The sequence below is a fragment of the Pseudophryne corroboree genome, chromosome 1 (genome assembly GCF_028390025.1).
Source record: "Pseudophryne corroboree isolate aPseCor3 chromosome 1, aPseCor3.hap2, whole genome shotgun sequence".
Lineage (NCBI taxonomy): Eukaryota > Metazoa > Chordata > Amphibia > Anura > Myobatrachidae > Pseudophryne > Pseudophryne corroboree.
In genome coordinates this window covers 446,578,015-446,638,962 of record NC_086444.1, presented here as the reverse complement: position 1 = coordinate 446,638,962, position 60,948 = coordinate 446,578,015, and the positions used below count along the sequence as shown (strand labels likewise).

Sequence of the window (60,948 nt, the reverse complement as noted above, 5' to 3'; positions counted from 1 at the left end):
TTGTTTGTTCTTGTTGGGGCTAATGTAATTTTTTTTTCTGTGAGGGCCAATATGTTTTATTTTTTTGTGCAATATTTTTAATCTACGCATGTGTCTGAGTTGCACAGCGCATGCATCATGATGGTGTTTGTACAGAGCTGCAGTACTGATTCAGATGCACACATGAAGAAGTGTAGTAGAAATGTGTTGGGCACTCCTGTGTGTTTACAGGTAGTGCTATTCAGATGCAGATGTAGCATAGAAGGGTGTGTTTTTATAATTACTGGGCATGTTGCTGAAAGTGGTTTCATACAGAGATGCTGAATTGCTCACATTAGAGGCAGTAGTCAGGCAGATGATCTGCATAGGACTGGTGCAAGTTTCAATGGTGTGACCGATGATGGCATCTAAAGATGCACAAAGCATGACTGCAGCATCTGCAGACACTGACAGTGGGCATCTCAGTCGTTTGAATGCACAGCACCAGGGAAGGGGTTTGTAGCATAACATTACAGACACAGCTGTAGCAAAAGATGTAACGAAGACTGTGACTGCATCCAACTCAGAATCAGGCCACATGAGGAGGAATCCTATCCCCCCTAGACAGACCCAGCCCATCAACAGACCCTGCCCCCATTAGGGCTGCATCTAGAAATTCCCCAGGCTGGTTTTCAATCATAATCCACCCCTGCTTATGGGTGTTTTATGGGGTATGGGTTGTTGGGTAGACACAACTTAGTCATTAGGTCGACCACTGAAGGTCGACTTGGGCATTAGGTTGACATGTACTAGGTTGACAGGTGAAAAGGTCGACATGAGTTTTGGACTTTTTTGGGTTGACCTAAGTTGTGTCAACCTAACGACCATATCCCGTTTTATGGCAGTGTCAGGTGCATGTTGCTGAAGTGATTGCATACAAAGGTGCTCATTCAGCATGGATCGCATGTATAAAGCTGCTCGCAGGCAGCTTTGCAAAAGTGATCCATACTAATAATACAAATGCAGTAGGAGGTGTTAAACACCTCCTTGCTACATTTGCAATCCAAGTGCTGCAACCGCATTGTAGCATGGGATCAACATCGTGACCGACGGTTGCGATGTTCCTCGCAGACTGCCAGCTGAGATTGCCTCTGAGACGCAGACCTTGGCATCGCCACTCCCAGAAAACTGCTATATTTCAGTTGTAGCGCACTATTATGCAGCATCTACCCGTTATAACCATTTATTCAATGTTGCTGGAGATGGACTTCATTGTTTTGGTCCACCATAAATTTGGCTTGTCTGTGGTTGTGGGGGTGGAGACATTTATCAAAAAATATTTGGGGTTTGTTCCTCGAAAACATCCGTTTTTGGGAAAAGGCACACATATTTAGTATCACCTAACTGGATGTAGGAGGGACCGCAGCAGATATCTCCTATACCTGCTGCGATCCCTCCATTCCTGTCAGCAGCCACATCTCCATAGGTTTCTATGTGGCATGCAATACTGCCAGATTTATCAATGGAGATTGGCCCCCAAAGTTACCACCATCTGTTTATGTTTCTACCCACTTCAATCTCTCTCCTGTCTATTCATCTATCCCTATAATTAGCTATCAGTCTCATACAGAGGCTGGCTGGGCAGGGGGGCAGGGTGCCATCTGCCTCCTGGGCCAGTGCAATTTAAGTGTTCCAGGGCCGCCTGGCTGTGGAGACAGACAGAGGACGCTCCTGCAGCTGGGCCACTTGCTTGAGTCTGCCCTCCAGCCTGAAAGTTGCCTGCCAGCCCCTGGTCTCGTATCTATCAGGGCTGCAACATTAGGTGCTCGGGGGCACTTCCACGGGCGCTGTTTTTTTTTGGGAGGGTGTATGGACGTGGTGTGCCGCTCTGAAAAGAGACACAAAGCGGGAAGCCCATGATAGTGTGGTGGAGGTAGGCTTCAGAGGGTAGGCCAGGGCCAGAATAAGGGGGGCACCAGGGATGAATACCCCTGGGCCTCCCTCTCTCAGGGGCCCCCCAGCTGAAGCTCCTCCAATCCATCTTTAGCTGATGTCTGGTCTGGTGATTGTAACTGGGCTCTGTGCCTGCACCCTTGGACTAACCAGCAGAGCACAGGCACAGAGGGATCACCCGGCACAATAAAGTTCTTTTTTTCCCTATCTGCACTCAGTGGTGCTGTGTGGGGGGTACTCTTTACCCGGGCCTGTTGAGGGTGTCTGGCTTCCCCACTACAGAGAGCAGCACTTTGGGCAAGGAGAGAGAGGAGACGCTGCTGTGTGCTGGGCTGGAGAGAGAGGTAGCTGCAGAAGCCTTCAGTCCTCACTCTCACTGCATGATAGGGGGGGGGGCGGGGGGGCGGAGCAATCGCTCCCATCCACTCCACTCCTACCTCTTCTCTCCCCTCCGCCACCACCTACCAGATCTGACACTGGTGCCCTACCTGTGCAGCGCATGCATCCACTTTGCGCCCACACATAAGGTATTTTAATATTTTTGCCAAATTACTGTTGCCCCAGGTGACAAACTCTTAGTTTTGGCCTTGATATCGATTATCTTACTTATTTGTGCAACCCAACTAGGCAACATGTGCAATGCAGTTCTAATTAGGACTTTGCGATCAAGCAAAGTCCTAATTAGAACTGCATTGCAATATATGGCTTATGTGACATTATTAATATGAACTATCCACACTGCTCAAACAGTGCTTTAGCCATACATCCCCGTGGTCTTAGATTACCAGCATAAACTATGAAGGCATTGTGTTTGCGCTGAGATGCCAAAATAACTAGGGAGTGAAGAGAACCAAAGAGAAAATAATCACTGTTGCTTAGGGTTGCCTGCTACCCCCTACAGCAATACAGTTGGAGCGGAAATACTTTTAAAATTATGCTTTTCATTTAAACTAAATAGTTTTACTCAGTACATATTGTATTTTATTAAAGCAGTTTCTGCAAGATTAATAATATGATTTAGATTGTAAATATTTTTAGATCCTAACATAGCTGCACTAAAAGCTGATAAGGTTAGTAGTACAAAAGGCAGTTACATGTATTCCGCTAATAACTGTAGAAGCAAATTCATATATATTTTAGCATATGTTAATGTATGAAAACTTTTGCACATACCAATATACAATACATGATACAGTATATATTTGTGAAATTCCTAATGGTTTTGTTTCTGCTTTGGATTTTTGTTAGCTGTGAATTTTGTGAATTTTGAATTTTGTAAATGTATAATTGCTACCTGTTTGACATTCTTCTCTATTTTACTGAACTTTTGCTGGAAACCAACTTAAAGTATCTAGATGTGGTTATTCCCCCTCCTTATCTTTCTAACCTTAACATTTAGAACTATCAGTAAAGATATATCCCTTCTCTTTATAAAAATTAATTCTCATTTTTATGTCTTACTTATCAGTTTTTTTCTCATTGCCTTATCTTTCTGGATTTACATAGATGCCCATGACAGTCTTTCTCTTGTGCTTCTGTCTCGTTCTCACTCGGTGTCTCTCTCACTCTACCCCCCTCTTTCTGTATATACACAGTGTCTGTGTGTCACTGCGTGTGTTTAATCCCATCTCTCTTTAAAGGATTGTTTTGTGTAATCCCTTTAACACTTCATTCTGCTAATTATCCGGAGAACGAGGTGCAGGATAGGGAGGAGGGAGGACAGGCACCATTACATCATGGCGAGGGGGGGTAGTCGATGTGACCCCAGCATAACCGCACTAACACAACAATAGATGCAAGGCCTGTCACTAATAAATTGTGACAAGGGGATTAGGGATGGATTCACACTGTGACAAACTGACAACTACACACACACACACACACACACACACACACACACACACACACACACACACACACACACACACACACAGTCACTGACCCACACCTATAACATACTGTGATAGTCACCTGTAATGCACAACATGCCAACAGGTAGAACACAACAATTATAAAAGCTGTCTCCTTTTTCCTTTTCTTCTTTTGCTTAAAAAAAATAAAAAATAAAAATAATAATCCACACACATACATATAAAATAGGAGCCTGATAAAAACTAGGTCATCATGTTTGCATGTATTAACAACATGTTATCTATCTATCTATCTATCTATCTATCTATCTATCTATCTATCTATCTATCTATCTTTCGTTATTCATTTAATAGTTGATGACAATTTGGCACAACACCTGCTATACAAAGTAGCGATTCCACACAATTTCAGAGCAACTAATGTCATGAAGCTGCTGCTCATTTAAGAAGTGGGCAGAAGTAAGGGGCTTGCAGGAAACTTGCCTACTCTTCTCGGAGACCAGGAGAGTCACCTGATATTCATGAGTCTCCCAGACATTCTGGGAGAGTAGGTAAGTATGATTTATTTATTTATTTATTTTGTCTATGTAGCTACATGTTCGTTATGCATCTATTTTTATGTATGTCAATCAATCAATCAATCAATCAGTCTACTGTATATCTACTGTATAAATGTTTTGTATCTATCTACCTGTAAAACACACACACACACACACACACACACACACACACACACACACACACACTATATATATGCCTCCACACACACACACACTATATATATGCCTCATTATCTGTCTATGGACAAAAGTATTTGGCCACACCCATTAATTATTGAATTCAGGTGTTTCAATCAGGTGTATGAATTAAAGCACCTAGCCATGCAGTCTCCATTTGCAAACATTTGTGACACAAAATGAGTCATTCTGAAGAGCTTGGTGACTTCAAGCGTAGTACTGTGATATGATGCCACCTTTTCAATATGACGATTCGTGAAATTTCATCCTTGCTGGATATTCCACGGTCAACTGTGATATTATTAGAAAGTGGAAGCATTTAGGAACAACAGCAACTTAGCCATGAAGTGGAAGACCATGTAAAATCACAGAGCGGGGTCAACGACTGCTAAGGCACATGGTGCTTAAAAACCGCCAACGCTCTGCTGATTCTATAGCTAAAGAGTTTCGAACTTCCACTGGCATTAATGTAAGCACTAAAACTGCTGCGGGAGCTTAATGGAATAGGATTCCATGACCAAGCAGGAGCATGCAAGCCTCACCTCACCAAGTCCAATGCCAAACGTTGGATGGAGTGATGTAAAGCACACCGACACTGGACTGTGGAGCAATGGAAATGTGTTCTGTGGAGTGACAAATCATGCTTCTCTGTTTGGCAGTCAGATGGGTGAGTCTGGGTTTGGCGGATGCCGGGAGAACGTTACTTGTCTGACTGCATTATGCCAACTGTGAAGTTTGGTGGAGGAGGGATAATGAAATGCGGTTGTTTTTCAGGGTTTGGGCTAGAGCCCTTAACTCCAGTGAAGGGCAATCCTAATGCTTCATCATACCAAGCCATTTTGGACAATGCTATGCTTCCAACTTTGTGGCAACAGTTTGGAGAAGGCCCTTTTCTATTCTAACATGTCTGTGCCCCAGTGCACAAAGCAAGGACTATAAAGACATGGTTTGATGAGTATCGTGTGGAAGACCTTGACTGGCCTGCACAGAGACCTGACCTCAACCCCATCGAGCACCTTTGGGATGAACTGGAACGGAGATTGAGAGCCAGGCCTACTCGTCCAACATCAGTGCCTGACCTCATAAACCCTCTACAGAATGAATGGGCACAAAGTCTCACAGAAACACTCCAAAATCTTGTGGAAAGCCTTCCTAGAAGAGTGAAAGCTGTTATAACTGCAAAAGGGGGACCAACGCTATGTGCTAATGTATATGTATTTGAATACAATGCCATTACAGTCCCTGTTGGTGTAATGGTCAGGCGTCCAAATACTTTTGTCCATATAGTGTTTCTATCTATCTCTATTGGTTAGTCTCATATCTATCTATGATCTCTTAATCTATCTCTAGTTAGCTATCAACCTCATAGCTATCTATCTATCTATCTATCTATCTATCTATCTATCTATCTATCTATCTGTCTGTCTGTCTGTCTGTCTGTCTGTCTGTCTGTCTGTCTGTCTATCTATCTATCTATCTATCTATCTATCTATCTATCTATCTATCTACAGTGCATCCTGAAAGTATTAACAGTGCTTCACTTTTTCCACATTTTGTTATGTTACAGCCTTATTCCAAAATGGAATAAATTCATATTTTTCCCCTCAAAATTCTACGCACAATACCCCATAATGACAACGTGAAATACATTTTTTGTGTGATTTTTGCAAATTTATTAAAAATAAAAAAATAAAAAAATCACATGTACATAAGTATTCACAGCCTTTGCCATAAAGGTCAAAATTAAGCTCAGGTGCATCCTGTTTCCACTGATTATCATTGAGATGTTCCTACAGCTTAATTGGAGTCCACCTATGGTAAATTCATTTGATTGGTCAGGATTTGGAAAGGTACACACCTGTCTATATAAGGTCCCACACTTGACAGTGCATGTCTGAACACAAACCAAGCATGAAGTCAAAGGAATTGTCTGTAGTCCTCCAAGACAGAATTGTCACGAGGCACAAATCTTGGGAAGGGTACAGAAAAATATCTGCTGCTTTGAAGGTCCCAATGAGCACAGTAGCCTCCATCATCCGTAAATGGAAGAAGTTCGGAACCACCAGGACTCTTCCTGGAGCTGGCCGGCTGTCTAAACTGAGCGATCGGGGGGAGAAGGGCCCTAGTCAGGGAGGTGACCAAGAACCCAATGGTCACTCTGTCAGAGCTACAGCATTTAATATGTGGAGAGAGGAGAACCTTCCAGAAGGACAGTCATCTCTGCAGCAATCCACCAATCAGGCCTGTATGGTTGAGTGGCCAGACGGAAGCCACTCCTTAGTAAAAAGCACATGGCAGCCCACCTGGAGTTTTTCAAAATGCAGCTGAAGGACTCTCAGACCATGAGAAACAAAATTCTCTGGTCTGATGAGACAAAGATTGAACTCTTTGGCGTGAATGCCAGGCATCATGTTTGGAGGAAATCAGGCACCACTCATCACCAGGCCAATACCATCCCTATAGTGAAGCATGGTGGTGGCAGCATCATGCTGTGGGGATGTTTTTCAGTGGCAGGAACTGGGAGACTAGTTATGATAGAGGGAAAGATGAATGCAGCAATGCAAAGTGACATCCTGGATGAAAACCTGTTCCAGAGTGCTTTTGACCTCAGACTGGGGCGACTGTTCAACTTTCAACAGGACAACCACACTAATCACACAGCCAAGATATCAAAGGAGTGGCTTCAGGACAACTTTGTGAATGTCCTTGAGTGGCCCAGCCAGAGCCCAGACTTGAATCCTATTGAACATCTCTGGAGAGATCTGAAAATGGCTGTGCACCGATGCTTCCCATCCAACCTGAGAGGTGCTGCAAAGAAGAACAGGCGTAACTGCCCAAAGATAGGTGTGCCAAGCTTGTGGCATCATATTCAAAAAGATTGAGGCTGTAATTGCTGCTAAAGGTGCATCAACAAAGCATTGAGCAAAGGCTGTGAATACTTATGTACATGTGATTTCTTAGTTTTTAATTTTAATGAAGTTGCAAAAAATCTCAAAAAATTTTTTTTCACGTCATTATAGGATATTCTGTGTAGAATTTTGAGGGAAAAAAATGAATTTGTTCCATCTTGGAATAAGGCTGTAACATAACAAAATCTGGAAAAAGTGAAGCACAGTGAATACTTTCTGGATGCACTGTAAGTAGTTCTTATCTATCTTTTAATTGTATATACACAGATGGGTCCTCTCTCAGTTTTGTCACGGTGCATTTGCATGAGTGCACGCATTGTGGCAGCAACCATTTGCATCCGCTCGCGAATAGTCGCAGATGCATTTCTAATGGAAGCTGGTGCACATGCATGTGCCTGCACATAGCTGTGGGCACACTGGCCACAGCAATCGACTTGTGATTGCGAATAATCGTGGATTGGATGACTATGGACACATCTGAATATACTGTATGTATATATATATATATATATATATATATAGTTAACTATCTCCTGTATATATAATTGTCTATCTACAGTATCTCATCTACAGTACATATATTTTTTAGCCATGCGTTTATCTACTGTCAGCCTGTCTAATTAGCTGTTTTATATCTATTATCTATTATATCTATTACCTGCCCATATAGTTCAAGATTATCTGCCCAACCTTCAAACTAGTTGGCTGGTTGGAACAAAAATCTGGTAATGTATGAGAACAAATAACAATCATCCAAAATGTAACCCCCCCCCCCCCCCAAAAAAAAAAAACTGCCATTCAGATTGGTTAAATCTGTTTGATTTAACCAATTTGTCTGAACTTTTTCGCCATCCTCTTGTTCATCCCTCACTGCCGGAGCTGCCCCTGTCAGCCAGGGATCTCTAGCAGTGGCGGCAGGAGATGAGGATTGGTGGTGCTGCGGCTGGAGAATAAGCAGCTGTGACAGCGCACGGTAGACACAGGCTGGCAGTATCGTGAACAATGGCAGCGTTGGCGGTGTGGGAGAAGGATGTTCATCTGCGACAGCAGGCCGAGTAAGCCTGAGCTTACTCAGACTACCTATCTCAGGGCGTCTTGCAAGGCCAAGGAAACTGTGTGGGCGGCACAGTCATTGGCCCTGCCACTCCCGTAAAATGGGGGTGACGCCCCCATTTTCACCAACGTCAGCCGCCCGACCCCCGTCCATAACCCCAAATACCTGTGCATGTCAATCAGGCAGCCCAAATGCTTGTGCCTGTCAATCAGGTCCCCCAAATGTCTCTGCCTGTCAAACTGAATGCGCAGTTTCCCGATTATCGGGAAACTGCGCTTTGGATTGCTTATGCGATCCAACATCAATTAGCCCCTATATCTGCACTTCAATATGCCAGCCTAATTGTAATAACCTGACTATTTATAGTATATGACCCCATCAACAAGTCAGCAACCTACCTACTCTTTTCACACCTTACCCCACTCCCTACCTATTGCCTCCTGCAGCTCTTACCTGCATCATACATACTGCCTCCTTGCATACTGCTACTAGGGATTGCGCATTACTCTCTTGATAGTCACTGTGCAACTGATCTATTACAGTAGAGTTATTCCTACTACTACTACTACCACCAGAGCCTATGATCACAACCTGATAAGAACATGCCTTACCACACCTTGCCATAAGGTAATTCTTATTACTTCCAAATTTGTCACTATGGTATTACAACCAGCACCTATATGCACATAAGTTCTCTTTCTCAGTTCCTATGAACAGATCTAGAACCCCTACTTCTCCAAAAGACAGCAATCACAGAAATAGTGGCATGTCATTTTATCAAGGCTACATTGTACAGTGTAGAGCAGTGGTTCCCAAACTGTGTACCTAGGCACGCGGTGGTGCCACGAGGCTCTTGCAAGGGTGCCTCCGGTTGGTGTTCCCGTACCAAATCAAATTATTTATGGTCAACGCAACAGGTAAAACCAGTGCTAGTGGCTGCCAATCATAAAACATATATACAAACAGAACTGTACATCACCACATAACTGAACCTATTGATGACAGGGAGGCACAATTTACTTGATTTCCTCTTTTTTTCTAAATTAATCAACTAAAAACTTTTATCCTAGGTGTGCCATGAAAAATGCTGATACTCTATGGCGCCATGATTCAAGAAAATTTGGGAGCCACTGGTGTACAGTGTACTAACCCATGGGATTTAAAACTTACGGCCTAATTCAGAACTAATCGCAAAAGCAAAATCTTTCTCTAATGGGCAAAACCATGTGCACTGCAGGTGGGTCAGATATAACATGTGCAGAGAGATTTATACCGCTTTTACACTAAAGAAAGCGGGTCGCAGCTGGGAACCCTGACACAGGAGCTACCCGGCTGCGACCCGCGTCAGCCCCCTTTTACACCGGACTCACCAGTCCGGCATATTGCCGGGTTGGTGACGATATGCCGGGCTGGTGACGTTGCTGGTGACGCGACGGGGGCGGCGCTTGGAGATCACCTGCTATCCAAGCGTTGCCCGCACATAGAGTGTAAACGGGAAGCCAGGTCGCGCGATCCGGCTCCTGTTTACACTGAACAGTTTGCCGGTTTGAACACGTTGCCGAGTTGGAATACCAGGTCATTCGACCCGGACTATTCCAACTCGACCCTTTTACACCAGCCAGCAACACAGGTTATGCCGTTCATGTGCAATAACCCGTGTTACTTACTAGCTGGCGGTGTAAAAGGGGTATTAGATTTGGGAGGGTTATATTGTTTCTGTGCATGGTAAATGCGGCCTGCTTTATTTTTACACTGCAATTAAGATTTCAGTTTGAAGTGAACACACCCCACCCAAATCTAAATTTCTGCTGCGGGGTACATTGGGCTCCACAAGGATTAACATTGGGGTGTAGAGTAGGATCTCGATCCGAGGCACCATCAGGCTCAAATCTTTGACTGTTCCCAAGATGCACAACGCCGCCTCCTCTATAACCCCGCCTCCATGCACAGGAGCTCAGTTTGTAAGTTGGTGCCATGCAGTAAGCAGGCATTCAACAGGGGGGCTGCTCATGCAGCCTATATAATAGCTTTATTTCAAAAGAAAGAAGAAATTTGAAGACTTCAAGGGCTGCAGCTGTCATGAATGTCAAATAGACATCCTCTGCTGCAGCTCCATCACTCCCCCAGCGGCGCTGTATACTCTCGCGCCCTGGTTGCCGGGTAACTACAGCGCATGCTCCGCTGTTTCCGTCCTCGTTAGTCACATTCATCCGCCGCCGCCCTCCAGGATCGCGTGGCCACAGGTACATGGGGAGGTAAGGGGTCTCTTTGGCCTGCTCTTATCGCGATCCGGCGCGGCCGTGGGAGGCGGTCCGCGCGCTGGCGTGGACACTGTAAAGGGCAGCCGCTCCACTAGTCACCGGGATGCAGGGCACAGGTAGGGTTTTTTCTCCTATAAAAGCCAGTTTTTAATATCCAGCCTGCAATGCCCGGTGAGGAAGCCAGCAGGGGGATAAGGCCTAACCTGTAGCCCCTCCCCCAGCCCCAGGGCACCATTTGGGTAAATGTTCCCGGCCTGGAGCTACATATTTCTCACTCACTCCCTGTCAGACGCCATCACACAGAGCTGGGCTGTTCCTGGGACTGCTGGGGCAAATCCTCCTCTGTAAAGCCGCCTGATCGCCAGCATTTTACAGGGCACTTAAGTATTCTACCTGTCAAGGGACAGTGTTAGTTAAGAAATAGTTCATACATTCAGGGTTGTGTGGTACAAACACCCTGTGATATACATCCAGTATCTACTGTGTTTTGTTATATCTACTGTGTACATATATAACTATACTGAGTATTACTTTGGTCTTGTATCATTTCTGCATGGTACGCTTGTGACTATATATGTGTGTGTGCATGTAGCTGCTACGTGGCTGCCATCTCGGGTATTTCACTCAGCTTACTACTCCTCTATTCTGTGACCTGAGGGGGCTAATTGCATCAGGTTTACTATCTAACATAGGTATTTCACAACATATACTTGCTGTGTATTTTTCTTTGTGATTCATAGTCACCATATATCTCTCGGATTCCCGGTTTGTGCTGACACAGTCACACTGCACTGGGAGTTCTTGCTAAGGTATATAGCTGCTAACATTGTACTGGGTTGCCTGATATTGAGCTTATCATTATGTCAGCTACACAAGGCACCGGAACTGGGGCTTCTCCTACATTGAGTGGTGGTGATGCTGCAGTCACTTTTGAGGATAACATGGCAGCAGAGAGTTCAGGTTCAGGGGGTTCCTTACCTCCCAGTGGGTCTGTAGCACCAGGGACAACTAATGACCCACCTTGGGCTACCTTCTCCACATTGTTGAATACGCTGGTAATTAAACTTACGCCCCCTGTGGGACCTTCTATGCCACTACAGCAGTTTATGGTCCCTGCAGTCAATCCGCCGTGGGCGGATCAAATCTCTACACAGTTACAGCACTTGAACCGATCGCTGACTAAAAATAAGTCTCACTCTCGCCCACCAAAGACTACGTCGTCTTCTAAACGGGCCGCTACAGCCTCACAATCCACCGCTGTCCCGGACACATCCTCTGAGGAGGATGGTGCATATACTGACCCCACAGACACTGACTCTGATGCTTCTGATGGGGAAGGAAGTCACTGGTGGATGTCCCTGATTTGATTGAGGCTATCAGGCTCATTCTTCAGGTCTCTGATGAACCTGAGTCTGCGGCTGTCTCTAAAAATCCGGACAGATTTAAACGAAAGAAGGTGGTTAAACAAGTTTTACCTCATTCTCAACACCTGGCTGACATACATCAGGAATCCTGGGAAAATCCAGGTACAAAATTCACACCGCATAAGAGATTGTTGGCTCGCTATCCTCTCTCTGCAGAGCTATGTAAAAACTGGGAAACTCTTCCACCTGTAGATTCTCATGTGGCTCACATGGTAGTTTCCTCAGCATTGCCAGTAACTACCGTCACTTCTTTGAAGGAACCGACAGATAGACGTGTGGAGGGTTGTCTGAAAGCGATTTACACCCTAACGGGGGCTGTGCATAGGCCAACCATTGCAGCAACTTGGGCTGCTGAAGGTGTTGAAGCATGGGCTCAGGAGCTGGAGGCGGAGCTGCCTTCAGACACTTCTGATCATGCTAGACAATGTCTCTCTTATTTTGCCACGGCTTCTCAGTACCTTAAGGAGGCGGCTTCCGATGCCAGGGTGCTGACGGCCAAGTCTGCCACTACGTCCATCTTGGCTCGCCGTATACTGTGGTTGAGATCCTGGTCGGTGGATATGGATTCTAAGAAAACCCTGGAGGTGCTTGCCTTTAAGGGAGAGATATTTTTTGGTGAAGACCTGAATAAGATTGTTGCTGATCTGGCTACTGATAAAATAGCTTGCCTACCTAGTACGGCTCCTTCCGCACAGAAGGCTAAAAGTACTTTCCCTCGGCCCTTTCATCCTCCAGGTAAAGTGAAAGGTCAGGCGTACCCAAAGCAGACTCGTGCTTCCAAACCTGCCAAGCCCAGACTGAAGCGGGCCTAGGCTGCTTCCAAAACAGACAAGCCTGCTGCATGACGGGGCGGGCCTCCCTCTGGGAGATCCCAGGGTGGGGGGCCAACTTCTAGATTTTGCCCAGGTATGGTTGAAGACCACTTCAGATACCTGGGTAAGGGAAGTCATCACTCGAGGTTACGCCGTACCATTCAAGAACCAACCCCCCTCATCGATTTTGCCTGACAGATGTCCCTTTGGACCTGATGAAGGCAGACACTTTTCATTCGGGGTACAATCCCTCCTGACCACAGTAGTGGTGGTACGGGTGCCTCTGGCTCAGCAAGGCAAAGGGTTCTATTCGCCGCTGTTTCTAGTCCCGAAACTGAACGGGTCCTCGCGGCCCATCCTCAATCTAAAGTCCTTGAACAAGCATGTGAGGGTCTCCATGTTTCGTATGGAAACTCTACGCTCTGTTGTTCTGGCCTTGGAGCCTGGGGACTATATGGTCTCCCTGGACATACAGGATGCCTACCTGCATATTCCTATTGCAGTGTCTCACCAGCAGTACCTGAGGTTTGCGGTGGGCAACCTTCATTACCAATTTCGGGCGTTACCCTCTGGTTTGACAACGGCTCCCCGAGTTTTCACCAAAGTTATGGCGGTCATGACGGCTACACTCCGCCGTCAAGGGGTCAGGATCCTACCATACCTAGACGATTTGTTGATCCTGGCAAATTCCCCAGAGATTCTCCTGTGTCATCAAGATTTGACTGTCCGGGTCATGACAGCCCACAGGTGGCTTGTCAACTGGAAGAAATCATCCCTGGTTCCTGCTCGGAGCTTGGTACACCTGGAAGCATTACTGGACACTCACAACCAGCGGTTGTTCTTGTCTCAGGAGAAGGTCCTGAAGCTTCCGGACAGGATTCGATGCTTCCTATCTCGTCCGCAAGTGTCGATTAATTCGGCGATGCAAGTGCTAGGTCTCGTGGTGTCTGCTTTCGACATGGTGGAGTATGCTCAATTCCATTCTTGCCCATTGCAGAAGTTAATTCTGGCCAAGTGGGACGGCCTGCCTCACCGGATCAGATCTCACATGATCTCCTTATCGCCGGAGGTCCACCTGTCGCTGAGCTGGTGGCTTCAGGACCAGCGATTGAGCAAGGGCCGTCCCTTCTGGATATCCAACTGGGTCCTGCTGACGACGGATGCCAGTCTGAGAGGTTGGGGCACGGTGTTGGAATAACAGTCCCTTCAGGGTCGGTGGACCAAGGAGGAGTCTCTACTCCCGATAAATATTCTGTAACTGCGGGCAGTGTTCAATGCGTTGACAATGGCCCAGCATTTGATACAGAACAGACCTGTTCAAGTACAATTGGACAACGCCACCACGGTAGCGTACATCAATCATCAAGGCGGCAATCGAAGCCGCATGGCAATGAGGGAAATATCAAGGATTCTTCAATGGGCAGAACGCCATCTGCCGGCAATTTCCACGGTGTTCATTCCGGGCGTCCTAAACTGGGAAGTGGACTTTCTCAGTCATCAGGACGTACACGCCAGAGAATGGAGCCTCCATCCAGAGGTGTTTCAACTTCTCGTGGACACGTGGGGCCTTCCAGATGTGGATCTGATGGCGTCTCAACACAATCACAAGGTTCCGGTCTTCGGAGCAAGGACAAGGGATCCTCAAGCAGTGTTCAAGGACGCTCTGGCAATTCCATGGAACTTTCGGCTGCCGTACGTGTTCCCCCCGGTGTCACTCCTGCCCAGAGTAATAAGGAAGTTCAAGCAAGAAGGAGGAATCCTTCTTCTAATTGCTCCAGCGTGGCCCAGACGGCACTGGTTCTCCGATCTACAGTGCCTCTCGCTAGATCGTCCCCTTCTACTTCCACAATGACCAGACCTCCTCGTTCAGGGTCCTTGTGTTTACCAGGATGATGATTGCACATGCTTATGTACAGGCTGGCCTTCCAGCTCCTGCTACCATTAAAGCCCATACAACTCGGTCTGTCGGACCTTCTTGGGCGGCCCGCTGTGGTGCGACAGTTGGAACAGTTGTGCAAGGCGGCTACGTGGTCCTCAGTGAACACGTTCATTAGGTTCTATGCCTTCGATACTTCCGCCTCCCAGGATGCTTCCTTTGGACGCCGAGTTCTTGTGCCCGCTACAGTGTGTCCCCTCCCATAAGGAACTGCTTTAGGACATCCCCGATGTTTATCCTTGTGGAGCCCAGCGTACCCCGCAGCAGAAAACGTGATTTATTGTAAGAGCTTACCGTTGTTAAATCTCTTTCTGTGAGGTACACTGGGCTCCACAAGGCGCCCACCCTGACGCACTTAGCTTCTTTGCATTGGTATAGCATTAGCCGCTGACACCCTCCCCTGTGGTGTGTGTGTGGTCTATGTGGCTACTCATGTTTATCGTCTCTGGTACCTGCTACTGCATTGGGCTGGTTAACGAAACTGAGCTCTTGTGCACGGAGGCGGCGCTGTGCATCTTGGGAACAGTCAAAGCTTTGAGCCTGTTGGTGCCTCGGATCAAGATCCTACTCTACACCCCGATGTGTACCGCGCAGAAAGAGATTTAGCAACGGTAAGTTCTTACCATAAATCTCGTTTTCTCTGCACCTGCTACATCTGCCTCACCTGCAGTGCAACAGAGTTTTGCCCATTAGTGTGTTTTTGGTTTGCTAACAAATAGGGGGCGTGGCCATGTGGACAGGGGGCGTGGCCCCGTGGAAGTGCTGCGATTGCAGGTCACACCCCTGTATTCGTGGCTGTGGTGGCATGCCAAGTGCTTTGTGAGCTGCTGCATGACCCTTGTCCCTCTCCCCCAGTGAACAGATGCTGTGTGCATATGCACAGCATCTATTCACCGCTGCGCTGCTTTGCAGAGCAGCGAGTGAGAGAGGGCCTCCCAACTGCCCCCCCCCCCCCACCACCACCACCACCACCACCATCACGGGACACTGCAACTCGCAGGTAGGACATCAGGACAGTCCCATAAAAAACAGGACAGTCCTGCCAAAATTGGGACAGTTGGGAGGAATGTATATTGTGAACTTGGGGTTGGGGTGGAGGAGGGGGGGGGCCCATTGCATATTTTTGCACCTGGGCCCACCACTCATATGTTCCGCCACCTGCTGCAAGTGGCTCCCCGCTACGTCAAGGTGGCTTCCTGGCAACACCCCGCTGCTCTCCGGCAGCAGCACATCTCCTGGACTCTGCTCCAAATTCCCCTGCCTTCCAGCACCTCCTCCCTTCAACAACTGTGTTCCACCTTCTTCATCCCAACAACCTTTGCTTTTCCCAGCTGCCCTGTCCAATGTGCTCTTTCTTCCCTGAGACCATGTGACCGGACCATGAGCTACACTTAACTCCCCCTGTGCCAGCACTTTCTCCTGCTGCTGCAGAGCTGCAAGTAAGACTTACTTAAAGGGGTACACACCATTATTCTGGGGTGCCACAAATATGCTATGTTTGGTGATCAAACCTATTGCTTCAAGTGTTGTTAAGTAGCTGGTGTACTTCAAACAACTAGAAACATTGTGTAACATCAGAAATTATTGTTTTTGAGCCAATTTTTAGAACTAAACAATGTTTTTGACCAATGTTAGAAACATCAGAATTACCAATGTTTTCTTTCAATGTCCCATCCCTATATGCAGGTGTCAAATCTTTTAATCATTTTGGCTCTGTACCCAACACAACCACATATACTGATAGGGATGCCGACAGCTCCAGTGGGCCCCTGGTACTGGGAGGGGGTGTTGACAGCTTGGGAAGGTGTAGTCAGGCCCCCTCTTTAACCACTTGAGCAAGTGCTTTATCTGACCTGGTCGCATAGGATGCGTCCAGTCAGATAAACAGCATGGGAAGAAAAACTTCCCACTGCTGCAGCTCTCAGAGGGTCTGGAAGGTCCCTCTGCCTTCCCACACCCTCCCCCAGTGTTTGCTGCATTGCTGATCACTGCTGATTGGTCAGCATGGCAGGACCCCCACCCAGTGGCTGCAGACAATAGCAGCCGCTGGGGAAGTGTCGGTTAGCCCCCCCAAGCCCCCCCTTCCTCCGCAATGTTTCCATTGGTCACTCTAGAAAGGAGGCGTCTAAGAGGAGACATTAATAATATCTTCATATATGTAAAGGTACAATACAAGGAGTAATCAGGGGATTTGTTCATTTAAAAAAACTCTGCTTAGGACACGTGGGCACTCGCTAAGGCTAGAGGAGAGAAAATTCCATACACAACGTAGGAAAGGGTTCTTCACAGTTAGGGCAATAAAGATTTGGAACTCCCTGCCAGAGAAGATGGTAATGGTGGACTTGGTAAATACATTAAAAAAACGGATTGTATAAATTTCTAACTAAAAAAGATATCCAAGGTTATAGCATTAAAAAAATAAAATTAAAAAAATTGACTTTGATAAACTGGGAGGTACATGAATTATAGTTGTTAATCCTAAAAATGTTACTTCAGCAGGGACATGAAGAATGAGCTCAGTTTAATACAGACTACAGAACCTTATGGGCATTTTGCCTCTTTTCAACCTCATTAACTATGTTACTATGTTACAATGTTTCGATGGTGACAGCCGATGTTCCAATGTGTGACAAAACTATATTTTTTACAAATAAAAAATATATACCGTATATACTCGAGTATAAGCCGACTTTTTCAGCACTTTTTTTTGTGCTGAAAAAGCCACCTCGGCTTATACTCGAGTCAGTGCAGGCAGAGGCAGAGCAGTGTGAAGGAGGGACATGGAGCGCACAGCGCGCGGCGCTCCTGTGTCCCTCCTGCATCTCCGGCGGCAGCAGCGGCGGTTCTATTACAGGAAATACCCGTTCGTGACCTCTGATCACGAACCGGCACTTCCTATAATAGACCCGCCGCGGCCGCCGAAGATGCAGGAGGGACACAGGAGAGCCGCGCACGCTGTGTGCTTCGTGTCCCTCCAGAAGACAGCGCGGGATCGACTGAGGGGTAAGTAACAGCACTGTGGGGCATACCTGGCACTTGGGGAGGGAACGTATCTGGCAGCACTGTGGGGGCATATCTGGCAGCACTGTGGGGGCATATCTGGCAGCACTGTGGGGGCATAACTGGCAGCACTGTGGGGGCATAACTGGCAGCACTGTGGGGGCATATCTGGCAGCACTGTGGGGGCATATCTGGCAGCACTGTGGGGGCATATCTGGCAGCACTGTGGGGGCATATCTGGCAGCACTGTGGGGGCATATCTGGCAGCACTGTGGGGGCATATCTGGCAGCACTGTGGGGGCATATCTGGCAGCACTGTGGGGGCATAACTGGCAGCACTGTGGGGGCATATCTGGCAGCACTGTGGGGGCATATCTGGCAGCACTGTGGGGGCATATCTGGCAGCACTGTGGGGGCATATCTGGCAGCACTGTGGGGGCATAACTGGCAGCACTGTGGGGGCATATCTGGCAGCACTGTGGGGGCATATCTGGCAGCACTGTGGGGGCATATCTGGCAGCACTGTGGGGGCATATCTGGCAGCACTGTGGGGGCATAACTGGCAGCACTGTGGGGGCATATCTGGCAGCACTGTGGGGGCATATCTGGCAGCACTGTGGGGGCATATCTGGCACTATGAGGGCATATCTGGCACTGAGGGCTGTGTACGGCTAGAGCTGCATTTCCCACCCTAGGCTTATACTCGAGTCAATAAGTTTTCCCAGGTTTTTGTGGTAGAATTAGGTGCCTCGGCTTATATTCGGGTCGACTTATACTCGAGTATATACGGTATATTTTTTTAAATAAAATCATTTTGGATAAGTTTAAATACATGTTCTTCACCTAATTCACTCCTAAAAAAATTAAATTTCTGAATGTTTTTTGGTGAAACAAATCTTCAGCTAACTGGCTGGTACTTTATCACTCTTCACTTTATCACTTTTGGGGAGATGTACTAAGGTGTACATCTCCCCCAAAGTGTCTGTCAAGCTGACATCTGACAAGCTCAAACCATCAGAAAAAAACGAGCAACAAATCAGCTCCTGTCATTTTTCAAACACAGCCTGTAACATGGCAGTTAGGATCTGATTGGCTGGTACTTTATCTCTCTGCACTTTATCACTCTCCAAGTCTTAGTACATCTGCCCCATAGAATGTATTTCCACACAAAATCAGTGTTTCCTCACCTGTGGAGTATATGTTTTCCAGTTTCTCACCTGTGAAGGAACGGGGGAAATGTCAGGCAGCCAGCCGCAGTAGCACATACACTGCCAGACGCAGCCGACCAATTATCGGTTGGTAAACAATTTCATTATAACCGACAGACCAATAATTAGTGGTCATTCACGGCATTGCTCTGTACAGTTATCTGGGTAATCCACCAGGTAATTATATAGTGTACGTCCAGCATATTTATCTATCTAGCTGTCTCATATCTATCTATCTATCTATCTATCTATCTATCTATCTATCTATCTATCTATCTGTCTGTCTGTCTGTCTGTCTGTCTGTCTGTCTGTCTGTCTGTCTGTCTGTCTGTCTATCTTTCTATACTATCAATGTTCTATCTATTTATCCGTCTCGTTACTGGGCAGAACTCACATTTTGAATAGGAAATGACAATGCTAGATTTCCCACTTGCCTCTTGCCCCGTGCTGTCTACCCCTCCACCGTTCTGTAACTACCTTATTAGAGAGATTGAGTCCTGGCTCTGACAGATCCAACACTCTGTGAATAATTTTCCAGCACCCCCTCCCTCTCCAGTGCCCTCTGCCCTCTCCCTCCCCATCTATCCCTCTGCAGCCGCTATTGGAGAGCCCATAATGAGATAAGTGTGAGCTCACAGGCCCGCTATTTAACCCCTGCACCTAGGGCACAAGCAGCACACAGAGGCAGTTGGGAAGCACAAGGGCAGGGAGATTGACACAGGGGCAGAGCAGGCTTTGCCCAGGACTTGCATGGGGATCTGTGAGAAGGGTGAGGACAGGAGGAGCTGACCACAGTGTTACACTCAGAGTAAGTTAGACTCCTGTCTGTCTTCTACACTGTGTATACTCTGGACTTTGTCACTTTCTGTGCTTCACCTACTGTCACCCTTTTGTGTGGCACAGGTGCGGTGTGCCTAACTACCCTCATCTTTGCCACACAGTGCCTACTGTCAGATATTACTTTACACACTTAAAGGTTGTATTAATGCTTGCTTTAAAGGTACTCACTGATAGCAGTGGAGTATTCCGAAATATGCTATGTAACAGACAGCAATCTAAAACTTTACATTTCTGAATATATCATTTTTCACAAATTGCAATAATAAAGCCCAACCATAAACTCTCCCTTCTCCGCTATTCTACCTTATCCATCAGGGTTTTTAATAATCCTGATATATAAATACGGATTACAGGCAACATAAGAAAATCAGAATTATTTTGCTCTATTACTGTAGTATTTTGCCTGTGAAACACTGCGATCCTATCTATGCTATTCCTTTATTTTCATCCCTTCATTTCTGTCTGGTGGAGAATGATAAACTCATTGCTATAAATAGACAAAAAAGAAATAGGCATTTGAATCAATACATGTAAATGTAGTCCCAATGCACAGTTTAACCTGAATATTATCTACGTGCATTATCATAAAGGTTCTAAGTTGGAAATGTTAATGTGTCATATGATATAACATATGTTTAAATTAAATGTACTTTATAGATTTAGTACATGTGAGCAATAACGTAAGATATTGCATGGAGCATGTACAGATCTAGCAATGGTGATAAACTAGAGTAAAGCAAACTGCAGGGAACATAATGAAGGTAACTACAGAGGCAGAGCTGCTTTTAGTGTTTGTCCATTTCTAGTTAGGACCATGTTTTCCGTCTGGAATTTGAGTGTAGTAAAGTTCTGTGGGGGGCTTAAGCTTTGGGTACCCCCACCAACTATCTGAACTCAACTTTTCTCAATTTGGGTGTCATCACAGGCTCATACAGAAGGACTGCTTCACAATTTTCAATACATAGCATAGTTACCAAGTATCTCTATTTTTCAATATTTTTCAATACTAACCAAAGGCTCATAAAATGTCAATAATTTTTTATATAATATAGCACTTTTGTGATCTATTTCTGGTCTTTGTAAGTAAAACAGATGAGCAAATTAAATATGAAAATGACAATATATAACCATGTTTAGTGAACATGGCGCAATAAGGGTTTTGTATACTTATACAAGCTTAGTCTGCATCCTGCGTGGTGTGCTAAGATTCACCTGTGCAAAAGGCAAAGTGTCCCTGGAACTTGTATGAAAACATGAGTACTGATCTGCGGCCAGCTCTGTGAGACAGGAGTACATCTGCCCCAACGTTCTCTGTGACTTTACAGCGATATACTGTCTCCTACAGAGATTGGGGTGTGACATTTTATTTTCTCCTTTATGCTTTCATTTCATGAGAATGATTCTAGAACTAAGGCCAATATGAAAAGTGTTTATTCAGAATTAGAATAACTATAGATAAAAATGTCATAACATGTAATGGAAAGTTTTGCTTGGTAGGAATGTTTTTATACAATTCCATTAAAATTTGTAGTCTGCAAAATTGAGCAGAGCACCAGCGTGGACTTTCGCCTCTGAGGCTCTTCTCCACCCTGCCCCCTCCTCTCTGTCACAAATTCTCTTCCATCAAACTATTTAAACACTTGGGCTGAGGTGTGCAGCCTTCCCATACATACAGACAAGTTCATTTTTGGTTAATTGCCAGTCTCTTCCTGTCAACTATATGCATTCTTACAGTTGACATATGAGCTTTCCTATCTTTTCCTATGTACCTTTGGCCATTTCACTCTTTTTTTTTATTTTTTATAGTCAGATAGATAAATGGGTTTTGTTTTTTTTATCCCCTTATTAACCTACCTCCCCTCTATGCGAAGTGGGCTGTCCTATATCCTTTGGTACAATATTCGATAAGTATGGGAACTGTCAGACAGTATCATTCAACTCTGAACACTAAATCCAGGATAAGACAGAGCTCAGAGACGGAATTAACTGCACGTTATGGGACAAGTGAGGACTTCAGATATCTATCCTGTGTGATCAGTGGATAACCTCCTGGACCCTGGGGAGAATGCTGGCACTGTAAACAGATGTTTCTATAATGGTATTGTTCCTAAAATACCTAGATCTAAAACCTATAACATACAATGACAACTATTTTGCTATGTTGGGGTACAGTGTGCACTTTGGTGCCCTACATTTAATTGTGTAACAGTATAATTCAGACGCTGCTCAATATAGAGCTCGGTATCCGGTCTTTAGGTCGACACTCATTAGGTCGACCACTATTGGTCGACATGCATTAGGTCAACATGATCACTAGGTCAACGTGACAAAGGTCGACACATGAAAAGGTCAACATGAGTTTTTCCCTTTTAAAAAAAAAACTTTTCATAGTTTACGATCCGCGTGGACTACAACTGGGAATAGTAACCTATGCCGAGCCACTTAATTGGGGTTCTCGGTCACTTTGCGAAGAAAGCGACACTAACATTTTTTTTAAAACTAATGTCAACCTTTTTCTGTGTCGACCTTTTGCACGTGAAACTAATGACTGTGTCGACCGTGTAACTGTCACCAATAGTGGTCGACCTAATGACTGTCGCCCTAGTTACTGTCAACCCAACGATCTACACCCATAGAGCTCAAGGCAACCCAACAGTCCAGGTCTTAGGGATATCCATGCTTAGGAACAGATGCACAAGTAGGGAAATCCCTAAAACCTGTTCTGTTGGGGTGCCTTGAGGACCGAGTTTGGTAACCACTGGTTTTTATGTATAAAATGTGCTATTTGATATTTTTTTTTAATGTACACCACATCCATATACATATTATGTATCTCTAGCGGATGCTGGACAGCTGGTGCAACAAGATACAATGGTGGTAATGATAATGGGGGTAATTCCAAGTTGATCGCAGAAGGAATTTTTTTAGCAGTTGGGCAAAACCATGTGCACTGCAGGTGTGGCAGATATAACGTGCAGAAAGAGTTAGATTTGGGTGGGTTATTTTGTTTCTGTGCAGGGTAAATACTGGCTGATTTATTTTTACACTGCAAATTAGATTGCTGATTGAACACACCCCACCCAAATCTAACTCTCTCTGCACATGTTAAATCTGTCTCCCCTGCAGTGCACATGGTTTTGCCCAATTGCTAACAAAATTCCTGCTGCGATCAACTTGGAATTACCCCCAATAAGCAGCAGTCGCCACTTTCATTTGTCCAATTACATTTTGTACCCTCCCATTGATAGTACATAATTCATTAGGGTGTCTGCTGTATTATATGAAGTTGCATCCTTCTAGTCACTTTGCATTACTTAATTGACATTCCTATTTGAGCTTTAAAGGGGAAAACTGATGTTTGTCATTAATTATATGTGATATGGCAAATTTGTTTTTCGTATTACTACAACTGTCCAGACACTGGGCATAATTCATGTTTGTACACAATGATGATGTTCACACAATGGAGTGAGTATCGGGGGACTGTGCATATACGGCAATCGCACTGCGCACATGCCACTCAGAACTTGAACACAGAGGGATTGTCATGGCCGTTTTCAGGGCGTGTATCTGCTTTCAGCTGCGATCATGTAAGTAGAGAAACATGGCGCAAGCATCGCTACTGCCGTGGGCAATCTGTGTAGCCATAGGGCAACCCTAGCAGTCAGTGTTCCTCATTGTTGCGTATAGTCTGCATATGTGTATGCAGTTGTGAATGAGTTTGCGATGGCTCCGTGGGGCGTCTATATTCTTTTCCAGGCGGCAGCTTTACTTGTGATGATTAGAAATCCCATAGCCTTAGAATTTGCAGCTGAATATGCTTGTGTGTACAGATGTGAATTAGGCCCCTATTCTCTCTTGCACCAATGGCATTGTTATATTGTGTATAGTTAGGGTAATGTGAAAATCAGGCTACATTTCTAATTTGGGCCATATATCAGCTGGCCGATTCCCCAATTCTCCGGTGCCAATCTGATCCGACAATTGGTGGACATTTGAGATCGCCAATCAGTCTAGGAATTGGCTGAAAACAACATGTTAAAAATCCCCAAATCTCCGGTCTCTATAATTTTTTGGTTGGAATCAGATTTCCATGATCCCCTGAACCAGGCGTCAGGAGAACGATGAATTGCCAAGAAACTCTGCTGATATATGGGCCCTATTACGCTATATCAAGTCCTTTTTTTCTAGGAAAAAATTACAAATACTCATCTAAAGTTACAAGTTGATGCAAGATTTATAGTAGCGTTCATACACTAGCCAAGTCTTCAGACACTGTCAGTTGCACAGAGTACAGGTCTCAGGGGCTGGCACCATAGCTGCCCCACTGTCCTGGCATCTGGCTAGCAGGGTGCCTGGTACAGCACCCTGCAACCAGGATAGCTGCTGCATTGCCCCCTTGGGGCAATCCTCAGTGCTGTGTTTCCCAGTGACTTGCGGCCCAGATTCCTTCATATGATGTCATGACTGACCAGCACTGTAAAGCCCTCTTATGGCACTGGTTCATGATATATAGCACGTTCTCAAGCTGGTAGCTCAATGGAAAAGCAGAGTTAGACTCTCAACATGCACTGTGCTCTCTGCCAGGCCATTGGCTAAATGTATTACCCTTTGATATGGCATTGCTGCTCACACTTGGATAACAGTACAAAACTCTGAAGCATGACTTCTTCTCCAGACTAATAATTAATTATCAACCTACTTTGGGCAAACTAGCTTCAAAAAAGGAAGAACAAGATAACCACTAGCTTTATAAGTACCCACCTACTGCCTAAGTAAATGTTTGTATATGTTGAAGTGGTGGCAGAGGCTGATTTAGACCTCATGGGGCCCTAAGCTAAACACTGAATTGGGACCACCCTAACTCAAACAATCCTCAGTGTGCCCCCCCCCTACTAATTGTAGCAGACAGATCCCCGCTCATTATGCCACCCCCAGTCAATGTATGCTCCCCAACCTGCCCCCCCACCCCCGCCGGAACCCACTCCTCCTGATTGAAATTTGAAGTAGGTGGACGTTATAATAAATGAAAGAAGTACTGTAATAAAATACAGTGGAAGACCTCTTGTTTTTCTTTCTGTGCACATCCCTGCCCTTCTCTCTAAGCATCTGACATCATACACATGTGTGTCATGACTGGTCACATGCACATGCAGGACTGGACACACAGGCATGTGCTGGAGAGCCGGCACCCAGCAGCTGCCTAATCACTGATAGCCTGCTGAGAGTATTCAGCCAGCCCAGCTCTCGGACAATTTCAGTGAAGCTCATGGTTTCCTGGAAATGCCCTTTATACTGCCTTGTCAGCGGGCCCCCTGGGACCAACAGGCCTTAAACAGCCGCTTTGGTTGCCTATGGTTAATCCTTCACCGAGTGGTGGAGGCACTCAGGGATGTTTTTAGCTTGTAATGTTGAACGAGACTCTCGTTACCTATTCCTGGTGTATTAAATGTTCTGTCCCAGCATAGCATGGTAGTCATAGAGGAACCAATTTATGTCTTGTTTTTGTTGCATTCATGCATGTGACGTGGATCTTAAAGCCCAAACTTCCACTTAGTGATAATAAGGCCAATATTTATTCAAAATATAAAAAAAATGTAAATTTATAATTGAAAAAGTTTTCAATAATAAAGCATTTTTTGTTTTCACCATCTTGAGATGGTGATAACAGAACAAGTATTTCAGAACAAGAGTGCTGTTTCCAAGGCTGTAGCGATTTTTGTCCAATAATAAATATTAACCAAACTTTTGATATTGGAATTTTTGTTCCAGTGCCAACTCGCAGATAGTTGGGGGTTTCCGACAGTAGGGGGCTTATTTATTAGTGCTTAAAGGTTCTGATCATGTTTATGCTTTTACTAGCTGTGTTTTGATAGTAACATCATTGCCATTTTACATTTTTGGCCATAAACACGATCTGAAGTGTTGGATTATAGAACCCAAAGCTTAATAAATAAACCTCTTTGCCTTTGTACTGTATTTATGAATGCTATTAGCTTTTGGTTGCTCTTTTTCATGAGCCAAGTGTTTTTTTTTTAACGTTTATTGATCATTTAATTTAACAGTAACTTCTCCTGGCCAGATGTTCTCAGATATGTGCAGGACAGAAACACGGCCAATATTTATTGTAGATTATGGGGCCATAAAGAGATAAAATCATATATTGGGCAGCACAGTATTGATCAGCATTACTGCTATACAGCACTGAAGTCTTGGGTTTGATTCCCACCTAGGCAGATGACCACTCTGGGTGCGGGGCCAAGTTCTTCACATCATTAGTCCCACAATCCTAATGAAGGGAGGGGGAACGGCTACAATGATGCAAAATTTGTCATATTGGTCTCACCCCCTCCCTGCGGCCCTTGATTCCTTAAATTCTGCCAACCCACTTTTCTGGGGGGTCCAATGGACTATGTGATAAATTAAAAGTCTCCTGGAGCTTTTGGGAGAGTAGGTAAGTATGCACCAACTATATGTAGTTTGTATATTTTTCCGCACTTGTGTGGGCGGGCTTCCTCCAGGTACTCCTGTTTTCATCCACAATCCAAAAACATTCTACAGGTTGAGTATCCCATATCCAAATGTTCCGAAATACAGAATTTTTTGAGTGAGACTGAGATAATGAAACCTTTGTTTTCTGATAGCTCAAAGTACACAAACTATGTTTAATTCACAAAGTTATTAAAAAATATTGTATTGAATGACCTTTAGGCTGTGTGTATAAGGTGTATATGAAACATAAATGAATTGTGTGTATGTACACAAACTTTATTTAATGCACAGAGTTATTAAAAATATTGGCTAAAATTACATTCAGGATGTGTGTATAAGGTATATATGAAACATAAATTCATTCTGTGCTTAGACTTGGGTCCCATCGCCATGATATCTCATTATGTTAGGCAATTATTCCAAAATACGGAAAAATACGATATACAAAATACTTCTGGTCCCAAGCATTTTGGATATGGGATACTCAACCTCTAGTAGGTTAATTGGCTTCTGACAAATATTAAACTAAAGACACCCTAACAGTCCAGCTTTTAAGGATATCCAGGCTTGAGCACAGGTAACTTAATTGGTTGATTTACTCATGTGTGCTCAACAATGTATACCCTTAAAACCTGAACTTTTAGGGTGCCTTGAGGACTGGATTTGGGAACCACTGCCCTAGTGTACGTACATGCGTGTGTACATGTGATAGGGAACATACATTGTAAGCTCCACTGACACAGGGACTGACGTGAATGGCTATATATTGTCTGTAAAGAGTTGTGGAATATGTGTGCACTGTATAAAAACCTTAGTATATATCTAGTCCAAGTTGATAAGTTTTACTTTCCTAGTAATTTGCGTAAGACATTTCTTTATCAAAATTCTTGATTTACTCACAGAAGCACCTGTGCACCAATCAGTTGCACATATACTCAGGGGCGTAGCCAGAACTTTGTGGGCCACATAGCAACATATGAAGGTGTCCATTTCCCAATGCTTCTAGAGAGACACCTCTCCGCAGCTGTTATTAATGTTATGCCCCATAATAGTGCCCCAGTTTATTTTATAAACCATAGTGGTGCTCTAGTTCACATTATTCAACACAGTACCCTCAATTCACATTATGTCATACAGTGTCCCCAATTCATTTGATGTCATATTACAGTGCTCTCCAGTTCATCGTAGGCCACACTATACTGCCTCTGTTTCATATTGTGCCACATCACAGTGCCCCCAGTTCATGGTATGCCACATCACAGTGCCCCCAGTTCATGGTATGCCACATCACAGTGCCCCCAGTTCATGGTATGCCACATTACAGTGCTCCCCAGTTCACATTATACCACACTACAGTGCTTCAATTTCATATTGTGCCATATCACAGTGTACCAGTTCATATTATGTAGCATAATGTGTTCCAGTTAATTTTATACCACATTACAATCAGCAGGTCCAGGGGCGTAACTAGATATATTGTAGGCAACCAAGGCAAACATTTGTAAGGGCCCCTATTTACCACACAATGGTGCAAAATGTATATAACACATGTAACTGTGACAAGGAAGGTGGGCCCCTCTCAGCTCTGGCCTCTATAGCAGCAGCATCCCTGCACACATTGGGGTAAATTTACTAAGATGGGAGTTCTATTTAAGATGGGATGTTGCCCATAGCAACCAATCAGATTCTACTTCTCATTTATCTAGCACCTTCTAGAAGATAATACCTGGAATCTGATTGGTTGCTATGGGCAACATCCCATCTTAAATAGAACTCCCATCTTAATAAATTTACCCCATGGTAGCTACACCCTTGAATATACTGTAGATAGCTAAGAGTGTTAGATAATTTACACATTGCTGTGCCTCTGTGTGAATATGTGAAAGATCTCCTCCCCTGGTTCCTTTTCCCTGTGGATTATGAGCATTATAGTTATAAAGTTTTACTTTATAATGATCTTTGTCTAGGCTTTGTCTTTTTGAAATTACTTTGAACTTTAAGCTATTATTTAACAGCTTTTCATGGCTCATTTTGCGTTCCAAGAAACTTGCTAGTTTCATGTAATCCCTGCACCTTTGGACCAATTTATCGAAAGACATTATAAAGAGCTCTAATAACGGGCTCCATTACAAAATGCAGGCTTTCATTTAGCCAGCCACAGAACCTGTGTAAATCTCTCTCTCTCTCTCTCTCTCTCTCTCTCTCTCTCTCTCTCTCTCTCTATTAACTAAGCTTCTAAAAATGAAAAGTTGTGATGTTGCAACCAATCAGCTTCTGCTTATCATTTCTCTATAGCACCCTAGAAAATGATAGACAGAATCTGATTGGTTGCTAGGGGCAACATCACTTTTCATTTTTAGATGCTTTAGTAGATTTACACCTCTGTCTCTATCTAGATAAAGCCTCTTGCTGTAATAAGGGATGTTTTATCACTGTGATAAGTTCTCATTTTACTAGTAGCATTCTCATGTATATTAGAACAGCCCACAAATTAGTAGCCTCCATTGTGAGTAGGAGACAGATGCACTTTAATGCATTGTTAAAGTCTAAATGCCCATTTGTCAAATCTTCAATATAACACTGGTAACACTGATACTTGCTTATTATTTGTGCCAATAAAGTTAACATATATTTTCCCAATTATTATTATTTTTACTACAATTTCATGCCCTTTTTATCCACAGATGGCGCTCTCAGATCTTCCCAGCACCCCACTGGCTCTTGAATACCTCAATGACTTTGACCTGATGAAGTTTGAGGTTAAGAGAGAGCCTCCTGAACCAAGAGCTACCCGTCTAGCTCCTCCTCCATCTCTGGGCTCTACGCCATGCAGCAGTGTACCACCATCACCAACATTCAGTGACACACCTGAACCAGCAGGACCACCTCGTCCCAGTCTAGAAGAGCTCTACTGGATGGCAGCACTACAGCAGCAGATGGGTGGGGAAGGACTACCACTAACCCCAGAAGATGCTGTGGAAGTGTTGATGGGTGGTGGAGCACCTTCTCTGCAAGGGATGGATGGGGGTTACAGGACTGGGGTGCAGCACCCCCACAACACTCACGCTGCTGGTTACTTGCTGAGTCCTGAAGATATAAATGCACAGCAGCACCAGGTAAAGTGGAAATAGAAATGAAACACAAGACCAAGGTTAAGTTGTGTTACAGATGTTAAAATCTTTTTGTGTATCTTTATATTGTTACTGACACAAGGTTATGAGGTGGAGCCCTAGACTTTGATGTCAACAACACAAGTGAATTATTTGTTGTTTCTGATGGAGCCCACGCACGGTGCGATTATCGCAAGCGATTTGACCTTTTTATTCTATTTCAAATCGCACTGTTTATTTTCCCTTGCGAAGTGATGCGCGCTCCCACGTAGTCAATATCGCAAGTCAAAATAGTATGTGCATGCAGGTATTTTTGTACTATATCACAACCAGCCCACTATTTTAATTTATACTGTAGTGTAGTCAAAATCAGGTGTAGTTCCAATCGCACCGTGTGTACACTCCAAATCGCATACCAAATGGCATAGCACACATTGTATAGGCTCACAACGCACTAAGCACAAATCTCACCGTGTGTGGGCCCCATGAGGTTTATGAAGTAGCCCTGTAATGCTAGAGGTTGTGTGGATATTGTAAACCTTTGTTGCTGTTTACAGCACTGTGATTATGTAGCATGTGAGAATATACGTATGTCACACTGTGTGTGTGTGACGGGATTTGTCAGTACAGTTATATCCATAAAGCCGAACATGTCACTGATCACTTAATCTGCTAATGTTAAGAGATTGAGAAGAGGAAAGACAGAGATGAAGATAATGAGTCCCAATAAACAGAAGGAAAAACAAGAATACAGAAAAGAGGAAAGAATTACCAGATTGCAAAATAATGTACAAAACGATAAAACAAATTTGGTGGGAACTGTAAAATATAAAAAGAAACTATAAAGTACCTGTTTTCACCTCTAACATTTTTTTATGTCATGAACTGAAAAACACCATACCCCGTTTTATTTTTTATTTTTTTTAAATAAAAAAATAGAAGTACTGGTTTCTTGTCTATATTTCCATTCATTGTATAGATGCAATATGGATACACTCCTTGAAAGTCTTCCAAAGTTTAAGTATAATTGAGCTGTCCTTTTCTTTTAGACAAACACTGGGAACTGTGCACTGAAACCTAGGGCTCCTCTGTGTATGTGTAACAGGTCCTGGCTTATTTGGCTGGTTAAACGAATTTAGCTGACCAATATTGGAGGTATTCAAGTAGTGCCGTTTTTCCACCAGTCCAAAAAAAGGCACTTTTCGACCATTTTTATGTCAAATTTGCATTAAACCTATTCGATGCCAGTGCCGTTTTTCGTCTGACGCGTTTTAGGATGTCAAGGTCCCTTTTTCAAGGCTGTATGAAAAAGGGACCTTGACGTCCCGAAACGCGTCAGCGTTTGCCTTCCAGTGCCTCCGGACTTTTAAGGACATTTGGACTGGGGAAAGCACCATTGGGAAACACACCTGAAGGAGCCAGATGCAGGGTATCTTTCCCAGGAATACCTTGCATATTACACCTGCGGCTTCTATTGTCATCCTGGTAGGATTTGTTTTCCCATTTGGGGTCATCCTCTGTCCTGAATTTTAGCTTTTGTACAGATTAAAACATCTACTTGTTTTTAACATAACACATTGGTACTTATTATATCACATTTTTCATACTCTATTCTTATCAAAACCAAAGTCATAAAGTCTATATATTTTGTAACATAGGACTAGCACCAAGTGGGAGGAGCTACCTCATGTTCAATTGTTTATCTGAGTGCAATAGATAGTATGAAGAACCCAAACAGTGAGCAGAGGCAGCTAGTAATGTGGTATATCACAAGAGAGGCTTTTCCCACCTCCCGATACAAAATGCAAGGATGAAAACGATACGTGAACTACCACTGGACCAGCGCCTCACTTCATGCACAGGTATATCCCAACCTCCGTATATCTCCTATTATGGAGAAACTTCCGGGAACATTTTCAGGGATTGTACCATGAAAAAGAAATGGTATGCAAACAAACATAGTGTGATACTGTATAAAAGATGACAATTTAATACATAACACACATCACATAACCAAACATGACATTTAAAAACAATTAAGAACACAGAAAACCACACTGTGGTGGTGCAGACATTCACTGTTATAACTGGCCTCCTTAAAAATGGCTGATTACCGGCTGTAAGAGAGAACTGGCTCACACCAGTTCTAAAAGCATGAGTGAATCAGAGGAAGTCACCTTGCTCTTCTGACTGACCTCCTGTGTGGACGCTAAGGCACAAAGAACTGATCTGGCGAGTGAAGGAGTTCTGAGACCGGGGAATCCCTATGCTGCAGCTTGGTGACTTCCTCTGATTCACTCATGCTTTTAGAACTGGTGTGAGCCAGTTCTCTCTTACAGCCGGTAATCAGCCATTTTTAACATCGTTGCCTAGGAGGCCAGTTATAACAGTGAATGTCTGCACCACCACAGTGTGGTTTTCTGTGTTCTTAATTGTTTTTAAATGTCATGTTTGGTTATGTGATGTGTGTTATGTATTAAATTGTCATCTTTTATACAGTATCACACTATGTTTGCATACCATTTCTTTTTCATGGTACAATCCCTGAAAATGTTCCCGGAAGTTTCTCCATAATAGGAGATATACGGAGGTTGGGATATACCTGTCCATGAAGTGAGGCGCTGATCCAGTGGTAGTTCACGTATCGTTTTCATCAACTGTTTATCTAACTTCTTGGAGCTTTTTAGGGGGCTCCTAGTCTCCTCCCAGGCCTGCATAAGTGCCCACAGCGCAGTTATCTACCTCTATCTTCCCCACTTGTTCTGAATATGCCCCTATGTCTGTAGATAGTGGTGTGACCCCAAGGACCAATGGGAAGTCACAAGTTCTGTATCATAGTTATGTTGGAGCCCTGTGAAAAATTATTTCAGTGTGCCTAGGCTTGCCAAGGGGAAGGAGTAAATTAAATTTTAACTGAAATAAATAGTTTTTGGCTGTAGATATTTTTTTATTCTTTTTTTAAAGTGCTTATTTTGAAATAAAAAAAATTCTCTACACATGAATTCTTAGAAAGACACATTTTCCATCTTTGTTCATTGAAGTTTATGGATGAAACGTAATAGCAATAAAAATATCCAAATATTCAGAGAATTATGGTATGTCTCTGTGCGCATTAGCTGTTAGATGGAGGCTGCAGAAGGGTGATAGGCTTAAAGCAGTTTACACAATGTAAAGATGATGTAAACTAGGGAGGCCAATCTCTGATCTTTTTTTCAATCCTGGGAATCAGGACTGAGAAATGATCACTCCCTGGATACCCAGCATTGGTACATTTTTCAATGTGCCCGCTCCACCCAGCCCAGATAACATACCATCCTCTGGACGGGCAGGGGGAGGGTTCACTTGCTGCGGGTGGTGAGGTCAAGGTGGCTGGCGTCAGGCTGCGTAGTGTGACCTCTGACATCAAGTCACGCTGCCCAGTGGGGAGCTGGACAGGGGGAGCCGGGCAGCGTCTGAGCCTGCTAAAGAGGCTCAATGCTGCCCGGCATTGAAAATAAAAGGGGGCTTGCTAATCCCGAAATCCCCGGGATTGGAAGCTCCAATCTCGGAATTGAATCTTGGACAATTTTAGGCCTAACTCCCAGGATCACGTCGACCCCGAGATTGGCCACCATAGAGTAAACAAATGTGGCCAAAGGATTTAATACATAGGGGTCAGATCGTAGTCCATATTTGGCGACTTTCAAGTCTTCCTCTCCAGGAGGTGCCTGGAGAGGAGAAGCATGTGGATGGCGATGGGATCAGGGCAGGCTAATTGTGTCATTTGTCCCCACCCCTCATGAGAAAAATGCCTTGATTGGTTCATATTTGCATAGGGACGGATCTAGGGGCGGATCCAGAAGAAAATGACAGGGGGAGCACCATGGAAGGGGCAAGTACATTTGCAGACGCCTTCAGCGCATGCGCTCCCAGAAAAGGGGTGTGTCACCACTACAAGGGGTGAGGCCTCACAGTACAGGGAGAGAGTGTGAGAGAGAGTGACTTGCAGTAGGTGACAGGGAGAGTGACTATTAGTTGGTGACAGCTAGCGGTTGATGGAGAGTGACTGGCAGTGGGTGACAGGCAGTGGGAGAGAGGGTGACTGGGAGAACGTGACTTGTAGTGTGTGACTGGGTATAGAGTGACTGGCAGTGGGTGACGGGGAGAGTGACTGGCAGTGGGTGACGAGGAAGGGTGACAGGGAGAGGGTGATTGGCAGTGGGTGACAGGGAGACTGGCAGTGGATGACAGAGAGATGGTGACTAACTGGCAGAAGAGATGCTGAAGGGGAGATACAGGGAGGGTGAGGGTGCTGAGGGGGAGATGCTGAGGGGGAGATACAGGGAGGGGGAGGTGCTGAGGGGAGATACAGGGAGGAGGAGGGTGCTGAGGGGGAGATACAGAAGGAGGAGGGTGCTGAGGGGGAGATACAGGGACATACTGTAACTTTGTTTCAGGAAAGAAACAACAAAGGATTCCCTGACAACCTTGCATGCCCCCCCCCCCCCCATCCTATCACATTTACTTAGCAAATACCTTAAGTCTTTGCCCCAATGGCTGGCATCCTAGGACAGGAAGGAGCGTTTGTGACTCCTAATGGTGCCCATAAACAGCAGCTTCAGGAGGAGAAAGCGCTCAGCGCATGGTGAGTAAAGGCTGGGTACAAGAGGAGAGAGCGGCAGTGCGCGGCGCGGTACAGGACGAGAGAGCGGCAGCGCGCAGCATGATGTGTTGGCGCTGGGTTGCCATTGGTTACGAGGCAGGAGGAGGTGCAGCGCAGCGCTGGCGGCTGACAGTGTGAGCTCTGACCGCCGGGCCTCCTGCGCTGGGACTACTGCCCGCTGTCTCTATCAAGGGGAGATTGCAGCAGTGCCGTTGCCGGTCTAAAAAAAAAAAAAAAACTGCCACAAATGACAGGGGGGGGGGGGGGGGCACGGGCCCGAGTGCCCCTCCCCTGGATCCGCCACTGGACGGAGCTAAAATGCCATGATTAGCATAGAATTGCGACATTAGGTCCCACCCTCTCCTGGACCGCAGATTACTGTATTTATCTCCGTATTCTGCCCACTTCACTAGGAAGTGTGCAGATTGCGGGATGGATGCCAAGTCTTCCGGGGCTGTGGGGACTACCCCAAAAATCAGGTGTCTCCCACAGCAACCAGCCACTGCTTTCATATATAAACCTACAGTATAAATTATACCTACTCATAACCATTTGAACATATTCCTTTAAAAAAAAATCAAAGGTTGAGTTTGTCTTTGAATGTGTACTTATGGAGAGTTTAACATCAAAGTTTAGTGTTGACGGAATTGCGAGCTATGCAGGGTTAGACAGAATACTTCTGGTTCTAGGTGTATCAGTTGCACTCAGTAAAGGCTGTTGCAACTTGTAAGTGTGTTCAAGTCGGCATCAGGTCCTACATGTCTCAGATGCAGGTAGCAAGAAACTGTCTCTCAGTGGAAACAGTTGGGTGAAGTGGCAAATTTCACTTATGGGCTGCAGGACTGCAGCCCCCCCAGATAAAATCCTCCACCCTGCTCAGTGTCAGTGAGCCAGATACAGTCCATGACTGCACTGGCTTCACTGTGACTGGCAGTGACTTCCTACTTGTCAGTCATAGACACTACAGGTAGTCCCATTGGGAGGTGTTTCCTCCCTCTGGGACTGCCAGGCCAGGCTGCAATTAGCAGAGAGCTGGCTTCCTGTGAGAAGCCACTCCCTGCCTTTCGTGCAGCCCAATCCGGCTTCTATGGGCTGCAGCCAATGCAGTCCATAGAAGCCAGGGGTTTGCGCATGCACAGTAGCACTATGAAATCTGTGCATGCACCGGTCACAACACCTACCAGATCCATTGCGCATGTTCCGGGACACAGGGCTGCCTCTCTCCTCTACTCCCCAACACAGAAGTAGTGGCAGCGCCCTACTAAAAGTAAGTAGGAGCCGCCACTGGTTTGGGCATACTGTAGTCTTGTTATTACTCGTTACTAATCTTAACTGGTGCTCCAACCAAACAGATCCAAACTGTCATGTGTTTGAAAAATTACAGGAAGTGATTGGTTGGAGCACCATTTACGATTAGTAACAAGTAATAAGACTATCACTCGTTATTAAATATGTCTCTTGGTTTCAACCCAGAAGCCTGTGGGTGATCTCTGAGTCCAAGACAGTCATTCAGGAAGCTCCTTCGTGTTCAATGATAGCAGAAGAAAAGGGTGTGGCAGGTCCACATTAAAACCTTTAGAGACCCTAAGCACTTAAAAGATGTTGGTGTCTCCATCTATACCAGACAAACAAAACTTGATGGAAAATGTTTATTTTTGTATAATTTATATTTGAAGAATGTTCTCCTATTTTTTCTAATTGCAAAGTCTTTGATCAGATCCTCAAAATGTATCTTACATAACACATATGCTTGAATACTAGTATTCTCATTTTATTGTATTCCAAAGATTAATATCATCAACTTCTATTATTACTTTTATTATTATTATTATTATTATTATTATAATTTTTAATAAGGTTCTATTCTCCCTCGGGTGGTGGCGTGGACCACCACCCAAGTGGGGTTTCTGGCCGGCGGTCGGGATTCCGACCGTCTGGATTTTGATGGCTATTGGGATTTTGACAGCCAGGATCCAGACAGTCGGGACTGTAACTGCATATCGCACCATTAAGTCCATGGTAAATCTGGCAAGGGAAAATATCTGTGGTGCCCCCCTACCTTTGATACCCTAAGCACATGCTTATTTTGCTTAATGGTTGATCAAGCCCTGGCATGTGGCTTGGTCTTAGTACATGTATGCTAAGAAGAGTGATGCTCTAATATAGTATATCTCTTGCTTACAACTGTACATCTTATGTCTTAAGACTACGGTGCCTACTTGGTAAACGAAATCAATAATATCAGCTTGAAAAACAATGCAAAGAAAATAAGATATATAGTGAATGACAAAATGAGACACACTAATATACCAATACAATACAGTACATAATAGCTGTCATTTGTTCTACTCTACAATCTGTAAGCTAATGACAGCGGATTTTTTTTTTTTTAAATAAGTTAGGGGCCCATTTATCAACGAGTTTTAAAACTTGTAGTGAATAATAAAACTTGTGTACAATAAATGGTGCTTGAGCCAATCAGCTCCCCATTGTCATTTTTCAAACACATGACACTTATTTATTTATTTATTTATTAACAGTTTCTTATATAGCGCAGCATATTCCGTTGCGCTTTACAATTAGAACAACAGTAATAGAACAAAACTGGGTAAAAACAGACAGACATAGAGGTAGGAAGGCCCTGCTCGCAAGCTTACAATCTATAGGATAGGAGTTGAACACATGACAGTTGGGAGCTGATTGGCTTGAGCACCATTCATCATACGCAACAGGTTTTATCATTCACAACGAGTTTTATCACTTGTTGATAAATGGGTCCCTATATGTTAATGGTATAGAAATGTTTCACCTTTGTGTTGCTACGTATGAGCAGTCAACTTATGAAATACTTTGCTCTCCCCCCACAGCTCTCCCCCTTGTCTGAACGATTCTCTGATGAACAATTGGTAGGAATGTCTGTGCGGGAGTTAAATCGTCAGCTCCGTGGTTTCAGTAAAGAGGAAGCATTGAGACTGAAGCAGCGCAGACGCACACTGAAGAATAGAGGCTATGCCCAGTCCTGCCGGTACAAGCGGGTGCAGCAGCGTCATGTCCTAGAGACGGAGAAGTGTCAGCTCTCTCGCCAGCTTCAGCAGCTTCAGCAGGAGGTGGCCCGGGTGACCCGAGAGAGGGATGGATGGAGAGCCCGATATGAGAAACTACTGAATGCAACAGGAGGGGGGGCTGGGGCAGATGTGCTGGCTGCAGGGGGAGACACAGGACCTGGAGCTGAGCTCTTCCTGTGATGCTCATATGCAAAGACTGAGCCAAAAATGAAAATGTCACCATCATGCAGGAGGCTGACCTGACTAAACATGACATTATCCTTACAAAACAACTTTCATGTGCAACATAAACCCCCTAAAATGTTCTCATCCCATCGCATCTCATAACTGAAACAATTCTAATGGATCTGCAGGGCCAGATTAACTATGGGGCGGATGGGACTACATTGCCAGGCCTACACATAAAAATAAGCCTATCTTGTATTACAGTTGTATTTCTATTTTGCTCTGAATTTTTCAATTATACACATATTTTGGGGCTGATGGAACATGTACATGCCCATGTGGTCTGGCCACACCCACACAGCTCCTTTGCTGTCAATAGGCACTTGATTTTTTTCAGTCCCAGTCCCATGTAGCCTTTAATCCGGCCCTGTAGTTCTGGTATCAACATATTTGTTGTTTCCCACAGCTGCAATATTACATCCTAGTTATGGCCGTTGAAGGTTATACCATCAATGGTCAATAGGTTGAAAACATCAGTGGTAAAATAATTAAGGGTTTAACAATCGATGGATGAGTGCTGCACATGTGCAGACCATCAGACCAGTGCCACTGATGTTTGATATATTGGGTGTCGCCATTGGTAACAGCATCAGGCTGTTCCACTGATGGAAAAAAAACAATAGGCAGCAGTAATGGTCTATTGACGATTGCAAAATATTCGATGGCCGATAGCCATTCCCATTAGGTCACCTTTAATACACCATGAAACCATCAACAAAGGACATACTGGTTTCTGTAGTGCTTCTCGTCTAATCCCGGGAATATAGCAGATTTATTCCTCACTGACTTGGGATGTTAGTGCCACTGATGACTTATTTTAGGCTCACTACTTTCATATTAAACTACTATTTATTCATTGCACCACACAACAAGTTATGAGACCTCTACATGAAGCACATCGACAAGCAAGAGTGATTCATATATTCAGGACTGGCTGAGCCTGTCCTGTTCAGGGTCTCTCTCCTCCTCCTCCTCCTCTACCATTCTCCACATCTAAGGGAGCTGTAGACATTTCTGGTCTTATTTGAACAAAACATTAAATTATTGAATTTTTTCTTTATGTGTGTGATTGTGTGTAGATAAGATGCAACACTTTGCAGGTTCCTCTCCCTGGACTTAAGGGGCAAAGCTAGTGTACTACTAGGCAGACTTGGCTGTGTGTTGTGAACCCATTTAAGAATTGTTTTTTCTCTCCAATATTATTATTTTGTATTCTAAAAAATTATAACGGAAAAAAATATCTATTTAAACATAGGAAAATAAAATATGCAGAGTTTTTACAGCAGAATCATGTGTAACTGATTTATTGCTGTGCTATACAGTTATATACAAACATCTTTGAATGTTATGTACTTGATACAGAATATTTGATTTACATGTAGTGCTAGTTACACTATAATTTCTACACCCATCAACTATTACATTAAAACTACATGCCTTATATAGTGTAGGTGCCAAAATAGCTCTGACCCTTTTGAGGCATGGCTTACACAAGACCACTGAAGGTGTTGTGTGTCCAAGAAGTTAGCAGCAGACCCCTAAATCCTGTAAGTTGCGAGGTGGGACTCCTTGGCTAGGAAATGTGTTGAGATTTGGGGCATTTGGAGGCCACGTCAACACCTTGAACTCATGTTCCTCAAAGCATTCCTGAACACTGTTGCAGGGTGCATTATCCTACTGGGAATACTGTTACCACGAAGGGTGTACTTGGTCTGCATCAATGCTTATGTAGGTGATAAGTGTTATGAAAGACAGGACCCAAGGTTTCCCAGCAGAACATTGCCCAGAGCATCAAATAACTCTGCTGGCTTGCCTTCATCCTGGTGTCATCTCTTCCCCAGATAAATGACGCACACACATGTGGCCATCCACATGTTGTAAAATAATCAGTGATTTGTCAGACCAGGCTACCTTGTTCCATTGCTCCATGGTCTAGTTCTGACACGTGCCCATTTTAGTGGTGGGCAGGGGTCAGCATGGGCACTACTACCTCTCTGTTGCTACACAGACCCATAAGCAGCAAGCTGAGATGCACAGTGCATTCTGACACCTTTCTATAATAGCTAACATTCAGCAATTTGTGCTATGGTAGCTCTTCTCCACATGTATCAATGGGCCTGAGGCGCCCATGACCCTATCGCCAGTTCACCGGTTGTCCTTCCTTGGACTACTTTTGGTAGTTACTCACCACTGCATATTGGGAACAACCCACAATGTTATTCACGTCACCCTTCAGTGGTTTGAATTTATGGCTGATAGGTGACTTTTTATGAATTTGAACTTTATGGCTGATATATTTGACTTAAAAGATAACCACACAAAAGTGAAAATTATGCCTTTGTTGGATTTCCATAATTACAGTTGCAAAATATTTTTTATCTGTAATTCACCTTATCTGCATGTTTGCTCTGTGTACTTGACAAGCTTGGTATGTTTGCCTTTCCTGCAGCCCATTTCTGATACTAGTAGTAGGACATCTCTTCACCTGTGTCTAGGTCAGTGTTCCCCAACCTTGGTCCTCAAGGCACACTCACAGTACAGGTTTTATGGATAGACATACTCGATCACTGGTTACTTAATTAGTACCTCAGTTATTTTGATTGAACCATCTGTGCTCTAGCAAGGATATCATTAAAACCTGGAATGTTAGTGGGCATCGAGGACCGAGGCTGGGAAACGGTGGTCTAGGTCAATCAGTTAAATTTACACATTCTCTTAAACCACAACAGCTAATTTGTGTTTACCATAATTGCACACAACTTTAATTCCTTCAGTCAAGCTTGACACCAGGCAGTTATTTTTTTCCCCTAATTATACCCCTTTTACACCGCCAGCATATAACATGGGTTATTGCACATGAGCGTGCATAACCCGTGTTGCTGCGCGGTGTAAAAGGGTCGAGTTGGAATAATCTGGGTTGAGTAACCTGGTATTCCAACTCGGGTAAGGGGGGTACTGACGGGAGAGATGTTTGCTAAGCGATCTTAACACAGACCGCTCAGCACACATTTCTCCCCCCGCTCAACACAGCGCAATGTGCTGAGCGAGGGGGGGCGATGATGGGGGGCCGCTCACTTCACACAGTGCTGAAGTGAGCGACCCGCTAGATTGAGCCTGCATGAAGGCTCAATCTAGCACAGGCGATAGCGATGCGCGGGGCCGCGCATTGCTTTTGCTGCGGGGCATACACACGGCAGATCCGTGTTTAAAATCTAAGCAATCTAGTCAAATTTCTTAGATTTTAAACACGGATCTCTCCGTATGTACCCCCCTGTAGTTTGCAGTGTTGCACTCGGGTTCAGCCCGCAAACTCTGCTGTGTAAACTGGAGCCGGGTCGACCTGGCTTCCCGTTCACAGTGAATGTACGGGCGGTGCTTGGAGATCACGTGATCTCCAAGCGTCATCACCGCTGACGTCACCAACCCGGCATCAACCCGGCTTCCCGTTCACAGTGAATGTACGGGCGGCGCTTGGAGATCATGTGATTTCCAAGCGCCATCACCGGTGATGTCACCAACCCGGCAATATGCCGGATTGAATTCAGTGGTGGGAAAGGGGCGACCCGCAGTATGCGGTGTAAAAGAGGTAATACTTTCTCACAAGTTTACTTGCAGCTCTACTCATTTGTAAAAGCTATTTTGAGAATTCCTGCGAGTCTGCCTGTATTTTTAAAGCGGCTTTCATTTACAAGGCAAAACCAGGTCAGTTTTGCCTTGTAAATGACTTGCAGTTTAAAAATACAGGCAGACTCGCAGAAATTCCAGAACAGCCTGAACCTCGTAGGTTATTACATATTGCCCTCGTCTCAAGTTACCAGTTCATTGTACTGAACACCATTAATAGCTTGGATACAGAAGGCCTAATTCAGGGTTGATCACAAAAGCAAAATCTTTCTCTAATGGGCAAAACCATGGGGCTAATTCAGACCTGATCGCTGCTGTGCGTTTTCGCACAGCGGGCGATCAGGTCTGAACTGCGCATGCGAGACGTTCGCTGGGCAGGAGGGGTAGGCCGGCGACGTTTGGCCACCATTTTGGGGGCGTGGTCTGGGCAACCCAGGCGTGCCCGGACCGTTCGGGGGGGGGGGGGGCCGCGGCAGGTGTGTGACGTCACATGCAGCCGCTGTGACCTGGGATGCGACAAGTTGCTCCCTGCCAGCGCGTAGAAGCTGCGCAAGTAGGGAGCTACTTGTCAAGTACAAAAGCATCGTCGCTGTGCGATGCTTTTGTACTTGTGCGAGGGGTGACTTGCGTGGTGGACTAGCCCCGTGCTGGGGGTCCCCCCCGCATGTCAGAGTAAATGATGGTAGATGTGCTAAATTAGCCCCCCATGTGCAGTGCAGTGGGGGCAGATATAACGTGCAGGTTAGATTTGGGTGGGGTGTGTTCAAACTGAAATCTAAATTGCAGTGTAATAATAAAGCAGCCAGTATTCACCCTGCACAGAAACAATATAACCCACCCAAGTCTAACTCTCTGTATATGCTCTATCTGCCACACCTGCAGTTCACATGGTTTTACCCATTAGAGAAAGATTTTCCTTTGTGTCAACCCTGAATTAGGTCCAGAGTTTCGACGATACCTCTGTATAGGTTTTCTATTACTAGTAACAGATACATTTATGATTCAATATTTTTTCCATATACTTTTTATTGGCAGTATAGCCACCAACTATTGCTACAAATATTGTTCCTCGTTGGACATAAGGGACTTTTCTATCAGTGGTATTACATATTAACTACTATTGTTTTCAAGTTTCAATATGATACTATTAAATGTGCTACATACAGCATATGTTGGGTTTTACACTGCATCTTTCCCTCACCACAGGTGTTTTAATGGTTTATTTGCTAGACTTGTTATCCTGTGTGTCATTTCAACGCTTTCATCTGACTTGCGCATTTACTAACTTTGCATTAAGGAGCAAATTTACATTTAACTATAGCAAACAACCAGCAATTAACTGTGATGATTGCTGCAAAATAGTTAGTGAGGATGAGTAACTGTAGCCCAGCAACACAAACTATGTTTTGTAATTTCTGCACCTATTTCTGCACAGATACACCTGTATTATAGATCTATGTCTAAAGATGGTTGCTTCTATGTAGGTTCTAACGTTCTGTTCCTTTTAGCATGAGCTGAGGGATTTGACACTTTCCTTGCTGAAAGCTGCCTGAAGACCCCCATACATCAGCAATCAATTGGGGCAATTGGGGCAATTTGGCATTTTGCAGATGATTGTGCAAATAAATCTGCAATGTATGGGGTTAACACAGGACCGGATTAAGGGTGGTGGGGGTCCAGGGCAATGCAGATTGTGGGATCTCAAACTACTACGACTGCTGGCAAAGTCCTCCCCAGGCTGTGCATGCATATGCGCACACACATACATTAGAGATGAGCGGGTTCAGTTTCCTGGGAACCGAACCCGCCCGAAAGTCACCACCCAAGCCTGGATCCGAGTCCTGACTTGGAAACCAGAACGAGGCAAAACTTCATCATCCCGCTGTCGGATTCTCGCGGGGTTTGGATTCCATATAAGGAGCAGCACGTTGCCGCCATTTTCACTCCGGCATTGGAGAGTGCAGAGAGAGGACGTGTCTCCGTCCTCAGTGTCCTGCATCAGTTCAGTGTTAGTGTCTTGTGCTACATCTGTCCAGTCACAGTGGTTGTGTCCTCTGCTGCCATATGTCCAGTGCTGCTTTATAAGTCCAGTCCATTGCAGTGGTGCTGTCTTGTCCTGCATCTGTCCAGAGGTGGTGTTCCTGTGCTGCTGTATATGTCCAGTGGTACTGCCGTATATGTCCAGCTGTACTGCCGTATATGTCCAGTGGTACTGCCGTATAAATCCAGTGATCCTGCCGTATAATTCCAGTTATACTGCCGTATAATTCCAGTGGTACTGGAGTATAAATCCAGTCCAGTGATACTGCCGTATATGTCCAGTGGTACTGCCGTATAAGTCCAGTGATACTGCCGTATATGTCCAGTGGTACTGCCGTATAAATCCAGTGGTACTGCTGTATAATTCCAGTGATCCTGCTGTATAATTCCAGTGATCCTGCCATATAATACCAGTGGTACGGGCGTATAAATCCAGTGATCCTGCCGTATAATTCCAGTGGTACTGGTGTATAATTCCAGTGGTACTGCCGTATAAATCCAGTCCAGTAATACTGTCGTATATGTCCAGTGGTACTGCCATATAAGTCCAGTGGTAGTGGTGTATAATTTCAGTGATCCTGCCGTATAATTCCAGTGGTACTGGCGTATAAATCCAGTGATCCTGCAGTATAATTCCAGTGGTACTGGCATATAAATTCAGTGATCCTGCTGTATAATTCCAGTGGTACTGGCGTATAAATGCAGTCCAGTGATACTGCCGTATATTCCAGTGGTACTGCCATATATGTCCAGTGGTACTGCCATATAATTCCAGTGATACTGCCGTATATATATACCCTGTTGCAAAGCGGATTACTGAGGCCATAACAACTATGCTGGTGTTAGACATGCGTCCGGTATCCGCCATTAGTGCAGTGGGACTGCAGTGCCACTCCAAGATGGGCCAGGTGTTTGTGCTGCACACTTTTGTCGCTTAGCTTAGTCATACAGTTACCTCATTGCACCTCTTTTACTTCTTTGCATGATGTGCTGTTTGGGGCCCAGTTTTTTTAAGTGTCATCCTGTCTGCCATTGCAGTGCCACTCCTAGATGGGCCAGGTGTTTGTGTCACACACTTGTGTCGCTTAGCTTAGTCATACAGCTACCTCATTGCACCTCTTTTACTTCTTTGCATAATGTGCTGTTTGGGGACTATTTTTTTTAAATGCCATCCTGTCTGCCACTGCAGTGCCACTCCTAGATGGGCCAGGTGTTTGTGTCACACACTTGTGTCGCTTAGCTTAGTCATACAGCTACCTCATTGCACCTCTTTTTCTTCTTTGCATGATGTGCTGTTTGGGGCCTAGTTTTTTAAGTGCCATCTTGTCTGCCATTGCAGTGCCACTCCTAGATGGGCCAGGTGTTTGTGTCAAACACTTGTGTCGCTTAGCTTAGTCATACAGCTACCTCATTGCACCTCTTTTACTTATTTGCATGATGTGCTATTTGGGGCCTATTTTTAAATCTGCCATCCTGTCTGATATTGCAGTGCCACTCCTAGGTGGGTCAGGTGTTTGTGCCGCACACTTGTGTCGCTTAGCTTAGTCATACAGCCACCTCGGTGCAACCTTTTGGCCTAAAAACAATATTGTGAGGTGTGAGGTGTTCAGAATAGACTGGAAATGAGTGAAAATGAATGTTATTGAGGTTAATAATACTGTAGGATCAAAAACATCATCCAGATCCAAAACCAAAACCAAAACACGAAAGGGTGGTTTTGTCAAAACCAATCCAGATCCAAAACACGAGCATGGGTCCAGAACCAAAACCAAAACACAAAACACGAAAAGTGACCGCCGCTCATCTCTAATTACTAAGCAGGCATACACACCATCACTTACAGTGCAGCAGGGAGCGCAGGCTGACCAGCAGACACCGGCGATTTGCAGTTACTGTCTTGCGGTAATTCCCTGTCCTGCGAGACTGACTGTGCAGGGGCTCACCTGCGGCCGCTGTTACTGGACTGCTGAGCTGCCAAAATAAGACTCCTACATTTCAAAATGCAGGGTGTGTGGGCGCCTAATGTTTGGGGCCTCTGGGACGCCTGTCCCTGTCGCCCCTGCCTTAAACCAGCTCAGGGTTCATAGATCGCACGATCAGAGCAAAAATCAAATGGGATCATAGGCGTGCACAGGGGGGGTGCCTGGTGCGCACATGCACCCCCTAATGTCCGGCACCCCCCTTACACACGCCTGTAACTGAGTTATTGCCAAGCTTGCAGTTCTATTCCTGACTGTGTACGCCCACCCGCACTCTACGCCCGCCAGCACAGACTGCCCGCTCTCTATGGCCGTCCACCTGCTCGCTATGCACGCCCACCCCCGCTCTCTACACCTGCCCACTCCCGCTCTCTACACCCGCTCACCCCCTCTCTGTACACCCGCCGCTTCCCTCTCTTCACCTGCCCGCTACGCCCGGTCAGCAGGCTTAGCGATAGGGGTAGAGAAACGCTGCTGCAGGGGCAGTAGAGAATGCATTTGTCAGCTGCACCCGCTACTGGAACCCACACATGAACAGGACTGCAGGGAAGGAAGGGGTGAAGGAGAGAGAAAGGACATCAGTAGTTGTCTATGCATGGAGTGGCAGGCGGCGAGGAGCACTCAGCTGCGAGTGCACCCACAAGTAATGTATAATGTATATTATATAATGTATTTTGAGAGGCACTATGTGTCACATAATGTGTATGGGGGGGCACTGTGTGGCATATGTGTTTAGGGTGCACTGTGTATTATATAATGTGTTTTGGGGTACTATGGGGTCTATTAAGGCTGGGGCATAATGTGGCGTAATGTGAATTTTGCCTCATACCGAGTGGCGTAATGTAAATTTTGGCTCATATCGTGCAACGTAATGTAAATTTCGGCTCATACTGTGTGGCGTAATGTGAATTTTATCTCATACTGTGTGGCGCAATGTAAATTTTGGCTTACAGCATGTGGCGTAATGTAAATTTTGTCTCATACCGTGTTGTGTAATGGGAATTTTATCTCTGTGTTGCGTAATGTAAATTTTGGCACATACTGTGTGGCGTAATGTGAATTTTATATCATACTGAGTGGCATAATGTAAATTTTGCCTCATACTGTGTGGCGTAATGTGAATTTTCTACCATACTGTGTGGTATAATGTGAATTGTGGCTCATACTGTGTGGCATATCGTGAATTTTGGCTTATACCATGTGGCGTAATGTGAATTTTGGCTCATTCTGTGTGGCGTAATGTAAATTTCGGCTTATTCCGTGTGGCTTAATGTGAATTTTGGCTAATACTATGTGGCATAATGTGAATTTTGCACCAAGGCCCACCACTCTCTAGTTCCACCACTAGGTCAGAGATAGGTTGGGGAAGTGTAAATAGCGATAGGATAGAGCGGCAGCTAGGGCTCAGAATTAAGCCGTGGTGGACACAGGGCCGGCAACAGAAATATTGGGGCCCCATACACTGATATCTCTGGGGGCCCCCTACCCCCTGAACTCTTCCACTCAATATAAATGTGTGTATATATATATATATATATATATATATACACAGTATATACATACACACGCACACATATACATACACATACACAAACATACATATATGAGCACACATACACGTACATATACTACACAGACACAAACATACATATATAGACACAGACCCACAGATTGTCACAACGGTGAGGGAGATTGCAAGGACCCAGGAGGGACTGACCTTGTCTGTAGGGACATCACATTGGTAAAGCTGCAGTTGGCTGCTGTCTGATATTCCCAGTCAGTGTGCCTGGCAGTGCTGTGCCGCTCAGCTCCTCGGAGTCAGCGGCAGCAGCAGGGACGGGCTGGCGCGGGTTCATGCGTAGTGACGCCGCAACGCTGGCAACACAGCACGGGACCAGCTCAGACCAAGTGATGGGGTATGCGGCGGGGGTGGTGTTTGTATTGGGAAGTAATTGTCTGTTAATTGACGTATGGGCGTCCCGGAGTGCACGGGAGCCACAGCTTTCTTAGGCGCTGCCTACACATTTTTTGTGCCCCTGATGCTCGGGGCCCCCCTGATCCTTGGGGCCCCATACCAGTGTCCCCTTTGACCCCCCCTGTCGCCGGGCCTGGGTGGACAGTCAGTAGTGGCTACTGATCGCACCATTATGTTTCATTTTATTTCTCTGGGGTGTATTGAATCTACTTGTATTATTAGGAACAAGGGATAAATTAGATTACACCATGTGATTTTACTGAGAATGTAAAATAGTGTTAGACATATCCCTGGGCGGTGCGAGACACGCCCAAAGGCGGTGCTAGACATGCTCCTGCAGCAGTGCACCCCCTAATAAAATTAGCTGCGCACGCCTATGTATGGGATTGTAAAATAAAGGAAGTCCAATGTGTTGGATTTCACAGATCAATTAGGGCTGTAGATTGCTAGTGTACAGTATGGTAACAATCAGCAGATTTGTGATCCGTTACTAAAAAACTGATGAGCCTTTGAAGATTGGCAGATCTGTATTTGTTGAAAATGATCTGCAAATCACTGAAACATATCTGTAATGTATGGGCGGAGATTGGTGGATTGGGGAATCTTTAAATCTGGGAAAAATCTCAGAATCTGCAAATTGTCTTTTTGCGATTGCCGATGTATGGGGGCCTTTATACATTGCCAGGTCTTGCCATCCTGCCAGAGCTGGTGAACACTTAATTTTTAGCTCCAAAAACCCTAAATCAGGTGTACAAATTTCCACATGTGAAGTGGAATAAAATGAATGTTATGTGGGACTACTTGGTTGCTAGGGTTTAGTGTGAAAGCAATTCTTTTTAAATAACCCTCAATTATTCAAATGAAATCTTGATTTAGGGGGAAGGAAATTCTGCATTAGGCAGTAAAGTTTACGTTGTTTTTGTAAACTGCACTACAGAGAAGTCAGATTTCGATTGGTTACTTTGGTCAGTTCATAATTGTTCACGTGATTGAATAAGCTCTAGGTTATGTACAAGCAGGAGATGAAGATTAAAACAATATGTGTTTGACCCTTGCTCAGAGGTGTATTATGAGAGAAGGGGGCCCATATGCAGTCTCTGTGCTGCCCCTTTTGCACAGTATGTAGTGTAGACTCTGCCACAGTGCCATAGCCTACTGTGTATGCACACATCTCTGGGACAAGGGTACAGATGCCACTTTCTCAGTGATGTCCCTACTGTACATGCGGATAGCTCTAAGAAAATAACATCAACACCATTTTCCTGGACATTTCTTAAGTGTAAGCTGAAAGTTAGGACTATTCAATGGGTGCACGGCATGTGGTATAGGCGCACTGCACACCCTTCACCCATTATAGATATACCAGTGGCGGGTTCACTACGATATGCCGGCGGTCGGGCTCCCGGCGACCAGCATACCGGCGCCGGGAGCCCGACCGCCGGCTTACTGACAGTGTGGGAGCGCAAATGAGCCCCTTGTGGGCTCGCTGCGCTCGCCACGCTACGGGTACGGTGGCGCGCTACGCTTGCCACACTATTTTATTCTTCCTCCAGGGGGGTCGTGGACCCCCACGAGGGAGAATAAGTGTCGGTATGCTGGCTGTCGGACTCGCGGCGCCGGTATGCTGGTCGCTGGGAGCCCGACCGCCGGCATACTGAAGACCACCCACCAGTGGTATCATTAAATACACATAAAATGTGTAAAGATCTTGCTGGATCCATGGTATCCAAATACAAACATACCACAACCTTGCTGCATATATGTGTTGTGTACAGAAAACCATAACAATATTATACATGTTTAGATTATACAAGCTACTTCGATCTAGGCAAATCCAAGTGCATAGTGAGTATAGTGGTAATAATGACATGATTCCCATCATGATGTCCCAACCCGCAACAGTGTGTTGATGCAGCGTGGCAGGGCCAGGTGGAGCTGTAGGTTTCAGGGTATGTCAAAAGTCATGATAGGTTTTACCCTTTAAAAAAAATATCACTTAAAATTCTATGGCAAAAATCCCCCAAAATTGCCAATTTTTATAATTTATTGTTTAGGAAATTTCCCCATTAAATTCTTTATATTTAAAGAAAATTCACAAAATTCCTTCCAAGTTATATAGGGACTAATGCACCATTTTGAGAAAAAGAAGAAGAAAAAGAAGAAGAAAAGGTAGAAGAAAAAGAAGAAGAATGTTATGTATATAGCACTTTTATCCTAATAGGACTCAAAGTGCTTTACATTTGCCTTTACACCACAAAGGGGGTGATTCAGACCTGATCGCTGTGCTGCTAACTTTGCTGTCCTGTGTTCAGATAGTCGCTTCCCCAGGGGGAGTGTAAATTCACTGTGCAAGTGTGCGATTCCATGTGTATGCCGAGCTGCAAAAATCCACTGTGCAGTCTCTGCGCAGCCCAGTGCAATGAGAACAGGCTGATCGGGGCCTGGAGCTGACGTCACACACCCTCCATGAAAACATTTGGGCACGCCTGCGGTTTTCCGGACACTCCCAGTAAATGGTTAGTCACCACCCACAAATTACCTATTCCTGTCAATCACCTTGCGAACACGCTTGGGGTCTGAATTTTCGCACCATCCTGTCGCTGACCGGCAATGCTCGTTGGATGCGCGTGTGCATTGCAGTGCATATGCATGCGCAGTTAATCAGGTCTGAATCTCCCCCTAAATACAAAACAAGCTTAACAATGGATCTTATTAATAATAACAATAACAATAGTAATAATAATAATAATAATAATAATAATACTAATGTGGGTTTTCACACTGCAAATGCCCCGTATTCAAGTGTACCCAATTAGGGGTGATGCATTTCAGTTGCAACTCCATCCCACCTGTAACATACCTTCTCACATAGGCAAACTTCAGTGGGAGGACGAGTGGATGGAATTGCTGTCTATGCAGAGTTGGATGGAAACATTAAATACTCTTTTGGACCTAGAATGTGCTGGGCGGCCCCCAGCATGAGATTTTTTTCAGGGCTGCTGATACTGAATGAGGGCCTTAGGGGGTAATTCAGATGTGATCGTAGATGTGCTAAATTTACTCTGACATGTGGAGGGACGCCCAGCACAGGGATAGTCTGCCCCGCATGTCAGGCCCTAAACCCCGCACAGGTGCAAAAGCATCGCACGGCGGCGATGCTTTTGTACCTGGTGAGTAGCTCCCTACCAGCGCAGCTCCTGTGCGCTGGCAGGCCGCTACCCACCGCGTCCCGGGACACAGTGGCTGCGTGTGACATCACAAAGCCACCGTTGCCCGCCCCCCATTGGTCCGGACACGCCTGCTTTATCCGGACTGCGCCCCGCCAACAGACCACGCACTCCACATAGGGATACAGACTGTGATTGCTCCCGCTGCAGTGATCCAGTCTGAATTAGGCCTTTAGGTGGACATTTACTAAGCACTGATAAGATGAGAAGTGAGCCAGTGGAGAAGTTGCCCAATCAACCAATCAGCAGCTCTGTATAATATTATAGTATGCAAATTATAGATGTTACTTCAGTGCTGATTGGTTGCCATGGGCACTTCTCCACTGGTTCACGTCTCCACTCTTATCACTGCTTAGTAAATGTCCCCCTTAGTACCATACATGCAGTGCAGGAACAGTTAAAGCCAACTTGCATCAGCCCTATGGTCTTTACAATAGACATGTAAGTCTCCATCTAGTGGCACCAAAATATATTGCATCTTTACACAAGATTGGATCCTACTCACAAAGGATAGAGGATTGGAATTCAGAATCGGTGGTCACTCTCCCTGGAGTCTATGAGGGCTCCCCATAATTTGTAAGTCTCCCAGACATTCTGGGAGAGTGAGCATATATGTCCATGTGTTCAATATAAAATACATTTTTGCTGTATTCGGGTGTTTTGCATATAAACATCTTTAGGGCAATATCTGTATAGTAGCTTTGTATTCAGATAAACAGGACTGTATACGATTACGTGTATCCAGTGTATACCCAATAAGGGACATAACAAAGCAGCCAGGTGGGGCACACCTCCTTCATCAATGGCTTAGCAAGTAAAGAGTGTGCCACTATTCACAATGGTGGATGTGGCCACACCCACGTGCATGGTCACAGCCTTTAGTACTCGAGCCTGAAAAACTTCCCATAACATCTGTGCTTTAGAAGCCAGCACTCCACCTTTCCTGTTTATGAGACAAAAGGGTCAATCACAAGAGTACAGGCCTGCATGGCAAGTCCCTCTAGTGACTTCACACTCCTATTTTGTAAACAATAGATCCTTTTATATGTAGAAGTACAGAGCATAGAAGGCCAAGAACAGCACATCAGCTCTGCGCAAAATGTTGCATAGTTTTTACTCGCTTTATTCTTCTCTGTATATGGTCATCCAGTGTATTATACATGTACAGAGAATTAATATAAAATAAATTATACATAATTTACCAAATAATCACAGTACAGGGGTGAAAAGGTACATTAAAAACTATGCAGGTAATTCAGACCTGATCGCTGCTGCAAATTTGTTAGCAGTTGGGCAAAACCATGGGGTTCGCTGTGCAGTGATCGGGCTAAAATTCGTCATTTCTGCGCATGCGTATGCACCGCAATGTACAGGTGCGTCGTACGGGTACAATGAGAATCGTGGGTTTGCACAAACGAACATTCCAGTCGCACGGCCGAACGCAGGAAGATTGACATGAAGTGGGCGCTTCTGGGTGTCAACTGACCGTTTTCAGGGAGCGCTTAGAAAAACGCAGGCATGGCAGAAAAAACTCAGGCGTGGCTTGGCATTCGCTGGGCAGGTGTGTGACGTCAAAAGCCAACCCTCCGTCGTTAGAATCAACGCACACAGAGAGTAACTACAGGGCTGGTCTTGTTTTGCACTAAATTATTTGCAGGCGCTCTGCTGCACAAGCGTTCGCACTTCTGCAAAGCGAAAATACACTCTCCAGTGGGCGGCGACAATGTGTTTGCACGGCTGCTAAAAGTAGCTAGCGTGCGATAAACTCTGAATGACCCCCTATGTGCACTGCAGGGGGGTGCAGATATAACATGTGCAGAAAGAGTTAGATTTGGGTGGGTTATATTGTTTCTGTGCAGGGTAAATACTGGCTGCTTTATTTTTACACTGCAAATTAGATTTCAGTTTGAACACACCGCACCCAAATCTGACTCTCTCTGCACATGTTATATCTGCCCCATCCAAGACCAACCCTGTAGTTACTTATCTTGTGCGATGATTCCAGCGATGGAGGTCCCCGAATTGACATCAGATACCCGCCCTGCAAACGCCTTGTCACGCCTGCGTTTTCCCTACCACTCCCAGAAAACGGTCAGTTGACACCCATGAATGCCCATTGCCTGTCAATCTCCTTGTGATCGGCTGTGCGAATGGATTCGTTCGCTAGAAGCATTGCACAGCAACGATGCTGTTTGTATCCGTACGACGTGCGTACACATTGCGGTGCATACGCATGCGCAGTTTTGCCATTTTTTGACCTGATTGCTGCGCTGCGAAAATCTACAGCGTGCTATCAACTCGGAATGACCCCATGGTTTTGCCCAACTGCTAACAAATTTGCTGCTACGATCAGGTCTGAATTACCCCCCATAACTCTCCATTTGCGTTCCCCTCTAGTTTTAATAAACTTGTCTATATGTGTATGTTAACTTTTTATTTTATCTGCTTTTTCCATTGTTTGTATTTGTTTAAAAGGAATGTCGTCATTAGGGGTATGGGTTGTTGGGTCGACTCAGCTTAGGTCGACAGTTATTAGGTCGACCACTGTAGGTCGACGTGAGCATTAGGTCTACATGCACTAGGTTGACATGGGCATTAGGTCGACATGTACTAGGTCGACAGGTGAAAAGGTCGACATGAGTTTTTTTACTTTTTTGGTGTCGTTTTCTTTGTAAAGTGATGGTGAACCCCAATTAGTGCACCATGTCCCCTCGCATGGCTCGCTTCGCTCGCCATGCTTCGGGCAAGGTGCCTCGCTCGGCGGTTACCGTTCCAATCGTAGTCCACGTGGATCGTCAAGTATGGAAAAATTAAAAAAATGAAAGAAAAAAAAATGTGAAAAACTCATGTCAACCTTTTGACCTGTCAACCTAGTACATATCGACCTTCAGTGGTCAACCTAATGACTGTCGACCTACGTTGTGTCGACCTAACGACCGTATCCCGTCATTAGTATACTGTAGCCTGAATCGAGTAGTGTAGTGAATGATCCAACCTCTGTTAGGACAGGATGTATTATTATTTGCATTCTTAATCTGATGTGCACAGCATCGATGTAAATGTTTATCTTAAACTTTTCCTTCTGTACATATTATATTATATATAAACGGCTGGCAGTTACTGTCAGCGGTTGTCCCTGCACTGTTTTTGGCAGGACAGTACAAACTACTGCGCATGTGCTGACATGTACGGTTGTGCTCAAATATATATATATCGTATGTAATAAAATGGTAACACTGCTCCTCACCCCTATAAGGGAAATTCAAGTGTTTGGTATGCCGGCAGCCATTAGATGGCGCCTGATGGATATATTCAATTGCTGCTTCATCTGTACACGCACAGCCGCCAGCGCTGACATTACTGTTATGTTGTTCTGTCATTTTGACGGGTTGGTAGCTAGTATTTATTATTTATTATTATTATTATTATTATTATTATTATCCTTTATTTACATGGTGCAACAAGGGTTCTGCAGTGCCCATTACAGAGTACATAAACAAAACAGCACTTACAGTGCATCTGGACAACTTTGTGAATGTCCTTGAGTGGCCCAGCCAGAGCCCAGACTTGAATCTGATAGAACATCTCTGGAGAGATCTGAAAATAGCTGTGCACCGACGCTTCCCATCCAGGGCCGGTTCTACACCTTGTGGCGCCCAGTGCAAAAGTTTCCACTGGCGCCCCCCCGCCATGGCAAAAACAGTTAGTGTGCGCCAAAAGCGTGCGTCAAAAAATAGGGGCATGGCTTCATAGGGGAGGGGCGTGGCCACAGTTATGCCACCAATAGCTGTGCCCCCAGATTTGCCCCAAGTAGTTGCTCCCCCCAGTTGATTTGCCCCAGTAGATTTGCCCCCTGTAGCTGTGCCCTCTGTAGCTATGCCCCCAGTAGATTTGCCCCAGTAGTTGTGCCCCGTCGCTGTGCCCCCCGTTGCTTTGCCCCCAGTAGTTGTGCCCCCTGTTGCTGTGCTCCCAGTAGTTGTGCCCCCTGTCGCTGTGCCCCCAGTTGCTTTGCCCCCAGTAGTTGTGCCCTCTATTGCTGTGCCCCCTGTTGCTTTGCCCCCAGTAGTTGTGTCCCCTGTTGCTTTGCCCCCAGTAGTTGTCCCCTCTGTTGCTGTGCCCCCTGTTGCTTTGCCCCCAGTAGTTGTGCCCCCTGTAGCTATGCCCCCAGTAGATTTGCCCCAGTAGTTGTGCCCCCTGTTGCTTTGCCCCCAGTAGTTGTGCCCTCTGTTGCTGTGCCCCCTGTTGCTTTGCCCCCAGTAGTTGTGCCTTCTGTTGCTTTCCCCCAAGTAGTTGTGTCCCCTGTTGCTTTGCCCCCAGTAGTTGTGCCCTCTGTTGCTGTGCCCCCTGTAGCTTTGCTCCCAGTAGTTGTGTCCCCTGTCTGCCCCTTAGTAGCCGCTTACAAACACACACAAAAATGACAAAAAACTATACTTACCACTGCCCCGCTCCTGCTTCCCGACTGCTGCTGCTCCGTCTGGCCGCCAGCTCCTCTCTATGGAAGAGACGTCATGACGTCTCTCCCATAGCAGCGTCGCACAGAGACTAGTGGTCAATAATGACCTCTAGTGTCTGTCACTGGAGCCAGCTGCAGTGGACGCCAACACAGCCCATGGCATCTGCTGCAGCCGGGGAGCGGGGTGCGGGTAGGCGGCAGTGCCTGCAGGGTAACTGCAGCCGCGCCCCCTGGCCACAGCGCCCCGGGCGCAGGCACTGCTTGCCCGCACCAAGAACCGCTCCTGTTCCCATCCAACCTGATAGAGCATGAGAGGTGCTACAAAGAGGAATGGGTGAAACTGGCCAAAGATAGGTGTGCCAAGGTTGTGGCATCATATTCAAAAAGAGTTGAGGCTGTAAGTATTGAGCAAAGGCTCTGAATACTTATGTACATGTGATTTGTTAGGTTTTTATTTCTAACAAATTTGCAAAAATCTCCAAAAAACTTTTTTCATGATGTCTTTATGGGGTATCGTGTATAGAATTTTGAGGGGAAAAAAAATAATTTATTCCATTTTGGAATAAGGCTGTAACATAACAAAATGTGGAAAAAGTGAAGCGCTGTGAATACTTTCAGTATGCACTGTACAGTTCAAGACAATGGAGTATAAGATAGTGTAAGCAAGAGAAGGATAGGCACATTGAGGGGAAAAGGCCCTGCTCTTGCGAGCTTACGATCTAGAAGGTGAAGGGCTAACAAACCGGGGTAACACAGATGGGGTAGACAGTGAGCGTAAACAAGAGAGTTATGAGGAGAGTTGGCTGGGTTTGATGATGAAGTGGGTTTTGAGAGACTGTTTGAAGTTTTGTAGTGAGCTGGAGAGTTGGAAGGGTCAAGGTAGAGAATTCCAGCTAGGAGTGGGAGAAGGTAATCAGGTGGCAGGAGAGGCAGTGTGCATTAGCAGAGCGAAGAGGACGGGTGGAAATGTAAAGAGAGATAAGGTCAGAGATAAGGTCAGAGATAAGAGGGAGAAGAGTGGGTGAGGGCTTTGTAGGTGAGTGTGAGAAGCTTGTATTTGGTTCTGAATGGGAAGGGTAGCCAATGGAGAGAGGCATTTGTCAGGGAGGCCATATAGGAAGAGATTAATTAGTCCAATCTGGAGATGACTGGTGAGTGGATGAGTGTCTTAGTAGCATTCTGGGTGAGAAAGGGTCTGATCCTGGACAAGTTTTTGAGACAGAAACAGCAGGTTTGTGAGAGGTACTTAATGTGTGGTTTGAAGGAGAGGGAGGAGTCAAGAATTACTACAAGACAGCGCACTTAGGGGCTAGAGGTGATAGTAGTGCCATAAATTGATAATGACATTGTGGGAGATGACGTTATGCGGGAGGGAAGATGATCAGCTCAGTCTTAGACATGTTAAGCTTAAGAAAGCTCTGGGACATCCAGGAAGAGATAGCAGTGAGACAGTTGGATATGCGTGAGGAGAGCGGGGTACAGGCAGGGGAGGAAAGGTAGATTTGAGTATCATCAGCATAGAGATGATATTGTAAGTCAAAAGAGCTAATGGGCCAGATGCATCATCGCTTGGAAAGTGATAAAATGGAGAGTGAGAAAGTGTCAGCCAATCAGGTCCTAACTACCATGTCACAGGCTGTGTTTGAAAAATGGCAGTTAGGAGCTGATTGGCTGGTACTTTTTCACTCTCCATTTTATCACTTTCCAAGCGATGATGCATCTAGCCCAATGAGCTCACCTAATGAGGATGTGTAGAGAGAGAAAAGGAGAGGCCCAATAACAGAACCTTGAAGGACACCTACTGGTAGAGAAAGTGGGGGAGAGGTAGAGTCATGAGAAAAGACAGAGAAGGAATGGCCAGAAAGGTAAGAAGACTGCCATGAGAAGGCAGTATCACGTAGACCAAGGGAGTAAAAGATTTGCAGGAGAGGGTGATCCATAGTGTCAAATTCAGCAGAGAGGTTAAGGAGAATAAGCAAAGAATAGTGGCCCTTGGATTTAGTAGCAAAGATGTAATTGCAGACTTTCGTGAGGCAGGTTCAGTGGAGTGGAGAGGACGGAAACCAGATTGGAAAGGGACAAGCAGTGAGTGGGAGGAAAGAAAGACAGTGAGGCAGTTGTAGACAATACGCTCAAGGAACTTGGAGGGAAAAGGCAGTAGAGAGATGGGTCAAAAGTTGGAGAGAGTGGTTAGATCAAGGGTAGGTTTTTAAGAATAGGGGAGACAACTGCATGTTTGAAGGTAGAGGGAACAGTGCCTGATGAGAGTGAGAGATTGAGTAGATGGGCAAGATGGGAACAGGCAGAAAAAGAGAGGTAGGGAGAGTTGGGAAGGAATAGGATCAAGTGGAGAAGTGGAGGGGGATGATGAATGGTTGAAGACCATGACTTCCTACAGGGAAGAAAGATGTCAGAGTAGGTAGGAGGGTTAGCCGTAAATATTTAGTATCCCCTCAAAGTGAAAAGGAGGGATAGCAGCAGGAATCTTCAATACCTGCTGCGATCCCTCCATTGCCACCCACTGCTGCATCCCACATAAGTTTCTGAGGGGGATGCGATGCTACCCGATGTATCAATATCGGGAATACGAAGCATTCCCGATATTGGCCCCCACAGCTATGGGGTCCACTTTGCGGAATGTAGTTCTGGCAGGGTTCTCCAGGAGCACTCCACCGGAAATGGCCCCTGTGCATTGCAGTCGTGATGACGGCGCATGCGCAGAGGCCCAGACACCCCGCTCGGCACAACGCCAGGACGACCTCCTTTCAGAGCCCCTGTCCCTGCCTGTGCCAGGTGATGAATTCACCAGATGTGATCGTATTCTGCAATGCGATCCTGGGTGCTTATATTGTGCCCAGATCGCATTGCAAATGTGATCATTCTTAAATGAGCCCCTTAAACTGAAAATATGCTAACTGGTTTAAAGCTCCCCTGCCAACTAAGTTATGACTTTTAAAGGTGAGACAGTCACCAAACATACCACTAGGAAAACAGCTGACACAGGTTAAAATAAATTAGTTTACACAGGGCATACTTGCCTACCTGACCCTCTCCATGAGGGAGAAAATGCTCTGTTCCTGGACTTTCCTGGTAATGTATGATTGCCATCACCTGTGGTGAAACACCTTTCTTATCAATTAACTAGCTCACCACAGGTGATGGCAATCATACATTACCAGGAAAGTCCAGGAACAGAGCATTTTCTCCCTCATGGAGAGGGTCAGGTAGGCAAGTATGACACAGGGGTCCATGAGAAAGCTGTGATCACAAAAATGTTAATTAACAATACTAACCAAAATACACAGGTGCAGAAATCCACAGCCCTCGCCATTCCTAGGCTTGGTGTGCGCACCTGCACTTGCCATTCCCAGGTTTGGGGTGCAAAGTGGTATGTGACCACCTTGCTTAAATAAATAAAAAACACAGAGCCCAGCACTAACCATAATAAACTCTCTCACCATAATACATAAATCACACCAGTGTAAACTCGTTTATTGTAGCCTGTGTCAGCTGCTTTCTGAGAGGTCCCAGGAAGTGGACTGCAAGCTTAAATGCACTAATCAATTCAAGAACCAAAACCCCATTATTTATACATTATGGTGAGTGAGTATATTATGATGGGTGCCGAACTCTGTGTCTGTATCTATCTATCTATCTATCTATCTATCTATCTATCTATCTATCTATCTATCTATCTATCTATCTATCTATCTATCTATCATCTATCTACACCTAACATCCCCCCCCCCCACACACACACATACACACACTTGGGATCTCTTTACCTTCATATAGCATAGTTAAGTATTGTCTAGAGATCAGTTGTGGAGAAATTTACATATCACAAATTATGCATTTTATTTGCCTCTACTTTGTATAGTGTATAGTCAATGCATAGAGCTGAGAACGCTGATGGCTAATTCTTGGTGGCTAATTCTTTCAGGTGTGTATTATGATTGAGATTCTGCTGCAAAACGTGTAAAATCTCACCGTCAAATGTACAATGACGTGATTATGTTACAGAACACTTTTGAACATTTAATTTATCTCTACTTGAGTCACCCATAAATATTCCTGTGTATCACTTGCTTGTAATAGTTCAGAGTATTCTAGAGTGCCCTCTAGTGAATGAACACCATATGACATGTTAGCTATTCTCCCAACATGACCATCTCCAGGAGGGACAGAATGCTCTGCTCCTGGACTTCTCTCTTCATTTATGATTGCCATCACCTGTGCTGAAACACCTTTGTTATCCATTAACCTGTTCAAAACAGGTGCCGGCAATCATAAGTTCAGAGAAAAGTCCAGAAGCAGAGCATGGTGTCCCTCCTGGAGAGGGTCATGTTGGGAGGTATGGTACAGGGGTTCTCAAACACGGTCCTCAGGACCCCACACAGTGCATGTTTTGCAGGTAACCCAGCAGGAGCACAGGTGTAGTAATTACTCACTGACACATTTTAAAAGGTCCACAGGTGGGGCTAATTATTTCACTTGTGATTCTGTGAGGAGACCTGCAAAACATGCACCATGTGGGGTCCTGAGGACCGAGTATGAGAACCTGTGGTCTAGTACACAGGACGATCAATGCTGAAAAGAGAAGTTGCTCTGCAACAGAAACTGTGATGGTGCTCTTCTGCATAAATATCATTTGTAGTAGTGTATTGTACATACATTTGCAAATATTATAAATACAATTTATTTCTATTTAATCTATAGCAGCTACTCCCATAACAGAAGCAAACAATTTACTCAAGACACAGTTTTATTCCACTTCTATAAAAGCAAATCCCATGTGTTCTGTTGCCGTTCATTAAAGAAATTACAAAACTCTGTAGGATGAAACTTGTTTACACATATCCAAAACAGTCCTGTTCTTGTTTAGTAACCACTAAAAAAATGCCCCTACCACTCCACTCCAGTCACTATCTTCCCCAATCCCTCCCCCCTCTCTCTCCCCCAAATCCCTATCTGTCTCTAACCCCCCACCTCTCCAATCCCTATCTGCCCTAACCCTCCCACCCTCTCTTTCTCCCAGTTTCTATCTGCCCCTCCCCCGCTCCCTCCCCAGTCCCTCTCTCTTTCTCCTCCCAGTCCCTATCTGCACCTACCCCACTCTTCACTCCCCCAGTCTCTAGCTGCCCCTACCCCCACTTGTGGTACCCTGCAGGGCCCCTGAACAGCCCAGTAGTAAGGCCTGCATGCTGTAGATAAAAGTACAGGACTTCCTGGAGATAATGTATCATGGTGCCTTTAAGGATTAGAGGAGGGGCGGGACCTACCCAGGGGTTTGATTGACAGACTGGTGAGAGGAGACTGGATTGGCTGGTGGAAGAGCAGGAAGAGGCGGATTTTGAGGACTCAGTGTGAGGAGTGCAGCAGCATGGAAGGAAGCAGGAGACTGAGCTGGTAAGGTGACCAGGCTGACAGGATAAGTTGCCACCACTGACTGCACTAGTGATTGGTGGCTAGCTAGGAGAGTGCTGCGGGCAGAGGTTCCAGTGACAGTCAGCCATACAGCACCGGGTGTGGGCCACACCCCAGCGGGAGAAACGAAGCAGAGTTTGGAAGTTCGGTGACTGCACGACCCATGGAGCGCCTCGCAGACATGGAGCAGCCACGTGCGCAGCAGTGAAGACTGCACATGCCGGTGAGACACCACATTTTGGAAAGAGTTGGGGAAAGACACTGATAGTCACCACACCACATGCGTCTGAGACACCATCGCAACCCCCATGGTCAGCACCTGTGAATTAGGACCATCCCTGCTCATTTACCCTGTTCCTAAAGTACTGTGAAGGGTAAAAAAGGGGTCCACACAGCCCTTACTCCACTGTCCTACCTAACAGGATAGACTGACCAAACCAGATTACGCACCCCTCCCTAGACCGGGACTGTATCCTAATTGGAGGGCTACAAATACTAACTCTCTTGTAAGAAGAGGGCAGAGGGGCTACCCAGGAGGGCTATTAGCCCAGTTGGGAGTGCGCATATCATTACTTACACTGATTTGTGGAGAAACAGCGCCACCTATTGACTGTAATTGGGATGAACCCAGGTTGTGTGCAGATATTTACCTGAACCAGCAGCAGGTCTCCTGCATAACAGATGCCCCAGAGAGAGAGTTAATAACTGGAAAAGGATACACGTTGC

General features: G+C 45.3%; 1 protein-coding gene across 2 annotated transcripts; it reads left to right on the top strand.

Annotated features, from left to right (window-relative positions):
- Positions 1-19,797: 19,797 nt before the first annotated feature.
- LOC134899576 (neural retina-specific leucine zipper protein-like) lies at positions 19,798-38,557 on the top strand. 2 transcript variants are annotated; one of them, XM_063914194.1, is made up of 3 exons: positions 19,798-19,931; positions 29,140-29,571; positions 37,075-38,557. In XM_063914194.1, the coding sequence occupies exons 2-3, from the start codon at positions 29,140-29,142 to the stop codon at positions 37,450-37,452; spliced, it is 810 nt and encodes a 269-aa protein (XP_063770264.1). In that variant the 5' UTR covers positions 19,798-19,931; the 3' UTR covers positions 37,453-38,557. The 2 variants fall into 2 exon arrangements, with proteins under 2 accessions (XP_063770264.1, XP_063770255.1); XM_063914185.1 differs by lacking the exon at positions 19,798-19,931 and adding an exon at positions 21,869-22,061.
- The last annotated feature ends 22,391 nt before the right edge of the window (positions 38,558-60,948 follow it).

Bases quoted from the DNA above. Each gene is read 5' to 3' on its own strand.
- LOC134899576 (XM_063914185.1), top strand. The intron at 29,572-37,074 runs GTAAAGTGGAAA...CTCCCCCCACAG, and splicing joins TAAATGCACAGCAGCACCAG to CTCTCCCCCTTGTCTGAACG.